At 43.0% G+C, this 69,409-nt stretch overlaps 1 protein-coding gene across 2 annotated transcripts; it reads left to right on the top strand.

Moving 5' to 3' along the window:
- The first annotated feature begins 22,174 nt into the window (after nucleotides 1-22,174).
- On the top strand, nucleotides 22,175-65,132 carry EIF4E3 (eukaryotic translation initiation factor 4E family member 3). Of its 2 annotated transcripts, XR_008198972.1 has the most exons (8): nucleotides 22,175-22,344; nucleotides 37,838-37,910; nucleotides 48,044-48,138; nucleotides 49,714-49,774; nucleotides 53,294-53,360; nucleotides 57,040-57,195; nucleotides 61,627-61,784; nucleotides 64,743-65,132. XR_008198972.1 is itself a non-coding variant. In XM_052636121.1 (7 exons), the coding sequence occupies exons 1-7, from the start codon at nucleotides 22,175-22,177 to the stop codon at nucleotides 61,671-61,673; spliced, it is 669 nt and encodes a 222-aa protein (XP_052492081.1). In that variant the 3' UTR covers nucleotides 61,674-63,443. The 2 variants fall into 2 exon arrangements, 1 of the variants encoding a protein (XP_052492081.1); XM_052636121.1 differs by lacking the exon at nucleotides 64,743-65,132 and having other exon boundaries at nucleotides 61,627-63,443.
- Nucleotides 65,133-69,409: the final 4,277 nt, after the last annotated feature.

Genomic DNA, 69,409 nt, shown 5'->3' with positions numbered 1-69,409 from the left:
GTGTTATCTGTGAATAAGGACACTTATTCTTTTTCCCTTCCAGTCTAGACTCTTTTTATTTTTCTTACCTTACTGTACTGGGTAGAGTCTCAGTACAGTGTTAAAAAAGAAGTGATAAGAATCGACCTCATTAGTCTTTTCCTCTATATTAAAAAAAAGTTTCGTGTTTTTTACTGTTGACTGTGATATTACCTGTAGGTTTTTGTAGATGCCTGTAAATGAGGAAGTTCCCTTCTAGTTCTACTTCACTGAGAAGTTTAGAAAAAATCAGGAATGAATGTTGGATTAGCAAAATGCTTTTCTGCATCTATTGAGATGGCTTACTATTTTAATTTGTTAAATGATGAATTATGTTAATTGACTTGCAAATATTAAACCAACCTACATTCCTGAAAGAAATACTAGTTGGTCATCATGTGTTATCCTTATATTCTACTTACTAAAATTTTATTTGAAATTTTTATATCTATATTCACAATGGTTATTAATCTCTAGTCTTCCTCTAGTACCAGTTTTGTCTGTTTTTTACCTCAGAGTGAATCTGGCCTAATAGAACACATTGGAAAGTATTCTCACCTTCTCAAGTTTTTTGTGTAGTTTTAGAAAAGGAATTTGTAGTTGGTATTATTTTTTCCTTAAATGTTTGGTAGAATTCACCAGCAAAACCATTTGATCCTTGAATTTTCTTTGTGGAAAGGTATTTAACTACATATTCCATTTCTTTTACAGATATATGGCTTTTTAGGTTATTATCTGTTTCTTGATTAAGCTTTGGTAGTTTGTGCTTTTCAAGGAATTTTTCGATCTCATCAGCGTTATTAACTCATTTTCAGAGAGTGATAAATCATTCCTTTGTTTTCTTTAGAAATCCATTGCTGTCTATAGGGTCTGTTTTGATATTGTCTATGTCATCCTGATTTTGATAACTTGTTTCTTCTCAATTTTTTCCTGAATAGTCTGGCTAAAGGTTAAGAAGTATATTTTTGTTTCATTAATTTTTTTCTGTAGTTTTTCTCTTTGCTGCTTCATTGGTTTTGCTCTGATCTTTCTTTTACTTAATTTGAGTCCAATTTTCTCTTCCCAGTTTCTTAAAATGAAGCTGAATTCACTGATTTGAGACCACTATTCAAGCATCCTTATTATAAAATTCCCCTCAGTACTACTTCAGCAGCCTTCCACAAATTTGATGTGTTTTCATGTTTATTCATTTCAAAATACTTTCCAATTTCCCTTTTGATTGCTCTTTTGAAGCATGGTTTATATACAAGTGTGTTATTTAGCTTATATGTTTATTTGGAGATTCCCAGGTATATTACTGTTATTAATTTTGAATGTAATTCCATTGTATCACTGAACATGCTCATATGACTTGAGTTCTATTAAATTTATTGCAAATTGTTTTATGACCCAGAATATGGTCTGTCTTGCTTACATGCTCCATGTATGCTTGAAAAGAATGTGTATTATGTGGTTGTTAAATAGAATGTTCTATAAATGTCAGTCAGGTCAAGTCAGTCGATAATGTTGTTGAAATATTTTATACCCTTACTGATTTTCTGTCTGCTTGTTCTATCAGTTATTGAGAGCAAGGTGTTGAAATCTCAGACTATAATTATGGATTTGTATATTTCTCTTTGCACGTTTAACAGTTTTTTCTTCATGTATTTCGGAGTTCTGTTATTATCCGGAGCAACATGTTTAGAATTACTGTGTCCTCTTGATGCAGTAACTCCTTCGTATTATTATTTGACCTTTGTCATCCCTAGTAATACTCTGTGCTTTGAAATTTAGTGTGGTAATGATATGGCCACTATAGTTTTCTTGTTATTAGAAGTAGTATAATATATCTTTTATCTACTCTTATTTTTTAATTTTAAAAATGATTTTTTGATAGGATATGCTCATAAAATCAAGCTAAGGAACAATGTAATGTCTAATTTTGCTTACAGTTTATGCCTGGAATTTCAAGGTTTCTGCTTGTGCGTGTGTTTGGCTATGTACAGAGGTATGTGGTTTTGAATGAATTCTTAAAATTGTTTTGTTCTCTTAACAGATTTTTTAAATATTCCTGGTTTGTAGGAGATGTTCAGTAAATATTTGTTAAAGTGAAAGATTTTGTGTATTACCTGCAGAAAGGAAAATAGAGTTTCCATCCTTTTACTTTTAACCTGCTTCTGTCTCTATATTTAAAGCACATTTCTTTTTGGCAGCATTTTTGTTGGGTCTTTTTTTTCTAATCTGACAGTCCCTACTTACAATGACGGTATTTACAGTGTCCACATTTAATGTGAATATTAATATAATAAGATTTAAGTCTATCACCTGTCTCTAGAGAAATATGTTTGCAGGTCAGGAAGCAACAGTTAGAACCGGACATGGAACAACAGACTGGTTCCAAATGGGAAAAGGAGTACGTCAAGGCTGTATATTGTCACCCTGCTTATTTAACTTACATGCAGAGTACATCATGAGAAATGCTGGACTGGAAGAAACACAAGCTGGAATCAAGATTGCCGGGAGAAATATCAATAACCTCAGTTATGCAGATGACACCACCCTTATGGCAGAAAGCGAGGGGGAACTAAAAAACCTCTTGATGAAAGTGAAAGTGGAGAGTGAAAAAAATGGCTTAAAGCTCAACATTCAGAAAACGAAGATCATGGCATCCGGTCCCATCACTTCATGGGAAATAGATGGGGAAACAGTGGAAACAGTGTCAGACTTTTATTTTGGGGGGCTCCAAAATCACTGCAGATGGTGACTGCAGCCATGAAATTAAAAGATACTTACTCCTTGGAAGGAAAGTTATGAGCAACCTAGATAGCATATTCAAAAGCAGAGACATTACTTTGCCGACTAAGTTCCGTCTAGTCAAGGCTATGGTTTTTCCTGTGGTCATGTATGGATGTGAGAGTTGGACTGTGAAGAAGGCTGAACACTGAAGAATTGATGCTTTTGAACTGTGGTGTTGGAGAAGACTCTTGAGAGTCCCTTGGACTGCAAGGAGGTCCAACCAGTCCATTCTGAAGGAGATCAGCCCTGGGATTTCTTTGGAAGGAATGATGCTAAAGCTGAAACTCCAGTACTTTGGCCACCTCATGCGAAGAGTTGACTCATTGGAAAAGACTCTGATGCTGGGTGGGATTGGGGGCAGGAGGAGAAGGGGACGACCGAGGATGAGATGGCTGGATGGCATCACGGACTCAATGGATGTGAGTCTGAGTGAACTCCGGGAGATGGTGATGGACAGGGAGGCCTGGCGTGCTGCGATTCATGGGGTCGCAGAGTCGGACACGACTGAGCGACTGACCTGAACTGAACTGAACTGGAGTCTATCATCTTGCTATTTGTTTTGTTTTCTCCTTTCCCTATCTTTAAGCTTATTTTGGATTAATTGAATGTTCCTTATGATTTCTTATCTCTTTAGTTACATTATTTGCTATAAATTTTTGCTTTATTACAGTGGTTTGTTTAAGCGGGGTGTGTGTGTGCACAAACGCGCACTCACGTTTATCCAACTCTTTGCAACCCCATGGCCTGTAGCCCCGCCAGACTCCTCTCCATGAGGTTTCCCAGGCAAGAATATTGGCATGGGTTGCCATTTCCTTCTCCAGGGGATCTTCCCTACCCAGGGATCAAACCCGCATCTCCTGTGTCTCCTGCATTGGCAGTAGGGTTCTTTGCACTAGTGCCACTTGGGAAGCCCATTTAAGGAGGACAGCAAGCATAAGCTCTAACTTACAAGTGACATCATGCCTCATGTACAGTATAAAAACTTGAGGTCGTATGCATTCATTTCTTCCTCTCTATTGTGCTATTCTTGTCACATTTTTATTTTATGTTATTAATCCCACACTACATTGTTTTTATTTAAACATGTCATTTGAATATAATATATTCATATATTTATTCATGTGATTGCCATTTCCAGTTCTCTTCACCCCCTTCTGTGTATCTAAATTTCCTTCTGATATAATTTTCCTTCTTCTTGAAGGACTTCATGAGACATTTCCTGTAGCATGAGTCTGATGGTGGTGAATACTTTCAGCTTTTTCACGTAGAAAGTGTCTCTTTCTCCTGTTTTTTACTTATTTTTCTTTTTTTTTCTATTTTCAATTTTATTGATTTCTGCTTTATCTTCTTTTTTCACTTCCTTCTTATTGCTTTGAGTACTTTACTCTTTCTAGTTTATTAATGTAGAAGTTTATATTATTTATTTGAGACCTTTCTCCTTTTCTAATGTAAGCATTTAGTACTGTAAATTTCCTTCTCAGCAGTGCATTAGCTGCATCTGGTATATTTTAATGAGTTGTGTTTTTTGTTTTCATTCAGTTTTATGTGTATTTAAGTTTTTCTTTGAGACCCCTCTTCAGTTCAGTTCAGTCACTCAGTTGTGTCCTGTTCTTTGCAACCCCATGGACCGCAGCATGCCAGGCTTCCCTGACCATCACCAACTCCTGGAGTTTACTCAAACTCATGTCCGTTGACTCAGTGATGCCATCCAACCATCTCATCCTCTGTCGTCCCCTTCTCCTCCCACCTTCAATCTTTTCTAGCATCAGGGTCTTTTCCAATGAGTCACTTCTTCGCATCTAGTGGCCAAAGTATTGGAGTTTCCGCTTCAGCATCAGTGTTTCCAGTGAATATTCAGGACTGATCTCCTTTAGGATGGAGTGGTTGGATCTCCTTGAAGTCCAAGGGACTCGCAAGAGGCTTCTCCAACACCACGGTTCACCAAAGACACCAAAGCATCAATTCTTCGGTGCTCAGCCTTCTTCACAGTCCAATTCTCACATCCATACATGACTACTGGAAAAACCGTTATTTTTGACTAGACAGACCTTTGTTGGCAAAGTAATGTCTCTGCTTTTGAATATGCTATCTAAGTTGGTCATAACTTTTCTTCGAAGGAGTAAGCGTCTTTTAATTTCATGGCTGCAATCACCATCTGCAGTGATTTTGGAGCCCCAAAAAATGAAGTCTGTCACTGTTTCCATTGTTTCCTCATCTATTTGCCATGAAGTGATGGGACCAGATGCCGTGATCTTAATTTTCTGACTGTTGAGTTTTAAGCCAACCTTTTCTCTTTCTTCTTTCACTTTCATCAAGAGCTTCTTTAATTCTTCTTCACTTTCTGCCATAAGTGTGGTGGCATCTGCATATCTGAGGTTATTGATATTTCTCCCAGCAATCTTGATTCCAGCTTATGCTTCATCCAGTTTAGTATTTCTCATGATGTACTCTGCATAGAAGTTAAATAAGCAGGGTGACAATATACAACACTGACATACTCCTTTTCCTATTTGGAACCAGTCTGTTGTTCCATGTCCAGTTCTAACTGTTGCTTCTTGACCTGCATATAGATTTCTCAGGAGGCAGGTCAGGTGGTCTGATATTCCCATCTCTTTGAGAATTTTCCACCGTTTGTTGTGATCCACACAGTCAAAGGCTTTGGCATAGTCAAGAAAGACGAAGTAGATGTTCTTCTGGAACTCTCTTGGTTTTTTGATGATCCAACAGATGTTGGCAATTTGATCTGTGATTCCTCTGCCTTTTCTAAATCCAGCTTCAACCTCTGGAAGTTCATGGTTCATGTACTGTTGAAGCCTGGCTTGGAGAATTTTGAGCATTACTTTGCTAGCATGTGAGATGAGTACAATTGTGTGGTAGTTTGAGCATTCTTTGGCATTGCCCTTCTTTGGGGCTGGAATGAAAACTGACCTTTTCCAGTCCTGTGGCCACTGTTGAGTTTTCCAAATTTGCTGGCATATTGAGTGCAGCACTTTCACAACGTCATCTTTTAGGATTTGAAAGAGCTCAACTGGAATTCCGTCGCCTCCACTAGCTTTGTTTGTAGTGATGCTTCCTAAGGCCCACTTGACTTCACATTCCAGGATGTCTGGCTCTAGGTGAGTGATCACACCATTGTGATTATCTGGATTGTGAAGATCTTTTTTGTATAGTTCTTCTGTGTATTCTTGGCACCTCTTCTTAATATCTTCTACTTCTGTTCGATCCATATCATTTCTGTCCTTAATTGTGCCCATCTTTGCATGAAGTCTTCCCTTGGTATCTTTAATTTTCTTGAAGATGTCTCTAGTCTACCCGTTCTGTTGTTTTCCTCTATTTCTTTGCATTGATCACTGAAGAAGGCTTTCTTATCTCTCCTTGCTGTTCTTTGAAACCCTGCATTCAAATGGGTATATCTTTCCTTTTCTTTGCCTTTAGCTTCTCTTCTTTTCTCAGCTATTTGTAAGGCCTCCTCAGACAACCATTTTGCCTTTTTGCATTTTTTCTTGGTGATGGTCTTGATCACTATCCTGTACAGTGTGATGAACCTCCATCCATAGTTCTTCAGGCTCTCTGTTTATCAGATCTAATCCCTTGAATCTGTTTGTCACTTCCACTGTATAATCGTAAGGGATTTGATTTAGGTCATACCTGAGTGGTCTAGTGGTTTTCCGTACTTTCTTCAATTTAAGTCTGAATTTTGCAATAAGGAGTTCATGATCTGAGCCACAGTCAGCTCCTGGTCTTGTTTTTGCTGACTGTATAGAGCTTCTCCATCTTTGGCTGCCAAGAATATAATCAGTCTGATTTGTGTGTTGACCATCTGGTGATGTCCATGTGTAGGGTCTTCATGTGTTGTTGGAAGAGGATGTTTGCTGTGACCAGTGCTTTCTCTTGGCAAAACTCTGTTAGCCTTTGCCCTCCTTCATTCTGTACTCCAAGGCCAAAGTTGCCCATTAATCCAGATATTTCTTGACTTCTATATTTGCATTCCAGTCCCCTATTAAAAAAAGGGACATCTTCTAGAAGGTCTTGTATGTCTTCAGAGAACCGTTCAACTTCAGCTTCTTCAGCGTTACTGGTTGGGGCATAGACTTGGATTACTGTGATATTGAATGGTTTGCTTTGGAAATGAACAGAGATCATTCTATCGTTTTTGAGATTGCATCCAAGTACTGCATTTCAGACTCTTTTGTTGACTATGATGGCTACTCTATTTCTTTTAAGGGATTCTTGCCCACAGTAGTTGATATAGTGGTCATCTGAGTTAAATTTACCCATTCCTTTTTAGTTCACTGATTCCCAAAATGTCGACATTCACTCTTGCCATCTCCTCTTTGACCACTTCCAATTTGCTTTGATTCATGAACCTAACATTCCAGGTTCCTATGCAATATTGCTGTTAACAGCATCAGACTTTACTTTCATCACTAGTCACGTCCACACCTAGGTGTTGTTGAGACCCCTCTTAGCCTGTGGATTATTGTATGTGTACTGTTTACTTTTCAAGTGTTTAGGGATTTTCCTGTTGCTTTTTTTTTTTTTTAATTTGTTAAGGTTTATGTTCAGAATATAATCTGTACTGGTGAACATTCTAGAGCATTTGACAAATATGTATATTCTGCTAAAGTGCAGTATATTTTAGTTAGATGTTATTGATTGATTTTGTTTGTTTCTTCTTTACCTTTGCTAATGTTGTCTCACAGTTTTTGTCAGTTGCTGAGAGTGGAGCGTTGATTCACTTCAGGTGGAATTGTGGATCAGCTTCCTCCTTTCTGCTATTTCAGGATTTGCTTTGTATGTTTTGAGACTCTTTTGTTTGGTGCACACCTGTTTGGAGGCATTCTGTCTTCCTGGTGGGTTGATCCGTTCTTCATTATGTACTGTCTTTTGTCTCTAGTAAACTTTGCTCTGAAGTCTGTTTTTCTGATATTAATAGAGCTGCTTTTATGTTTTTAGGTTAATATTTACATGGCATATCTTTTCCCATCCTTTTCCTTTCAATTTAGTCATTGCTGTATTTGAAGTGAGTGTTTTTGTGGATAGGCTGTTTTGTAGGATCATGGGTTTTTTTTGCTTGTGTCATTGTTTACTTGTTTACTCTGCATGGTGAAGGTAGAAGCTTCAGCTCCCCTCTTGGCCTTTCCAGCTGGAGTAGAGGTGGGGTGACAGTCTTTGCCGTGATTTTTGGCTGGAGTAGAGTGTACGTGCTCAGTCGTGTCTGACTCTTCGCGACCCTGTGGACTGTAGCCCGCCAAACTCCTGTGTCCATGGCATTATCCCAGCAGCAATACTGGAGTGGGTTGCTGTTTCTTCTTCCAGGACATCTTCCCAACCCAGGGGTCGAACCTGTGTCTCTTGCATTGGCAGGCAGATTCTTTACCACTGGGCCACCTGGGAACCAGTGTAGAGTAGTAATTGTATAAAAGTTTTTATCTTGCTCTGCTACTTCTTTTCATATCCTTTAGCTAGGGAGAAGGGCTTTTGTTGGGGCTTTTCTTTCCTGTACCCATTGTCATTTCCAGGTTGCCAGCTTTTCCAACACTAAATCTGGGAAACATATATGGCAAAAAAAAAAAAAAAAATCCCAGGGACCTCACCATTGTGTTATTCCTTGGGTCCCTATCTTTACACCTTCTGTTTATTTCATATATAATGTTCAGGATTTTCCAGTGCACTTAGAGAGAGAAATTGAGAAAAGCTTTTCTACTCCATCTTTCTAGAAGCACGTTTCTTCTCCACTGTCTCTGAAAAGATGTGCCAGTTCAGTTCAGTCGCTCAGTCGTGTCCGACTCTTTGCGACCCCATGAATCGCAGCACGGCAGGCCTCCCTGTCCATCACTAGCTCCCGGAGTTCACTCAGACTCACGTCCATCGAGTCCGTGATGCCATCCAGCCATCTCATCCTCGGTCGTCCCCTTCTCCTCCTGCCCCCAATCCCTCCCAGCATCAGAGTCTTTTCCAGTGAGTCAGCTCTTCACATGAGGTGGCCAAAGTACTGGAGTTTCAGCTTCAGCATCATTCCTTCTAAAGAAATCCCAGGGTTGATCTTCAGAATGGACTGGTTGGATCTCCTTGCAGTCCAAGGGACTCGCAAGAGGCTTCTCCAACACCACAGTTCAAAGGCATCAATTCTTCGGTGTTCAGCCTTCTTCACAGTCCAACTCTCACATCCATACATGACCACAGGAAAAACCATAGCCTTGACTAGACGGACCTTAGTCGGCAAAGTAATGTCCCTGCTTTTTAATATGCTATCTAGGTTGGTCATAACTTTCCTTCCAAGGAGTAAGCGTCTTTTAATTTCATGGCTGCAGTCACCATCTGCAGTGATTTTGGAGCCCCCCCAAAAATAAAGTCTGACACTTTATTTCCACTGTTTCCCCATCTATTTCCCATGAAGTGATGGGACCAGATGCCATGATCTTCGTTTTCTGAATGTTGAGCTTTAAGCCAACTTTTTCACTCTCCGCTTTCACTTTCATCAAGAGGCGTTTTAGTTCCTCTTCACTTTCTGCCATAACGGTGGTGTCATCTGCATATCTGAGGTTATTGACATTTCTCCCAGCAATCTTGATTACAGCTTGTGCTTCTTCCAGTCCAACGATGTGTCACTAGATATAGAATTCTAGGCTGACATTTGTTTTTAATTTCAGCACTTTATAGAGATTGCTTCACTATCTTCTTTCTTGTATTATTTCCCATGAAATATCTTCTCTAATCCTTACTTTTGTTTCTCTTTTCTTGTATTGAGCAATTTGCTTGTTCTCTGCTTTCGTGTGATTTTCTTCATGTTTCGGGTGTTTGGAGTTCTCGGATCTATTAGTTTATATCTCTTAAACAGTCCCTCTCTACAGGGAGATGGTTCAGCCAGTCTTATGGCAAATGCTAAATGGCTGTTAATTTGTAGTTGAACCTCTTGCTGTTTTACTAGTTCCATGTTGTTTATTTAATAAGCATATATATTCTTTGTACACTTTTCCCACAGTGTTCTGTTTTTAGCAGTTTGGAGCATAATTCTAATCCTTTCCTAAGTCAAATGCCAAACTCATTTTTCATATGACACAGAGGTGTCTCCAGGGAGGTGAAACATGTCCTTCAGAGGAGAGTTTGCAGATGTTAGCAGCGCAGGCTTGGAACCAGGCTGACCTGGGTGTCAACTCTGTACCTTTTGCTGTATAATTGTGGAAATGTTATTTAACCACTTTGAGTCTCCAGTATATAAAATAGGGATGATAGTCATATCTAGCTCATAGAGCTGATATGTGGAAGAACTGAGATAAGTAAACGTGGAACATAGTTAAGCAGTCATGAAATGGTAGCTATTATTGCTGTTGGTATTTTTTTAAACTAGTCTGTTTTTTTTTTTTTTTTTTTGGCAGCTTTTGGTTCACAATAAAACTGAGCAGGACGCACAGGCTTCCCTTCCTATTACCTCTATGTATGCACTGTCTCCCCCACTATCAAAATCCCCCACCACAGTGGTACATTCGTTACATTCAGTGAACCTACACTGACACATCGTTATCATCCAAAGCCCATGGTTTACATTAGGGTTCAGTCTTGTTGTACATTCTGTGGGCTTTGACAAATATATAATGACATATGCGTCATTACCGTATTATACAGAATAGCTTCACTGCCTGAAAAGTCCTCATTCCTTTATTCATCAGTCACTTCCTGCTGCTGCTCCTGGCAAATACTGATCCTTTTACTGTCTCCATAGTTTTGCCTTTTCCAAATTGTTATATAGTTGGAATTATATGGTATGTTGCCTTTTCAGATTGACTTCTTTCACTTAGTCGTATACACTTGAGCTTCTTCATATCCTTTCATGGCTTGATATTTCATTTCTTTTTGTCCCTGAATAATATTCCAGTTAATATTATATACTACAGTTTATTTTTGGAGAAGGAAATGGCAGTTCACTCCAGTATTCTTGTGTGGAGAATCCCTGGACAGAGGAGCCTGGCAAGCTACAGTCCATGGGGTTGCAAGAGCTGGACACAACTTAGCGACTAAACCAGTCAACCATTTAAGGACATCTTTGGTACTTCCAAGTTTTGGCAGTTGTGAGTAAATTGCTATTAACATTTATGTGCAGATTGCTGTGTGAACATGTTTTCAGCTACTTTGGCTAGATAACAAGTAGTAGATTTGCTGGATCGAACGGCAAGAGTATGTTTAGTTTTGTGAGAAATCGCTACTGTCTTCTCAAATGGCTGTACCACTTGCATTCCATCAGCAATGAACGAGAGTTCCTGTTGCTCCACTTCGTCATCAGCATTTGGTATTGTTAGTGGTTTTGGATTTTGGCTCTTCTAACTAATCAGTGTGCACGGGTATGTTGTTTTAATTTGCAGTTCCTTAATGGCATGAGGTGTTGAGAATCTTTTCATATGCTTATTTGCCAACTCTATGTTTTCCTTGGTGAGATGTCTGTTCAGGTCTTTGTCCACTTTTAAATTGAGTCATCCTTTTCTTATTGTTGAGTTTTAAGAGTTCTTTTTATGTTTTGGAACCATTGGCATTTTAATTTGAATGATCATTGTCTTAAGTGCCTGAACAAAGGCTTTATTGAGAACTCATCCTTCTAGGCTGCTGCTGCTGCTAAGTCGCTTCAGTCATGTCCGACTCTGTGCGACCCCATAGATGGCAGCCCGCCAGGCTCCCCTGTCCCTGGGATTCTCCAGGCAAGAACACTGGAGTGGGTTGCCATTTCCTTCTCCAATGAGTGAAAGTGAAGTCGTGTCTAACTCCTAGCGACCCCATGGACTGCAGCCCAACAGGCTCCTCCGTCCATGGGATTTTCCAGGCAAGAGTACTGGAGTGGGGTGCCTTCTAGGCTGAAAGACGTGAAAAACCTTTTTTCTCACTTCTTGGAAGGAGATAGTGGAAAAATATTATATTCACCTGAAAAAAAATTAAAAGATGTTCTGTAGAATTACCTTGATTCAAAAAGAATTTGTGGCTACCTCTTAGATATACTGTGACTTCAGGGGCCTTCCATGCTGTAAATCTTTCCCTAGAAAATTAGCTTATACCATGTGTTTTCTGATGATTGCCTTATAGGTGGTGGGAAATGCCTGCTTCTCACAGCCTCGCATTTCCTCTGTGTCTTTCTTAGATGTGTGTGAGTTAACAAGGGCCTGTGCTGTCATCAGCAGTCACGACAGTGAACATTTATGGCACAAGACATACATGTAAGGTGATCTCTGGGGTACCATGTTGATTGTGACTCCACTAGGGACCACCACAAACCACCCCATCTTCCAGGCCTGGCCTACATCATTTGGTGAAAAACAGTCACTAATGCTACAGGAGGAAAATATATCCCACTGTAAGTGAGGGTGGTTTTGTATTGTCTGATTTCCATTCTTTACCCCTTCACTGTGCGTCAATCAGTTTATATCATAGGATTCATATTCATTTTATGCCTTTTATTTACGCACCAGTTCTTTTGCAAGTAATTTTAATTCTCCCTTTTATGAGAGTGAGGCTCTGTGTCTGTGTACTTCTGTATAAAATAAAGGAAATGATTGTTTTTAATGCAGAATTGAAAGAAATATAATGGATTTCAGCTACAACAATTTCTCCCCATTTAGAGGAGATGAACACCTAGTTAGATGAAGAACGTCATTCCTAGTATAATTTGAATACATCCTGTTTCCATGACAACTTGTACTTACCAGCTTGCCTGGCAAAAGAAGTGTTTGGATCCTTTCTTTGATAAAAGCTTTGACCAAACACTGGAGTTCCTTTTTTTCTTAATTCCAATAATTTCATTCCAGTTTGGGGCTGTTTTTCTTTTGAACATGGGCTGCTTTTGAGTGAAAGAAACCTAAAAGGCATTTTGGAATAACATCACCTTCAAAATAAAAGGAGGGGATTCACAGGCCAAATGCTAATAAGCATTGGAAATGAAGATATTTTTGCAAATCATAATTATTTTCTCATCTTTCAGCTAAATTAAATCAACAGAGATGATGTAACAACTTATTAAGATGCTATTTGATTTGATAGAGAATGATTCAGTTATTCATTTCCATCTGGACATTATAATCATTAGGCTTGTTTCCTCACTGCTAATGTATGTCTTGCCTTTATGGGTGATTTGTGCCCTCTTACTACTAAATTTTGATTCTTGCAAGGAGTATGGTCTTATTAATGGTTTTCCTTCAGAAGAAAGATAGGAAATTATTTGCATCATTAACTCTGCTTTTGCAAAATATGAAAAAAATGCTACTGTATTTTGTTGACAAGATTATGTTTCATGCAGTATAAAAGATGACTCTTGGACATTTTAGGAATGATAGAGAATCAACTCAAAGTTAAAATAATCCAGAGTTTAGTTCTGAGGGTTCTGGAAGTTTTTGAAAGGAGGAACATTATTCTTAATTATCTCCAAGATCATTGTCAATGATGGTGAACATTTATGACACAAGACATACATGTAAGGTGATCTCTGGCATACCATGTTGATTGTGACTCCATTAGGGACCAAATTTTGTAACAGACTTTGTGTAAATAATATGTGCATATCCTTCACTTCCCAGGAAAAGACACCATCTTATCATAAAAACTAAAGAAATTTTAAAGAAGTACCACAATATACAAATTAGTATTAGGTACATAATATGTACCAAATGAAAATCAATAAGAAAGAAGTAAAAAAAATTGACAATATATTTCTGTTTTGGGAGCGAGGAATTCCTGCTCATGGTAAGAGATTAAGTACCTGCAAGATGTCATTAGCCTAAAATATTGTTCAAAAGCATCTTCATGATTCCTAATGTAGCACTTTGCACAGTAGTTATTGTTCTAAAAAATTGATGCAGTTACACATTTTTTAAAGGAAAACAAATAATGTAATTTCATTTCAGAAATTGCTTTATTTTTCCTTTCTAATCACCTATTAGTTGATAATAGCTTTTCAAATTTTAGACTTCTCAGCTCTTAAGTAGTAAATTACATAAAATATTTCATGAAAGTTTTAATCATACAGGGATTCATCATCCCACTATTTATTAAGGACCTGCAACTTTAGCCACCTTTTGTGAAGACCACAGAGGTGGACTTTCCACCCTCAAGGAACTTAGGTTAATATAGAAAGTGAGGGTATCAGTGATCATTTGTTGGGGGAGGTTGTTGTTTTTAAATATATATATATTTATTTATTTTATGTATTTGGCTGCACTAGGTCTTAGTTGGGCCACATGGGATCTTTTTAGTTCCAGCATGCCAGATCTTTGGTTGTGGCCTGTGGGATCTACTTTCCTGACCAGGGCTTGAACCTGGGCCCCCTGCAATGAGAGTGTGGAGTCTTAGCCACTGGACTACCAAGGAAGTTACCAGGTGGTCATTTTATAACATGGCTCATCATCTTCTAATAGTTTGCTGAGGAAGTTGATGTTTTCTATATCAGAATTTCTTAAGCCATGAAACAATGCAGTTATTTAAGTTTAAACATAAAGCTTTGGAAAGCACTGTGCCCTTCCTCAGAATACTGGCTTGCAAAATGTTCCACTAGTGATACCTGAGCCATAACTGAAAGCTCCAAACCAAATCTTACCCATAAAGCAGTTAGCTTCTTAGCTGTGAAGAAGTGACCAGCAGTGAACTCCCAGTCTGCCCACAATTGTCAGCTGCCCATGGGGCGTGAAAGCCTCCAGAACGGACGTGGAAAGCCATGTGCCACAGTACGTGCTCCATGGACGTGCTCTTGGCACAGCCAGCCTCACAGATTTGCCCAGGACTGAGGAGGGCTTTCTCAGGACTTCCAGTGTTACAGTCCTGAGAGTCTCAGGCAGACCAGGACAGTCACTTGCCCTCTACACTCTTCTTTAAATCTCTGAAGTGCCAAGGAGAATACCCATGTTCACAAAGCACAGAGGACGGGGGGCTGTCCCCACCAGGAATAAGGAAATAGCAGCCAGCACTCATGGAGCATTTTATGGCTCATGCAGGGCCTCACCTCCAGACAGCACTGTGAAGCAGGTCCTGGCGGGGAGTCATTTTTTACATGAACAAAAAGAAGAAGCAAAGAGCTTGCTTTGACCCAAATCACACAGCAGTGAAGGGTGGGCTCAGACACACACTTCTGTATCTCCCTCAGCTCACATCGCCTCTCTACTGTTCACCTTTTCCTCTCCTTTAAAAACTTCCAAAAATCAGCAGAAGCCAGCTGTAAAGGAATTCTCCTCCAATTAAAAATAAATTAAAAATACTTTTCAAAGACCAAGTGGAGGCCTACTGAACTTCCTCTTCAGGTCCAGTTTCTGATCTGAACCATCCTCACCTCTCTGGTTGATTGACTGGCCTGGCGGAGCATTAATAACTACTCTTTGATAAGGAGCCAGTGATTTGCAAAGTATATTTATTGTAGGGAGGGGAGGGCGCATAAAGAAGACAAACCTTGGTTACAATTTAAATGCCCAACAGTAGGAGTTGCTTGTTTGAATCACGGTTCTTCCAATCAGTGAATTACTGTGGGGTCCCAACAAAAGTCCTTCAGTCTGAATTCTCAGAGTGGTCCCAGAACTGGTGTTTCTAAAGTGGGTGGGGCTTTCTTCCTAACCAAGGAAAAAAACATGGTTACTTCCCAGTTTCCCTGCTGTCAGGCCAAGAGGGTTCCTGAGGAAAGGATTGGGCACCTGCTCAAATGTGCCCCTGCAACTCTGGATCTCCTGCCCCTCTCTGGAGTGTGTGCGGTGGCTGATCCCCTGCAGTGAAACTTGCTCTGGCCCTTGAAAGAGGGTTAGACAGTTTGGAAGGACAGGGAAGAGGAAAGATCTCAGGCAAAAATGCCAGGATGTGAGTGTACACAGTGTGTTCACTGGGTGGGGAGTAGACAGATCACTGATGTAGCGGCTTGAATCTTCCACGTGCCGTACTACGAGGGGTCATAGGCCTGCCCACCGGAGCGCATGTCATGGCAGAAGGGAGAACACTTCAAAGGGAAGAGCGTGTGTCCAACTATGTATATTTCCAAACACTTCATATATATTCCTCTGTTTCCACATATATGTAAATATAGGCACATATACTACATAACCATATATATTTGGAAATATAGTTGCAGATGCATTTGGAAAGGTGGGTTGGGTGGAAAGGATTTCAAATGCTTCACTGGAGAGCTCTGACCTCAGCTTGTTAGAGACAGCCATTTAGCCATTTGCTCGGGCTTCTGAGGAAAGAAGTAAAAGGAAAAAGGTGCTATTTTGGAAGACTAACGTGCCATCCGCACAAAGGATGCACTGACGACAGAGAATGTCTAGAAACTGGGAGATGAATTCATAGACTGTTTTCTGCAGTCAGTAGCTGCTGTGTACCCAGTTCATGTACTTAACAGATGTTGATGACGTATTGTCCACATGGCCGACACTGGGCTGGGCAGTAGGGCAGAGCAATGAAGACAAGGGGCCTGGCCATCTGGGACCGGATATTATGGTGTGGGAAGCAGTAGATCAGTGTGGCTGTGACACGTGCTGGCAGGAAGTGATCCGGGAGGAGGACTTGCTCTAGCGTGGGAGGCTGGGGAAGAGCTTTGTCCGGAGACCTGAGGGGCAGAGGGGCTGAAGTGGAGGTGCAGGAGAGAAACCAGCAGGTGCCGATGCCTCCAGGCTGCAGAGAAGCTCTGGGGAGTGGGAAAGCACAAGCGTGGACAGGCAGGAAGGATCCTGAAGCTGCCGAGCCCTGGTGGCCACCAGACTCTGAGCTTTCCCTTGAGAGCCAGCAATGGAGCATTTAGGCATGGTCAGATGGATGTTTCAGGACAGTTGCTCAGGGTCTTCCCGCCGCGGGTTGGAGGACCCTGGAAGCAGGGAGGCTAGTGTGCTCGGCTTGCCCAGGGCAGGTGCTACCCCTGGGAATAAAGAGAGAAGACCAATACAAGGGTGAGAAGAACAAAACAAGGACTCTGGGGCTGATGGGTGGATAGGGAGGTGGATGGTGAGACAAGCCAGCCTCAGTGCCACAATTCCCAGGCTTAGTGACTGGGAGGACCTCTGTCTCCTCACTGCAGAGGCTTTAATAAGTGCTCTTCCCCTTGGCCCTCTCTCTTCCACTTGCAACCCTGAACCAGACCTTCAGGCATCTTTTCAATTCTAGATGAGTAACAATGCTTTTTCCATGTGCAGCTTGCAAGGTGCCTTAGATGTGTTTTCTCATGTATGCCTCAAAGCAGCAACCAGAGGGATCTCTGTTGTTACCTCTTTCTGGAATGTGGAGCTCAGCAAGGTGAATAAAACCTCCCTGGGTCACACAGCTTCCGGAGGGCAGGATCCTGGTTAACACAGGATTCATTCTCATTAAAGCAGTCTCTCTTCCACCACACGACAGCCTCCCCCAAGAACTCCAGTGTCGCACCCAGAGGCATTTCTGGTGTCTCCCACTCCTCCAGCCTTGCCCTGGGATGGACCGACTGCAGCCCTTGCCTTCACTGGAAGCATCCTTCAGGGTCTGAGCCTCTACAGGTCATTTATCTGCAGAGATTGAGGTCTGCCATCTAGTGGCCACTGCCCTCCTTTTTTTCCTCTGTGCTTCTTTAAGAAGGGAAGACGGGAGTTTCCACATATAAGACAGGCCTGCATATTTATAGCATCACACCCTGTAAACAGGAAACTTCTCAGTCTTAAGAGAAGGAGCTTAGTAACATAAACATAGCACATTGCCAATAAGTTTCTGCATCCATTCAGCAAACACTTAAATAGATACATGTGTATATATAGATATAATAATATATCCATTCCATTGGAAAGTGTGCTTCCTGAGACAGGGATTTCTTTTGTCTGTATTGCTCACTAACAAATCTCAACATCCTAGAACAGTGGTGTTTGTATGGCAGACATGCAACAGATACTTACTGATAAACTGGAATAAATGAATATTTAACATGTGCTGCATCTTTACTCAATACCGGGGACTTGACCTGTACATTTTCTCGTTTAATCCTAATGACAGCTCGAGAGGTAGGGACCATCAATATGCCCACTCCTCAGATGTAGAGACCGAGGTGGCAAGGGATAAGAAGCTTTCCAGGTTTGAGGAAAGCTGGCATTTGATTCAGGTGTTCTTACTTTAGAAGCCCATGCAGAGTGCCCCTTGTGTGCCAGGCCTTGTGTGCAGCATTGCCACCATCCAGACACGTGGTAGAAGTACCACCCAGGGACCACTTGCTATCCCCCTGCCGTGTTTTGTCTTTATTGAGTGAAGCTCCCCTTTCCATGGTGCTGTGACAAGAATAAATGGCATTCAGGAAAGGCTGGCTGACCAACAGTGAGTCCCTGTCCCTACCTAGTTCGGTGGCTGAGTTATCTTGCCCCAAACCTCAGTTCTTATGTTGGTAAAAGGAGGAGACTGAGTTTGGAACCCTGCCTTCCCTTCTAGCTCCAACATTCTACTGTTCCTGTGACTCCCAGGGAGCTGGATTGAGTGCAAGAGAGAGGACCACTTGTTACTAGGCAACCAGTACCCACCTCACCCATGTTGCCATGGTGATGATGAAAGTTGGGCTGATGGGATTACCAGCTCTTGTTAATTGCATATGAGAGCTCAAGGTCTCTGTCTCTTTCCTGCTTGCTCTCTCCATCTTACTTTCTTATTCTTCTGGGAACTGTGGAGAGATCTCCTTTCCTTCATCTGCAGTGTCCCTGAGGCAGCCGTTGTACAATGGAAAGCAACTGGAAATAGAGCCTGGCTGTGCCTCTGAGAAGCTGTGTGACCTTGGGCAGGTTCCTCAGCGTCTCTGGGCCGCCACTGCCCCATTTGGGAAATGAAGGTGTTGGAATAGTGGTCCCGGTCTAAGGCTCTTCCTGGCTCTCAAATCCTTTGAAGCCTAGGGAACATGTCAAGGGAGCAGACCACGCTGTTACTAGGCAACCAGCAGGCACCCTGCCCAAGTTGCCTTGGTGACTGGATGCTGGAAGGGAGGGGAATAGCTGCTGCAGCTAATTGCTTAATTATTTATGAGTGCCTCAAGTCTTTTTGTTGTTTTCGTTGCTAGGGGCTGTGGGGTCACCTTCTCTTCCTTCTTCCTGCCACCCCAAGCCATCTGAGTGGTGTGCTACGCAGTGGGAGAGCACGTTGGCCTGGACCTCAAGCTACCCACGTTCTAGTCCTGCCTCTCATTTCCTAGAGCTGTGGCCTCGGGTAAGTTCCCTCACCTCTCTGGGCCTCAGTTTCCTCATTTGTAAAGTGATGGGTGTACGTAGATAGTCTCCAAGTTCCCTTTCTACCCTGAAACTGGAATTCCTGTGGTCCAGGTGCAAAGTGGGAAGGATCAGGGGAATTTTCCTCACTGATTATCTTCTGAGGATAATTCTGAAGAGAAATGGTTAAGAAATGGTTAACCATTCTCTGAAGAGAAGTGGTTAGCAGTGGTTAAGTATCTTACACGGTTCCAGCAGGAAGGGAGTGAAAGCAATGCCCATTGTCCTGTCCTTGCTTCTCCCCTTGGTCACATCACCAGACTTCTTTAGTAATCTTAAGGTGACCTGGGTTCAATCCCTGGGTCAGGAAGATCCCCTGGAGAAGGAAATGGCAACCCACTCCAATATTCTTGCCTGGAGAATCCCATGGACAGAGGAGCTTGGTGGGCTACAGTCCACAGGGTCGCAAACAGTCGGACACGACTGAGCGACTTCACTTACACTTTCAAGGTGATTTAAATTGTATATTTTTTGTAGATCACCTACTTCCAAAATAGATATGAGGGGTTCACAATATAAGATGCACATGTGCAACTGGGTCATTAAAAATAGGAATACATTAATATAAAAATAATGATGCTTTTTCATTGATTACTATTGAAGTTTTGATTGAACATCAGATGTAATTTTGAGCATCCTGGAAGCCAAAGCAAAAAGAGGAAGGTGCATAATTGATAATAAAGACAAATTGCCAGACTGTTCCTAGTTCTAAATTGTGAAAGTAATTTATCATGCGGTGTATATTCTCTCTTAGAAACTGCAAATGAAACTTTTAAAATTTCCCTTTCTTGCTGAGAGTATTGTTACAGGACAAAAGGAAGAATCTAAACTTGACAGTTTGACTAGTTCTAATCATCAGTAAGCAAAAACTCTCTTTCAACCAATACCTTAGAATTTTATATAAAATTTGAAGATGTCACTAAGGAAATACAAAAGTTTGGAATCTTCCAGTATTTACAAATCATTTATATATAAATGTATGTAACCATTTTGCACATTAATTTAGTAATGTTTATCAAAATTTTAGATGCGGGCAAAAATTCTACTTCTCCGAACTTATTCTGAAATAAACTGGTGGAGATAAGGAATGACATTAAGTATAAAAATGCTTATGGTAGCATTATATATCAAAGAAAATGACTGCAAACCAAATAAATCTTGAGTGTTAGTGAATTATATTACTTCTTTAGAATGGATTATTTTGCAGGGCTTAAAATGAAGTAGATTTACATGTTTTGATATGAAAGTCTTCAAATATGTTAAGTAAGATCAGGAGATGCCACAGTGGTATAAAATACATCTATTTCTCTATAAAAGATGTAGGTAGGTGTACAATATATATATCTAGATATATGCTTTTACGTGCATACTTGCATTTTTCCGGAAGGAAACTATAAACAGTGGCTTCCTCTGGGTAACAGTATTGATAGCCTTGGGAGGGAGGGAGGCTTATTATTCACTCTTATTTTTATTATATGGACCTGTTAGTTTTCTAGTTAGAGAGGCAGTAGATACTGGCAGTCAGGAGCTAGATTCTGGAGTCGGAATACCTGTGTTCAAATCCTGGCTCTCTCACTTTTTAGCTGGGTGACCTTGGGGTTAATTTAATTTCTCAATTTCTCATCTGTTGAATGTGCTAATAATAGTACCTTGCTCATTGGATTTTGTGAGGATTAAATGAGTTAGTAACTATAAAGTGCACAGAATAGCTTAAACAATCTCATATGTGCGTTTTCTTGAAAAAAATAAATAGAAGGTAAGCAACAGCAACAAAAAAGTGCGTCTAACTTAAGAGGCCCTTGTATGTTAGAGTTGGAAGGACTTTTAAATATGTCGCTGCTTCTAGCATCATACTTTGTATAAAATTTGTGTTCAAAGTGAGGCTAGCAAAGCAACATTCTTTCATTGTTGTCATTTTACCTGAACTGAAATACCTTTTAGGAAAGGCACCTACCCTAGGTTTCATACCAGGTGTTTGCAATGTCTGTGAAGCCCCTGAACCCATCTGGTTTTGCAGCTCCTGTTCTGGTGCATCCAGAGACACTCAAGCTAAGAGCAGGATGTAGGCTAGGCCAGGTAGAGTATCTTTGAGGAGATGGAGCTCGACATCCGCAGCTGGTCAAGGCCAGAGAGGGCCTGTCCAGAAATTCAAGCTCCAGGAGGGCGTCCATGGCCCTGCCAGTTAGGACGCGTGTTCACATGGCCGCGTGCCTTGCCTTTTCTTTTGAGAGAGACTGATAGACACCTGGTAAGGGGCTGTGCGTGCAGGACCCCTCTTTGGGTTCAGGAATCTTCCTCTGTATTCAGCGGTGCAGAAAGCCGAGGGCTGTGTTCAAAACGGCCCCGTTTCTTCCTCCATTTCTCGTGGGTGCTTTGGGGCAAGTGTGGAGAACCTGGACGGACTCTGGGCACCCTCGTTTACCGTTGGTCACACTTGGGCACACGGTGACCCCTTCAAATCCGCTGAGTTAGGAAATGGGCGACACTGGCCTGTGACCACTTTACAGCCGGATTAGAGGTCCAGGTTCTGACTGTCTTCCTTTCTCAGCTCCTGCGCACTCCAGCCTCTGTTCATTCGGCCAGCGGTTCCCCAGGCATCTGTCTGTCACACCCAGCTGTGCTTCCATCTGCCCTTCCATCCCGTCACCCCTCCTCCAAGCATCTGCGAGCGTTCCCACCATCCTTCAGACTGCTGGTTTGCCTGCCCTCAGCTACTCCGCTCTCGCCATATGGGTCTGACTCCGTCCACTGGACCATCCATCCATCCATCCATTCCTTCATCTTTCTGTAGCCCGCACAGTCGTCTCGCCCGTCACGCGTCAGGCTGCAGAATCCGCCGGCTGACCCGCTGTTCCCCCCGCCCCGTCGCCTGGAATCGGGGCCCGCCGCCGCTCCCGCGCTCCCTCCGGCCCGCGCGTCCGTCGGTCCCCGCACGCGGAGTCGGCGCCTGCACGAATCCGCCTGCCCCTCGCGTGGGCCGCGCTTTTGTTCGGCGGCCCCGCGCGGTCCTGCGGTGCGGCCCCCGGGCCGGGCGGGCGCAGGGCCGGGCGCCGGGGCGGGGCGCGCGCGGGGCGGGGCGGGGCGGCCGCGGCGGGGCGGGCGGGGGCCGGGGTGACTCAGCCGCCGCTCGGCCCGCGGCCCGCGCGTCCGCCGGCCTCCCCGGCGGGGCGCAGAAGATGGCGCTGCCCCCGGCCGCCGCGCCCCCCGCCGGCGCCCGGGAGCCGCCGGGGCCCCGCGCCGCCGCCCCTGCCGCCGCGCCGCCGGCCGGCCTGCAGCAGCGGTCGGCGCTGCGGCCCGAGCCGGGCGGGGTCCCGCTGCACTCGCCCTGGACCTTCTGGCTCGACAGGTGAGGGGGCGCGGGGCCCGCCGCCGGCGCCGCCGCTTTGTCTCGGCGCTCGCCCGGGCCGGGTGCGCCGGGGCCGCCGACCCCGCGCCTGCCCGCGCGCCCTCCCCGGCGCCCGGCCCCCGGCCCCGCCGCGCGAGCTTGCTTAGACCCAGCTCTGAAGCCCGGGTTTGGGCCGGCGCGAGCGGCCGTCGGGCGTCCTAGGCCAGGAGAAAAAACACGCAGTCCCAAAAGTTTCGGTAGCACTTTCCCCCTTTATTTCCTTCCGAAGGAGCAGTGCCGGCGGGCGGGCATCCCAGCTGGGCGGTGGGAGATGCCGGGCCTGGCGGGGGTGATCTGTGAAGTGGGGAGAGGGGTGCTCTCTTGGCTACGCCCACGGGGCTCTTGGGGAACTCCGGACAAGACCCTCACTGTGACAGCGCTCGGGAGAGTTGACCAGCCCCGTGGGAAGAGTGCGGCGGTGGTGTTACTATGGCACAGCGGGCGCCTGCACCCCTGCCTACCGAGGCTGCCTTGCACACTTCTTTGAATTCTTTCTCATTCTCTGGGCAGCTATTTCTTGAGCACTTACTGGGGACCGATCCACACACCTCCTAGGTGCGGGGGATTCAGTGGTGAGCCGTGCCTCACCTTGTTAGTAGAGTGCAGACGATTGCAGCTTCCTCAGGGCAACAGCTCAAGTATCTTCTCAGAAATGCCTACCTGACTGTCACATCGAAATTAACACTCCTCATTTCTATCACTCCTGCCCTCGGTCTTCTTCGTAATGTTTATAATGCTACCGAGTTGTGTTGTGTAGGAGACTGTTTATTTTCAAACCGTCTCAACCTCTCAACACTTCCTCCTCTGTTCGGGGCCAGTGAGCAGGAACTCTGTACTTGGCACCTAGTAGGAGCACAAGAAATTTTTGACAAGTGAATAAATGGAAGAATTGCAAAGACCCTTGTTAGTATCTGTCACGCATCCGGTGCCCAAGGCTGACACTTAAAGATTATCCCATGAGCTTACGGAAGTTTTGATGACACTGTCTACTCTGGTTAAGTATTAGGAAGGCCCGGATGTGACAGTTTTCTGTGCGAGTTACTCAGTAGACACAAATCTGGTTTTTAAAAGCCTTGCGTAAAATTCGCGCAAGACTTTTTAAAAATGCTGTTCATCTTTTCTTAGGAAGACAGGCTCATCATTCCTTTCTTCCTGTTGGAATTAGCACCCCCTCTATAAGAGTTAACAGTTTGAAGTCATTGTCTCTTTCTGGAACACAAAAAAGTTAGGAGATGGGGAAGATACAGTGAGTCTTGTTTTGTTTTGTTTCTTAAATGTTTTTACTTTCATTATGAGATGCTGAAAGAGCGTCTTACTGTCATAACAAGAATGGTTTTGGCAAACCGCAGCAGGATGAAATCATATGCGTCTTTGTTTCCAGAAGTGTGTTATGTTGCTGTACCTGGTATCTGTTTCCAAGGTGTTAAACCTGGATTCTGGTCTACCATGGAGACTGTGGGCTGCTGGAAACAGTATCAAGAGAGTTTGTTTATAAACATGCACAACATTTTTAAGACCATTAATACTACATAGCAGCACAACTTTTAAAGAATATCTGTTACCCTTTTTTTTATGAAGTCTAGTCAATGTACAATACTACAGTGTACAATATAGTGATCATAATTTTTAAAAGTTACACTCTATAGTTATTATAAGACTGGTTTTATAGCCTATGTTGTACAATATAGCTTTATAGCTTAATACAACTTTTAAAGAATATCTGGTATCTTTGAAGATGAGAATATGGTGATTTCCGTGAAGACAGACTATAGCTTTTCTGCTGTGTATTTGCACATTTTTGTTCTCTGAAAGCCAGTAATCAAGTGGAATATGTTGTTGCCCCCATATCCAAATCTGTAACAGAAGTGGCTGTATTCATCTAGACATTATATTTAGTCTATATATCCCATGGGTTTTATTGAACTTTCTCTAGTTCTGTGGAGAAGTAGAGTGCCTCTCTTTTCCTTGAGGTTGTGAACACATTACGTTCTGGAGGTTCCCATGAATCTTTTTCCCCCAGAGAAACAAGGTTGTAGAGAGGGTGGTAAGGCTCTCCGGAGAGCCCTCCACTGCACCCTTCTCTCCAGACAGCTGGTGTATGCGCTGATGAGATCAGTCTCGAGCCACACCACCCGAAGGTCTCCTGCTACTTGCCAGGCTACTTATTTGGCACCTGCCTCCTGGCCTGGCCTGCCTTTCAGCCTGCTGTGTAATGATGAACGAATGACCTAGACTCCCTAGCGCCTCACCTGCCTTGTTTGTGAAATGAGGATAAATAATCATAGGATACATTAGATAGGGCTGCTTGGTGGGTCACATGAGTGCTGTGAGTGTAAAACACCAGCATTATTATCCAGTGCTCCCTAATAACCCCCATCAGTGATCCTCAGGGCAGCTTGTCTGATTTCAGGGTTAGAAAGCCAGCATCCTAATGTATTCCCCTCATGGATGGATTTGAGAGTTCCCCACTCCCACCCCTACCCCCATGGAGTTATTTGCAGTTCCAATAGTAAACTCCAGTAGGTTCTTATTTAATTAGACTGTATGGCTAAAGATTCAGACATGTGGGGGATAATTTTGGCTAGGGATGTAAGATGAAGAATTTTCCTCTCTTTTTCTGGGAATCTGAAACTCTGTCTTGTCTTGACTCTTAGTGGCCACTCCTGGTTGTGTGCCTCTGACTGCTTTGTGTTTGTCTCGTATTGACCCCTCCCCCACCTCCTCTGAGTTTTATCTGCAGTACTCAGTACTCAGGCCTCTTCTTGTTCCCGTGTACACCAGTGATCTCATCCAGTCACAAGGCTTTGGGCTCCATCTGGACCGCTGGTGATTCCCAATACCCTACACTGATCCATTCAACTCCTCCTCTCCGTCCCCATGTGGATGCCTGATACACATCCCAGCTTGACACGTGCCAAACTGCTTCAGCTGCCCTCCCTATCTTGCCTCCTTCAACTGAGCCATCTCAAACCAGACCAGTTAACAGCAACCCATCCTTCAAGTTGTTCACCCCCCCACCTTACAATCTTAGAGTCACCCATGACTCTCTTTTCTCTTCTTCCTTATCTCCCCACTTTCTCTGGCCCCTTCCACATCCTCCTCCTTCCCACTGCAGCTGTTATCAACAAGGGCTATTGATTCTGCCCTCAAAATATATCCAGAATCCAGTGTATTCTCACCACCTGCCTCCCAGACCCTGCACCACACCACGTCTGTCTCTTGGATGAAGGAAAGAGGATCCTCACTGTTCTTCCTGCTTCTGCTCTTGCCCCACACAGTGTGTTCCCAGCTTAGCAGCCAAAGCAGTTCCTTTAAATACCGTAGTGAAAGCCAGTCACCTCTCTGCTCCCCAGTTGTCTCAAGCAAAAGCCAGAGTGGTCCTCACAGCCCTCGAGACTGCATCATTTCCTGCCCCACTTAGGGCACCTTTCTCCTATCTCTCTCTCACTCTCTCCCTGCATGTGCCCTTCTAGTCCGCTGGCTCCCTGGCTCTTTCTCCATCATCGCAAGCCTGGGACTTTGCCACTGAGGGGCCTTCCTGATGGGCTGCTCTACCCTCAGTCACATCTGCTAGGTCTGCACTTTGCTTCCCTCTAGTCTCTGCTTCAGTGTCATCTCAGCAAGGCCTGCCTTGACCACTGATAGAAGCTGATGCACACCTCCTGACGCCCTCCCAGGCCCCTGCCTCCCCTTATAGTCTCTGTAGGATTAGCATTGCTTGTCTCTCTTCTCTCACCAAGTGTATGCTTCCCAGGACTCCTCTCCCCACTGCTCTATCCTTGACCCCTAGTTCAGAGCCTAGGACAGCCTAGGTTAGCCCACACTAAACATTTAGGTGTGGCACTCAATATGCCTGCAGATTTGTAAAACTCAGCAGTGGCCATGGGACTGGAAAAGGTCAGTTTTCATTCCAATCCCAAAGAAAGGCAATGCCAAAGAATGTTCATACTACCACACAGTTCCACTCATCTCACACGCTAACAAAGTAATATTCAAAATTCTCCTAGCCAGGCTTCAACAGTATGTGAACCTTGAACTTCCAGATGTTCAAGCTGGGTTTAGAAAAGGCAGAGGAACCACAGATCAAATTGCCAGCATTCTTTGGAAAGAAGGATGCTAAAGCTGAAACTCCAGTACTTTGGCCACCTCATGCGAAGAGTTGACTCATTGAAAAAGACTCTGATGCTGGGAGGGATTGGGGGCAGGAGGAGAAGGGGATGACAGAGGATGAGGTGGCTGGATGGCATCACTGACTCGATGGACGTGAGTCTGAGTGAACTCCGGGAGTTGGTGATGGACAGGGAGGCCTGGCTTGCTGTGATTCATGGGGTCACAAAGAGTCGGATACGACTGAGTGACTGAACTGAGCTGAACTGGATCATGGAAAAAGCAAGAGAATTCCAGAAAAACACCTGCTTCATTGACTATGCTAAAGCCTTTGACTGTGTGGATCAGAACAAACTGTGGAAAATTCTTCAAGAGATGAGAATACCAGACCACCTCATCTGCCTCCTTAGATATCTGTATGCAGGTCAAGAACAACAGTTAGAACCAAACATGGGACAATGGACTGGTTCCAAATTGAGCAGGGAGTACGTCAGCGTTGTATATTGTCACCCTGCTTATTTAACTTATATGCAGAGTACATCATGAGAAATGCTGGACTGGATGAAGCACAAGAGGGAATCAGGATTGCCAGAAGAAATATTAACAACCTCAGATACGCAGATGACACCACTGTTATGGCAGAAAGCGAAGAGAAACTAAAGAACCTCTTGATGAAATTGAAAGAGGAGAGTGAAAAAGCTGGCTTAGAAGTCAGCATTCAGAAAACGAAGATCATGACATCTGGTCCCATCACTTCATGGCAAATAGATGGGGAAACAATAGAAACAGTGACAGACTTTCATTTTCTTGGGCTCCAAAATCACTGCAGATGGTGACTGCAGCCATGAAATTAAAAGATGCTTGCTCCTTGAAAGAAAAGCTATAACAAACCTAGACAGCGTATTAAAAAATAGAGACATTACTTTGCCAAGAAAGGTCCATCTAGTCAAAGCTGTGATTTTTCCAGAATTCATGTGTGGATGTGAGAGTTGGACTATAAAGAAGGCTGAGTGCTGAAGAATTGATGCTTTTGAACTGTGGTGGTGGAGAAGACTCTTGAGAGTCCCTTGGACTGCAAGGAGATCCAACCAGTCCATCCTAAAAGAAATCAGTCCGAATATTCATTGGAAGGACTGATACTGAAGCTGAAGCTCTAATATTTTGGCCACGTGATGTGAAGAACTGACTCATTTGAAAAGACCCTGATTCTGGGAAAGATTGAAGGCAGGAGAAGAAGGGGATGACAGAGGATGAAATGGTTGGATGGCATCACCAACTCTGCGGACATGAGTTTGAGCAAGCTCCAGGAGTTGGTGATAGACAGGGAACCCTGACGTGCTGCAGTCCATGGGGTTGCAAAGAGCCGGGCATGCCTGAGTGACTGAACTGAACTGGACTGACTGAAACATTTAGGAGGCTATTGAAATCTACCCTCAGTGACTCTCCCTTCAGGAGAAGGGGATGATTTTACTCTAATTATCATTTGCAAATTTGCATCCTAACCCTGACCCGGCTCCTGAGTTCTTATACCCAGAACCAACCCTGTGATGGTCAGCACCACCACGTCCTACCTGGCATCGCCTTCTTCCTCAGATGCCCTTCCCCCTCCAGTTCTTACTTCACATTGTCCATTTACTCTGGGAAGACTTGCTCCAAGCCTAAGCCGTCCCCTCCTCTCCACGTTCCTCCCTCTGCACTCCGTGCTCCTCTCCAGCCTCAGTCACACTGTAGCTTCTTGCTCCCAAGCCTGTCCTTTCTCCAGGCATCTCCCACACCTTCAGAGTTAGCCTTCTAAGGGACACCTGACCTCATCCTTTCTGCCCCTCTGTTCTGCCACAGTAGTCAATTTTGACTTTGTCTCTCATCACCTAAGGGTGCCTCCGTCATGGAACTGTGTGCTCCAGACAGGTAGATTTGTGGATCTCCACCCCTGCTTCTACCAGGGCAGGTCTGATTGGTTTTGGTGGTGGTTGATTTTAGATGTGAGCCACATTCATTTGAAAAAAGCATTCCTCAGCTTTGAAAAAAATTAAAACCATAAGTTTGCAGATTATGGTACAAACTTCTTTATGGTACAAACTTCATTTAATGTGAAACTCGCCTCATCACCTATGTCTCCCCAATTCCATTATGTCACTCAGTCTGTCTGTTCTTTCTGGTAACAGCAGATGCCTGCCCCTTCTCCTGGATAAACCATGGACTTGCCAGCCTCTGAGATATATCTCATGATATTACTTCTGCTTGGGGTGCCCTTCTCCCCTTCTTCTACCTGAAAACCTGCCACGCATGCTTTGAGGCCTTTCTGAGATGCCTGCTCTGTAACTGTCCTTAATGACACAACAGCCCTTGGCCCCGGCGGGGTTAAGTGCACCGCCTTTGTGTCCCTGCAGCATTTTTATAGCCTGTATTTGTGTTGAGGATTGTTGATGCCTCTTCTGTCCCTCCCTTCTGATCATGAGGCACGTAACTGCCTCATGTCTTGACTCCCAGAAGGAAGTGCACCTTACGGTGTGCATTGTAGGTACTTAGTGAGTATTTGTGTTCTTGTGTTTTTGACCACAACTGTGGGGCCTTTCTACATCGCCCACTAGCTCCACCCTGTCAGTTGAAATACAGGCCCTCACCCTGCCCTAGACCTACTCCATCAGACCTCTGGCATGGCATGAGCATTTGGAACACATGGACCCTCATGTGCATATGTAACGGATGCATTAGGTGCCTCACGTGACAGTTACTGTTGTACTTACTGATCAAATTACTTAAGCATATCAGTTGCCAGAGACTGTTGTAGCTGCTGAGAATGCAAAGATGACAGCATGGGCCTGGGCCTCCTAGGAGCTCCAGGGGGAACTCTGTCTGCCTCGGTAGCATCGATGAAGAGTTCGTGAGGGACCCGCCTTCCAGGGTGAAATGTGTCCAAGGGCATTCTGGTGGTGGCTCCATAATAACGGGCATGATGGGGGCAGGGTGGGACCAGGCTTGACACAAGAGGACCCCCAGAATGTCCTTCCTCATCCCAGAGTGGCCTGCTGGGTCTAAGTGCGGGCGGGTGACAGGGAGAGAGGAACTGGCTTCTCAACTTCTCCTCTTCTTTTTCTCCATTCTTGCCTTTCTGAACCCACAAACTCTCTTACTTGCCAGGATTTTATTTTCTGTAAGAGGCAAGTGTTTCTGGGTACTTCAGGCAGGGAAAGGCCCAGACCTTGGGGGCTCACAGCCTGTCACCTGTGGGTCAGTAGCTGCTTCCTGCAAACAGGCCTGAGGACCTTAGACATCCTCACTCAAAAAACTTACCAGTCCTTACCTGGTATATGGTAGCTTCTTGAAAATATATTTTCCTGCTTTCAGAGTAACAGATGCCATTTCCTTATTTCCAAACCTAAGGCAGCTGTTGAGACCTCAGTGACCTGTCACGATGACAGTTCAGAGTCTGGCCTGTTCACTTCCGCTGTCAGCTCTAACACTGTTACAACTTCTTTTTCCCCCATCCTCTGTGGACTAAAGGATTCATCACATATCTAGATCCAAGAGGCATAGTTGTGACCATGAGGGAGCTCATAGGCCAAGAGTGACAGTAGATAGAAGCAGGGAAAAATCAAACTCAAATAAACATGCAAAGATGAAACATTTAGATTATGTGGCTAGTTTCAATAGGTGCACTCTTAAATCTTATTAATAGGCTCTTGCCCATTTTTGCAGGTGACTCTTTCTCAAACAGGAAGCTGATGTAGCCACAAGCCACAGATCTATCTAAAAGTGATTAAAATGCAATCATCTCTAATGGGGTGAATGACAGGCAAGGGACATCCTTCCTTGTGTATCTGGGCTTGTGCAGGTTTTCTCTGTGACAGCCGAGCCTGACGTTAGTAAACTCAGCAAGAAGACTGGCTTTTAGGAGTCATACCCCTGGCTTTAAAATTTTCCCCATTTAAGTTATTTTCCTGGCTGAAATGAAATGATCTCTCGTAAAAATAAGGTGAAGTCATCATTCATTTTTGCACCAAATGTTTATTGTGTACATGTGTGCACTGTACATGTGTTTCTATAACTTGGCTGTCCTGTACCATATGTAAAGCTTTAAACACCTTGTTTTTCATTTTAACCAATGAATATTCACTGCCGTTTATTCAGTGCAATGGGCAAATGACTGGAGCTATATGTGGTTATTCACGGAATCCTCACAATACTGGAGTGGGCCATATAGCAATATTTTGCATAGGAGATGCTTTAGGCCCAGAGAAGTAACTTACCTGAGGTCACAAAGCTAACGTAGAACAGAAACAGGATTTGGAGTAAGGACTGTGTGACCCCAAGCACCAGCATCTCTCACTGCACTGAACACTGCTTCCCTGTGAGTACGATCAATGAATGGCAAACAGTTCCCCCTTGGTCCATAGCTTTAGATATGGGAGCTGGGCTGGACTTCTCAAATAAGCAAACTGGGGGCCAGTGTTACAGGAAACACATAAGCCAAGGACTCCCTGTTTCAAAATCGGCAGAGAAAAAGAAGAGAGTCCCACCTAAAACTCATATTTAAGTGCTTTTATAGAATTGTCCTTTACATTTTAATGGTAAACATGTCTTAATCATCTCTTTGGATGATTGAAAAAATATCATTATTTTCATAGATGCTTTTGTTTCCCAGTGATTTTTTTTTTCATTTTTCTGATGAGGCTGTCTATAGCTGATTTAGTTTAAAAGAATTTTTTTGGATATAGTTGCTTTACAATGTTACTGTACAGCAAAGTGAATGAACCACGCATATACAGAGTTCATTAGATTTTATTTCCCATTTCTTGAAGTGATTTGCTTTAGGTGATGTAAGTCAGGAAACCTCAAACTTGAATGTACAGACAAATCCCCTGGGATTCAGTAGGTGTCAAGTGGGGCCTGGAGACTCTGAAGCTCTAACAAGCTCCTGGGTGATGCTGCTCGTTGAGAGACTACAGTTTAAGTAGCACGGATGTGGGCAGGGTTTGGGGAAACCTTTCTAGCTTCTTTCCTTTATTGGAAGCATCTCCAGGAATCCAGGTCCCTGGGAAGGGGTGCCTGTGCTCCACTGAGAGTTAGCTAGGCAATGGTTCACATCATTTCCTTAAGTACTTACGAAGGGAGTAAGTTCCTCTGTCTGCATGAGTTTTGTTTCTGAGCTGAGCCTCCAGCAGCCAGGTGGGGTTTAGGAGAAAGCACATTTGGATTGTTGGCAGGTCGGGGTGCAGGGTTGCAACATGCAGGAAAATTGAGAATGTATTTGGTCCAGAGTTGTGTTCACAGCACCAAGCAGAGTAGGGGTAGTGCCAGAAGTGATCACTTTAGGTTAGTGACGGAGAGCCAGATTGCCAGGGCCCCTAGGTTCTGGTATCAACTCTGCCACTAGTCAGCCATGAGTCTCTGGGCAAGTCACTGTTCTCAGATTTAGTTTGCTTATCTGCAAAGTGGGATTGTAACCATTATTTAATTAAGAATTTAATTAGTTAATTAAATACTGCTTAATTAATGATGCATACACATGGCATGTGATGTGTGGTCTTTTTACCTACTGGGAGTGCAATAAGTATCTCTGGAATAAGAGAGGATAAAAATGCTTTGAAGTGTCTCAGACTTCAGTTGAGCTAAATGAGTTCTGTCTTGTGGAGATTCTCAGGGACCTGCTTCAATGAGTACATAAACATGACTTGTAAATAGCACATTACATTTTTGCATATAAATGATAGTTATGTGCCGGGAAACCACTTAAGTAGAATAGTTGGTCCAACTTACCAAACTTCCTTCCTTCTCCTAACTCCCCAAATGGGAACAGATTTTAACTGATTTCGCATAGAGAAACTTAAGATGCATATGTTGTTATTCTGTCATTAAGTTGAAGAGACGCAGAAGTAATATAAAGCTGGATTTGGGCATTTTGTAAGTTTAAGGGTTCCCCTGACATCTTTTATTAATCATCTCTTTGGCAGACCTGGAAGCATTCTTTCCCACTTCTGCCTTGACCATCAGCTTCGGATTCACCAAGTCCAAGTGGAAGCAGCTCATGGAAGCTGTGGCCTTAAGCCCAGAGAGACTGGCACCCTATGGGCTTTCTTTTCTAAGGATGAATCCAGGAGGTTCTAGGCTCTGTGTAACTCTCGCAGAGTTCTTGGGATTTTTGCTCTCTGTCCCACAGATGAGAAAATGCACTTGCTGTCTCTTAGCTCTGATTGCTTCCTCCTCTGTTCCTCTTCTGCTGGTGGTGGTGATGACAGCAACCATTGCTTCTTAGATACTAGGCGCTGTGGAAATACTTCATGTGCATTCACTCGTGTAGTCTAAGTAGAAAAACAATGAGGGATAGAGCCCATGTTCCTCGGAAAGGGGAAGCGAGGATCAGAAGAGTCAGGCTCGTCACACAGCTGGTGGGTGGCAGAGCTGGGAACTCAGATCTGTCGACTTCAAACCCCTCTGCTCTCCTCCCTTCCTGCTGCAGGCCAGTGTGACTCTTGTTTGGTAAATTATCTTAAAATTATGACCTGCAGTTGTGTTCCTCATGAATTAGGTTCCTTGTATCCCATTTGGGGATATCATTGTTGCCTGGTGACATCGATCCCTGTCATGTGTCTCTGATTCTTCCCCCTCCCAGTAGTGTGGCTTGATGGGTGGTGATGGAGGAGAGAATCACGGGCTATAGCAGTGGGTGGGCCCAAGGAGGGAGCAGGTCATCTAAGAAGGGCTGAGAGGGGATTGCCCTAAGATGTGTTATCTGTGACTACCAGTGTTGACAGTGACTGCTTGTTTTTTACTGAGAAGCAGACTCATCCAAGAGGAAGATTCTGGGCATCAGAGCCAGAGAGACCAGGAGAGGAACCCAGATCTTCTACTTAACAAAACATGTACAGAGTTCAAAACATGCTTAGTTTTGAACTCTGTACGTGGAGACAGTGGTACAAGTACCCTGGCAGGATTGCTATAAGGAATAGAGATCTATATATGCAAAGCCCTGTCATATAGTACAGGCTCAATAATAGGAAGCCTTATAACATTACTGTCATTAAATCACAAGGGAAACTTCTGGTGAGACAGTTCAGACTCCTTGACCTGATCCATCCAGGAGACATTTATTGTTCCATTGCTGCATTCTCAGCTCTGGCTGTGTACTGTGGGGAGCAGATGTAGTGTTTAAAGAATGTGAAAATAGGTCCTGACTCCTTGGTTCTGTGATTTTCCACAGCTTTGGCTGTATGGCCTTCTAGAAATGGACATAGTCAATGTGTATATTTCTTTCTCAACTTTTTATCCCACTTCTTGCTTCGCAGGCACCCCCCCCACCAACCAAAAAAAGTATCTAAATGTTATTTCTTAGCCTTCAGATATTTGGGGAATTCAGAGGGGCAGAAGTGCCTAATTCTAGAACACACACTCGGTGAGGACAAGGACTTTGTCTAGATTGATCACTGTTGTACCCCCATCAGCTAAAAGAGGTGTGCAACGAGTCTTAGTTGATTGAACAAATTATGTCTTCTCAGGCCTTCTTATATGTCTGCAGCTGGGTTTCTCAGCGTGGACTCTCGATAGTTTGGACCTGATCGTGCTTCGTTGTGGGGGCGGTCCTGTCCACCATGGGAGGGTCCAGAGCACCCCTGTCTCTTACCCACTCAGTGCCAGTAGCCCCCTCCCCGTTGTAATAGCCAGAAATGTCTCTGGATGTTGCCAAAAAACCTTCTCTCCAGAGGCCACATCACCCTTAGGTGGGCACCCTTGGTCTACAGAGAGGGGTTTGGGTTAGGGTTCTGTTGAGAGGTTTGGGTTTTTTTTAACATGAAGAAAGTAAAAAGATTTAAGATATGAGAATGTACTATATGGGTGATAGCAGTAAAAAAAAAGAAAAAAAGTTTCATTGAAATCCACTACAAACACTTCCCTTCCAGTTGCTGCAACTGTCTGTCAGAGGAAGTGGAAAGAGAAGGTGCGGGCTGGGCTGAGGCTGTGCCAGGAACCGCCGGCAACTGCTGCTTAAAGAAACAGTAACTCTCGATGGTACAGCTTCCAGTTCAGTTTGGAATCAGCAAGTCCAGTACAGATTAACCTGTTTACAAGGCAGTTCACTTACACATCTTGGCCAGTTGGCCTTTTTAAGATCGATTCTGTGATATTTGGCCCAGTATTGCTTGTTAAAGATAGCTGAGGTTCAGGCATGAGGTGTAGGCTTTCTCGTGACTGTCCGAATCAAATTTGGCTTAAAGAAGAATGAGTTTTTTAATACTGGCTAAGCCAATTCACTACTATCAGAAGCATTGTTTTCTTACTTTGACACCTGGGTATTCATAAAACTGTCCAGCAGCTGGAAAGAACATTGAACATCAGAGAATCTGACCTCCTTCATTAAGAAATTAGAAAACTCATCTTCCATAGAAGCTGACTCTTTTCCTTTCAAGCACCAATGCATCAAGAACTTGAGATACTGATCAGAATAGAGCTTTTGTTGTGCATGATCCTATTACTTTCAGCGAGGACCTTCTCTACCTTGCTCTATTGCAGAGACTATTCTAAGAAAGTAATATGGACACAGTCTTGTATTAAAAGTATAACATTCAGCAAAAACAGCCTTGATGGGAACACACCAAGAGTCATTTGTGAAACTCCATTAAAAATGTAAGTGTGTAGATGGTATAACTGGACAGTTTAGCAGTGAGGTTGTAAACAGCAGGAAATCTCAGGTTACCTGTATTCAGGTGAGGTTTCTGTGGCTTGGGGCACATTACCAAACCTCTGCAGGCACTGGGCAGCTCACCTGTAAGATGGTGACAAGTAAGAATGACATCTAAGTACGGTCACTGGTGGGAACTCGGCACTGTAGTGAAGGTGACTTGCTTATTAGCATATAAGCAGGAGTTCAGTCCACACACCCCAGCCCCTGACATCGTCGTCATGCCCTGAGAAGCGTTGCCTCGTCGTCTCATGCTGTATCCCTTCTCAGACTCTAGAAATCAGATTTCTTCGAAAAACTTGAGCAGTGGAACTTTGTGTAATTGTCTCTTGTACTGGAATGTGAGTAAAAGACCAGAACGTGGAGACAGAGACAGATAAAGCAAAGGCTTATCAGTGATTTATTTCCTAAGTTAAATAGTGATATCCTCATGTTGTATTTGCTTAAATTGACATCATGCTGTATGAGGTGAACACTCAAATTATAACTTGTTCTAAACCATCATAAATTGAATGATAACTTTAGAAGTTAGCAAAAATTCAAAGTGCACAGTTTTAAAAATGAAGAAAAAGCTAGGTACATTTTCCTACCTTTGGACCTTCATTTTTCCTCTATACCCCGTTAAGGACAGAACCTGTACATGATTTGCTCTGTGCCTTGGGCAGTCAGGGATATATTTGCTGGGAATAGTTGGTGGAGACGTCAGCTAAACTCTTCAAAGGAAGAAAAGTCTTTGTTAGAATAAATGCCAGTAAATTTTCCTATAAAAGCAGTAGATTGTTCATGGGAAAATCTGTTCAAAAAAGGTTAAAGTTTGGGTTTTGTTTTTAAGTGTTTCACCCAGTTCCTTTGTAATTTAAGCCTCAAACAGCATGTGTGTGTGCTAAATCACTTCAGTGGTGTCTGACTTTTTATGACCCCATGGACTGTAACCCGCCAGGCTCTTCTGTCCATGGGATTTTCCGAGCAAGAATACTGGAGTGGGTTGCCATTTCCTTCTCCAGGGGATTTTCCTGACACAGGAAATTGAACCTGCATCTCCTGCATTGCTAAGCACATTGAGGAAGCCTAAAACTTGTATTAAATAGCAATTCAGTGTTTATCTGAGTCAGTCCTTCAGTTCCTTGAGCAGCGCAGATACACAGAGGCACTGTGGGCCAGGGACCGTTGTTGCAGGTGCTCTTCGCTGCACTCTGTAGTAGCGTAGTGTAGTAACAACACGGTTATTTTAGGCTTCCAGTCTGGCAGCAAAATGCGAACATGGTGGTTATTGTAGCTTTGCTTTTGTCAAACACAGTGTCCAACGCACTCGTGATAACTAGAAAAGAGTCGCACACCTGGTGCTTTGGGGAAGATTTATTTAATGGGCTGTACCTGATCACCAGGGTCCCTGTTCACCCCCACACTAGTCCGTAACTGTACTTCCTTCTGACCTCCAGGCTAGGGAGCTGTGTCCAGAAGTGCGTTTTTTATATCAGGTTTGACACCCAGGTCCGTATGATTGGCCCATAGTTCCTAGACTGTCGTCTGCAGAGCTTGGCCCCCTGGTGCCTGCTGCTCACCCCATAGCTGGGCGGGACCCTCTGATCTGCCATCCCCTGCACCTCTGAACTGGGTCAGTTTGGGGCACATTTCTAGCTGGGAAGTTCAGCATCTTGAAGTTCCCTCTCGGAGGGTCAGCACTGGTAAAAAGCATTCTTTTTATAGGTTCCAGACTCTTATGGGTCAGCTGGGAACCAGTGTGTGCTCCTCACCACAAACCTTAGTTCTTACCAACAATCAGACATGGGGCTGTGGTGCATTACTTGAATTTTTAAATCTTAGGCATGATGTAGCTGGATCCGAACTTTGCTGAGCAAGACCTGCTAATTCAGTGTAGGGAGAAAGGAAAGATGGCCGGGTTGCAGAGGCTTCACTTCTGCAAATAGATGAGCACGTGTGCCATTACCCCTGACCCAGGACACAGTGTGGGTAAAATGGCAGTGAGTGGATGGCTCTTCTGGTGAGTAAGCCTGTAGTGTGTTGCCATCTAGTGGAACCTATGGCAAACTAAAGATTAATGTATTCTGACTGCAGAGTTCACCAGAGCTAATTACATCAGCCAGAGAAAATAACTGAAAAGTGTTTTGGAAACATGCAAATTCAGGTGAAACAAAAAAGTCGGAGTGACTTTTAGTAATCATGTTTTGTTAACGTTGGCAAAAGATCAGCCTGTTTCTCAAGAGTTCATGAATATTTACCACCAGGGACCTAACAAGTTTTTCAAACACACAACCAGATCAGGACCACGCACTGTCATTGTCGTCTATACAACAGGCCCAGTTTCCCATTCAAAGTCCTCGACAAACAAGACTTGGTTACCACCTGGTTATTTTAGTATTTTTTAGACGGTGATTTTAAGGTTTCAAATACCTTTCTCGCTTACATTTCCACTTTTCCTATTAAATTTCCACAGGGTAAATATGTTTGTTTTTAGAAGAAGCAAGCACCTGACTTGACAAAGTAGGAGTTCGACACTTTAAATTCTAACTAGCATCCCAGACGTGTCTGCTTCTGCGGTTTCAGACCCAGTTGGTGTGCAGACCTGCAGACTTGACACCGTGGAATGTTTCATGAACACTGACTCCTTGTTCTCCTTGTTTCTTTGCTCTTTGGCTTCTGTTTGCCTAGATCCCTCCCTGGTGCCACAGCAGCTGAGTGCGCATCAAATCTGAAGAAAATCTACACAGTACAAACCGTACAGGTAAGACCAAGAAACCTGTTTGGGGAAGCTTACCCGTCCAACCTGAGACCTGCCACTGAGCTAGCAGCGTCCACCCCGACTCTGCCCTGGCCTCAGCCCTCGGGTTCATTCCGGCAGAGCTTCCCTCAGCCATGTCTGCCCCAGAGGCAGCTGATCACACTACGCTTCTCTTGGTGACCTATAGGATGTTATCTCGACTTCAATGTTTCCCCGACCCTCACGAACAGCAGTCTGTGGCGTTGCTTTGACGATATCAGGCTGTGTCCCATTCAAACACCAGCTCAGCCATTCCCTTCCTGGGCTCTGTTGGCCATCAGTGAGAGGCCCTGGCACCCACTTGCAGGATTATCATAAGAAGGGTCACGGGTCACGTTGGGAGGACAGGACAGTGTTGAGCAAGAAGGTGGGAAGTGTCAGACCTGTTTCCTACTTCCGCATTCGAGTGCCATCGTCCTGAGTATCAGCCCTTTAATTGCTGTGAAACTGGAGTTGTGGTAGCACCTGCCTCCATGGGTGCTTGTGAGAACTGAGCAAGATGATGTCTTTACCAGGTTTCACGGGAAGCCTGGTGCACTGTGGGCTCTCAGCAAATGTGGGCTCTTAGACCTCTTAGTTCCTTCTCTATCCAACTCTTAGGATGAACATTAGAAAAAAAACAAAACTGGTTTATTTAGTCGATCACATTACTGTTTTGTTCCAGGGAAAATTCTATCAAGTTTCTCTCCCTTTTCTCGTTTAATACATTGTTGAACACAAAATAAGGCTTTTAGGCCCGCTTCATACTTCCATTGACTATATGTCCTGAATTTTCTAGAAGGCCCAGTCTAAATCATTTGTGTGTTCGCCCCCTAAATCTTTTAATATCTTAGAAATTTCAATACATTGGTGTTTAGACTGTGTCTCTCTGGCAACCTCTCACAGTAGCACAGAGATCCTATATTCAGATGCTTCTCCGCCTGTCTGGTTCAGAAAATTTAGGGCTCAGGAATCTGATTGTAAGTGCCTCGCCAGCCACAGAAGACCCTAAGCGGGGTGTAAAAACACAGTTGCAACCATAGGCCATTTCTGATCTGGTTGAGAAAATGACATAAGCATGTGGAAAGCAGAATAACAGAGCTGCTGTGAATAACCAGTGCCAAGTACAGGCACTGTCACAAGACAGCACACGGGCCACTGTCCAGAGGGGCAGATCCTCTCAGAGTCTGGGAAAGGCTTCCCCTCCCTTCTCCCTGTGGTGACATTATGGGCCTTGTTACTTCTCCGTAGTGCCGCTGTGTAAACCTCCGAGCACTTGATTCTAAACCTGTCCTCATGTAGAAGTTCTTAGATCACGCTGGTTTTATCTATCTATTTTTTTTTTTTTTTGAGGTCCTCTTTAGACTTTTTCCACACTATTATGACATTGGATCATCAGAACTCTGCCTGGGATTCCAGGAAGACATTGGTACAGTCACACTGAGGGATCAGTTTGTTTCCCTGACCCTGCGTGAAGACAACAGAGTGTTGGTTGAACCTTGATATCTGGCAGCAAGTGACTTAGGACCTTCAGGGACCAATTTAAATTTCCCAGGCCAGCACATACTAGGAAATACTTTCAAATAAACTTTATTGGGATATAATTTAGCAGGTTTCTGAAGTGTATAGTTTGATAAATTTTGGCAAAGATACACAAGCATGAACTATCACTAGGATCAAGGTAAAAAATTTTCATCCTGCCTTAAAATTCCTTCATGCCCTTGCCTTCTAATCCTTCTTTTCCAGAAGCAATCACTACTCACATTTCTGTCACCATGCCTTAGTTTTGTCTTTTATTGAACCTCATATAAATGGAATCAAACAGTATTGTGTGTTGTGTCTGATTCCTTTCGCTTCATAAATACTGAAGGATCAAATGAGTGAATGAGGAATTAATAAATGAAGCACTTACCTGAGTTACAGCAGACTGCTCGCATAAGGATCCATTAAGCTGTTTGCCACACATTCTCAATGAGGGCAAAAACTGATTCTTGGTAGGGAAAAAATGACTGTACTGTTTTCATATATAAGCACAGATACACATACAGTACGTATACAGATACATAGTCTCTTGGTGGTATTAAAGTTTTGCAGTAAAGTGATTAGGAAAAGAGCGCCTTCAGCATCAGTTCAGTTCAGTTCACTTCAGTCGCTCAGTTGTGTCCGACTCTTTGTGACCCCATGAATCGCAGCACACCAGGCCTCCCTGTATGTCACCAACTCCCGGAGTTCACTCAGACTCATGTCCATCGAGTCGGTGATGCCATCCAGCCATCTCATCCTCTGTCGTCCCCTTCTCCTCCTGCCCCCAATCCCTCCTAGCATCAGAGTCTTTTCCAAAGAGTCAACTCTTCCCATGAGGTGGCCAAAGTACTGGAGTTTCAGCTTTAGCATCATTCCTTCCAAAGAAATCCCAGGGCTGATCTCCTTCAGAATGGACGGGTTGGACCTCCTTGCAGTCCAAGGGACTCTCAAGAGTCTTCTCCAACACCACAGTTCAAAAGCATCAATTCTTCGGCGCTCAGCCTTCTTCACAGTCCAACTCTCACATCCATACATGACCACAGGAAAAACCATAGCCTTGACTAGATGGACCTTAGTTGACAAAGTAATGTCTCTGCTTTTGAATATGCTATCTAGGTTGGTCATAACTTTCCTTCCAAGGAGTAAGTATCTTTTAATTTCATGGCTGCAGTCACCATCTGCAGTGATTTTGGAGCCCAAAAAAACAAAGTCTGACAGTTTCCACTCTTTCCCCATCTATTTGCCATGAAGTGATGGGGCCGGATGCCATGATCTTCGTTTTCTGAATGTTGAGCTTTAAGCCAACTCTTTCACTCTCCACTTTCACTTTCATCAAGAGGCTTTTTAGTTCCTCTTCACTTTCTGCCATAAGGGTGGTGTCATCTGCATATCTGAGGTTATTGATACTTTTTCCAGCAGTCTTGATTCCAGCTTGTGTTTCTTCCAGTCCAGCGTTTCTCATGATGTACTCTGCATGTAAGTTAAATAAGCAGGGTGACAATATACAGCCTTGATGTACTCCTTTTCCTATTTGGAACCAGTCTGTTGTTCCATGTCCATGCTGCTGCTGCTGCTAAGTTGCTTCAGTCGTGTCCGACTCTGTGCGACCCCATAGACGGCAGCCCACCAGGCTCCCCCATCCCTGGGATTCTCCAGGCAACAACACTGGAGTGGGTTGCCATTTCCTTCTCCAATGCATGAAAGTGAAAAGTGAAAGTGAAGTTGCTCAGTCGTGTCCGAATCTTCACGATCCCATGGACTGCAGCCCACCAGGCTCCTCCATCCATGGGATTTTCCAGGCAAGAGTACTGGAGTGAGGTGCCATTGCCTTCTCTGTCCATGTCCGTAGTGGGGTGATAATGAAACACTGCCCTAAGGGATCAGGAAATTCTGTCCTTTGCCTGATGTGTCTGTCCCCCCTCCATTTCCTCATCTGTAAAACTGACATAGATAATAGCAGTTCTGCTCCCTGAGGTAGAATAAGGGATTAAGTGAGATTGCATAGCTCTTAGTAGTGCTTGCCACTTCATAAGCCCTCACCTGTCAACAGCTTTTACAAAAGCCAACACTTTTGTAACGAAAGTAGACCCTGACAGTTCTACCCTTTAACTTCATCAGCTAACCAGGGAGGATGTGGGCTGGGGTGTAGTAGGGTGGTCACATTGCCTGGGTTAGTGTCTCACATCTTCCACTTAGTAGCTGGGGCAAGTTGTTTTGCTTCTCTGTATCTGTTTACTTATCTCTACGATGGGAATAATCTGATACAAGTTGTATGAGTTTGTGAGAATGAAATGGCATAGGACTTAAAAACACATAGTAAGTGCGTGAGATAATAATAAACTCATCTGCCATTATTTCTCAACTTCTCTTGGAACATCTTCTTGTACTTCCCACAATCATTTTTTTTAATTGTATTGCTGTATAGTTGCTTTACAATGTTGTGTTGGTTTCTGCTGTACAGCACAATGAATGAGCTATATGTATACATATATCCTCTTTTTGGGGTTTCCTTCCCAGTTAGGTCACCACAGAGCGTTTAGTAGAGTTCCCCTGTGCTGTACAGTACGTTATCATTAGTTATCCATTTTATACATAGTAGTGTATAGGTGTCAGCCCCAGCCTCCCAGTTCACCCCACCCTGCCCCTTTCTCCGCTTGGTGTCCATACATTTGTTCTTTACATCTGTGTCTCTATTTCTGCTTTGCAGATAGGTTCATCTGTATCATTTTTTCTAGATTCCACCTAAATACGTTAATATACAACATTTGTTCTCTTTCTGACTTACTTCACTCTCTGACAGTCCCATTCATGTCTCTGCAGATGGCACAATCTTATTTTTTTCTTTTGATTTTTTATGGCTGAGTAATATTCCATGGTATATGTGTACAGCATCTCCGTCGTCCATTCCGCCATTGATGGACGTTTAGCTTGTTTCCATGTCCTGGCTATGGTGCATATAGTGCCACAGTGAACATTGGGGTGCCTGTGTCTTTCTGACTCTCAATCATGTTTTAAATTCTGTGCACCACGGCTTCTAGATGATTTCAGGCAATTATTCCCCAGATTATACCACTGCGAATACCTCTACTTAATGAAGACATGTTTAACTTATCCACAGGTTTGGGGATTTCAGCCTGTATCCTTAATATCGGTGAATAGTTTTTAGTGTTTGAGAACTAGCCTGGGTGCTGATTTTAAAATCATTTGAGAATATGCTTTTTCTCTACTCTCTTTTTGTTCTGTGATGGTAGGTTTATTCTTGACTGTTCACTCTGCCAGTACTAAAAGATTTACATCCCCTAATTATGTCTCTTTTTCCTTCATGCATGTTTAGATGCAATGTAAGGATCATGTGTTATTATTGATTGCTTTCTGTAAGGACGTAGCATGTCTTGTACTTTGAGGCCCTCAGCAAATCAAGGATGCAGATGGAGGTAGAAGAGGAATTATTGTCCCTATTGATCAGCTGGAGGGACTGAGTCTGGGAGGTTAGTGGCCCAAAACATGTGGTGGAAACAGCCCATCATGCTGTGTCTCTGGACCGGAAGTCCCTCCTCCTCTAGGTCCATCCTTTTGCTTTTGCTCCTCCCTGACGGAGGAGTAGATGGATGAGGCCTGCGCCTCCAGCCGGCCCGGTGACCCTTGCTAAGGACACACGCATCACAGCCAACAATAATGCCCTCTGCTTAGAGTTAAATTTATTTCCTACTTTATGGCCTTTCTTGGAAAATTCCATGTTTCATTTAGATGTGTTTTCCAGACAGCCTATTGATTCCTTTTACTCTTGTGTAAACATTTCCAAATTTTCCACATTTCTCCTGTGTTTTTATGTCCTGAACGGATGCAGCACAGAATAGAAGACAGCTTCTGAACAAGCTTGATGGGAGAGAGCTACCAGCCAGAAGCAGTTTGCAGGGGAGGGCTCTGTTGCTACCAAAATTTCAGCCCTGAAAACTCATTCCTGTACAGCATTCTAACCCACTTTGTTGCTGTTAGCTGCTCAGTCATGTCTGACTCTTTACAACCCCATGGACTGCAGCATGCCAGGCTTCCTTGTCCTTCCCCATCTCCCAGATTTTGCTTAAATTCGTGTCCATTGAGCCAGTGATGCTATCTAACCATCTGATCCTCTGCTGCCCCCTTCTCCTTTTGTCTTCAGTCTTTCCCAGCATCAGGGTCTTTTCCAGCGAGTCAGCTCTTTTCATCAGGTGGCCAAAGTGTTGGGACTTCAGCGTCAGCATCAGTCCTTCCGATGAATATTCATGATTGGTTTTCTTTAGGATTGACTGGTTTGATCCCCTTGCAGTCCAAGGGCGTGGCAACACCTTAAAGGTGATACCTGAGGTGTCTCATTGTTCGATGTCCTACCCAGTGGTCCTGTAAATTGATGGACATTTTGCTTAAATTTAAAGAAAAGACAAACTTCACATCTCTTCTGTAAATGAGTGTCCAACACTGTTTATTGTAAACTGAAGGTCTTCATAGGAATACATGTGCGTGCTAAGTCGCTTCAGTCATGTCTGGCTTAGCTCGACTTTTCTCTGTTTCTCTCAATGTGTGAACCTCATTAGCTCCCTAATTCAGACGCTGTTTTTCATTCACTGACTTCCTGCATGGTGGGAAATTGCCCTGATCCTAGCCTTCATCTTCCTTACTCCCCAACAGTCCTCCAAACTTTGGTTCTTACTTTAAGTCAAGCCCTTTGGAATTCAAAGCAAAACCCATTTCTCTCTCAAGTACCTAGGTTTCCCAAGTCAGAAGCACTTTGCTTTCAGCCTGTTGTGTCCGCTATGATCGAAAAACATCCATTAAGCTCTCTGTAGTTGCCTTCTTTCTTCTGGGCTCTGTCTGCCCTTTCCATAAACACCATTGATTCAGTTGGTGGGATGCAAGCCCCAGCCAATTAGAATTACCTAAGGAATGAAAATGTTTGTTTAAAGATACTTTCAAAGATTTATATGCTGTGACCCTCAGAAGACATTGTGGATTTCGATGTCTTTTTTCCTTTGGAGGTGTATTTGCTCGATTTTAATTTTTTTTTTTTTTTTTTTTGGTATACTACGTTGTCTGTCTCCATGTGGCGTTTTTTCATTTCATGTATTTTCAAATTTATTCTCTCTCTTTTTTTTTTTTTCTTCAGAACATTCAGTAAAAAACTGAGGAGGAAATTTGCCAGTTTTCCTGGCAATGATTAATGATCTATTTGGCAAAAAACTGTCAGGAGGAGCATAATTGCTTCATCAGAACTAGTAGGTTGGGGATTTATCAAGTGGACACCATTGTCTAGTGACTGTAACTGCTCCTGAGACTCATCACAGCACCCTGCCCCTCACTGAGGTCCACACATGTTGACTGAATAAATGATGTTGGACTTTTCCCTACCTCTCCTCCAGTTATCATTAAGTCTTCTGAAAAGAAAAACACTTCATCATTTTAAATAAATATTGTGCTTAGTTCTATTGTAATATACTGTTTGCAGGCCAGTTAGAATTAATTCTAAGTTTACAGGCTTTTGAAATCTATTTGCAAGGTTCTATCAATGATAAAACATAGATGTTTCAACAAAAATAAAAGTGTGTTATGGAGAGCATGACCAGGAATTCTCCAGCTTCCAGGGAAACGGCGCTTTTACTTGCGCAGGAAAGGAGGCGGCGCAAGGGACTGTGTGATGCTGGCTTCCTCCCTCCAGCTCTTTCTCCATCACACGTGCCTGACGAGTAGGCTACACACTGGGTGAGGTTTGCAGTAAGGAAACAGACTGACTTTGTGCTGTGGAGTTTAATGGGGCTGTTTTTAATGAAGTTACCACACATTTCACTCTCATGTTCTGTTCCTGCACAAGCATGCAAATATGGGCTTGAATAAGTACATTAGGTCAGAGTAAAGTCTTTTACTGTATCTTCTTGGACTGTAATCTCCTCCTCTCAGATTTGCCAGGACTAACAAAATCAGTTGTCCATTTGTGTTTTCAAGGAAACTTCTAAAGTCACACACCGTAGCACAGTCCTTAGTGTGTTGTTCTTAAGTTTGGAATGGGAGAAGTGTTTTGTTGTGTTTTCTGTGGTGCCTCAAACACTGGGTGAAAAGTTAAGATTTGAGAACTTTGGCAGGTGTTCTAGCCTGGGATCCCTTTTAGGAAACTTGAAGTTTCCCAGGTCTGAAGTCGTCTTGGTGAAAGCAGGCATTTATATTCTAGCATAAATGTGTTCATAAATTCTGCACAGGTCCTTGCCATATCATTGTGGAAGTCCCAGGCTAGAGCTGAGGCAGCAACATAGCCAGGAATTAAGGGAACCTGCTGGTGGGAAATGGTCTTCAATGGTGCCCCTCACTCTGTGACCTCATGACCTGTTCCATGGCTTCTAGGATTGGAGAAAGATGTGCCTAAAATGGGTCGTAGTGTCTGCAGAGGAGGAAATTGCTGAGTGGTTAAGATCACAGGTTTTAGAGTCCGTGTGCCTGGCCTCAAATTCCAGCTCTGCCTATTCACACCCATACCACAGACCAGAAATGAAATATTGGGATAATCTTACTATTTGCACCGATTGCAACCATTTATATGGTAGGTGTTTCCACAAAGATAGACATCTGTTTGATGACTTACAGAGTTATTTTCAGCTACTCCCTACTTTAGCACCGTTTAGTATAAGGAACACTGATGCTGCTGCTGCTGCTAAGTCGCGTCAGTCGTGTCCGACTCTGTGCAACCCCATAGACAGCAGCCCACCAGGCTCCCCCGTCCCTGGGATTCTCCAGGCAACAACACTGGAGTGGGTTGCCATTTCCTTCTCCAATGCATGAAAGTGAAAAGTGAAAGTGAAGTCGCTCAGTCGTGTCTGACCCTCAGTGACCCCATGGACTGCAGCCCACCAGGCTCCTCCATCCATGGGATTTTCCAGGCAAGAGTACTGGAATGGGGTGCCATTGCCTTCTCCGAAGGAACACTAGGTATTCTTATTAAATCTGTTGTCAAGTAGGGTGTGTTTCTTTTGCCTTCACTTTTATTTTACCATTCATTATAGCTGGCCTTGCAATGAATCCAGCTTTAATTTTCACACAACATGGGCTGAAACAACCCGATAAGATTGTTTTATCTGTGTTTGATGAGAGGATTATCGTTCAGCATAGATAAAATGTCATTCCACCTATGCTACCCTTGGATTCATTTTTCTAATTGTTCTGTTGCTTATTCTGTTCTCCTCAGATCCACTAGGAGTCCCAGTTTTCCTTGACTTAACCTCAGCACACAGAATATTGTTTCTCATTTGTATAGTGATTCTGTGCATAAATATGTTCATAGTGCAGTGATTCTCAGGCCTGTTCTGAACAAACTGGGACGAACTCTCTCCTGTGTATACCTAGTCTTTGTCCTAAGCCTGGCAATCATTCCAAACAGTCATGCTGGGGGATTAGTCTGTGTGCCTCAGTTTCTTTATCCATAGAACAAGGCTAATAATTACACCTTCTATTGAGATTGTCATTAGGATAAATTTCATAAACATGTAGACGTTCAGAGACCAAATTCTGGCCCTGTTAATGTTCCTGCTATTATTCTCATTGTTACTATTACTCTACTATTTTTACGTACCCTGTTTCTGACTACCAGCTACCATGTGTATTAGTGCCAGCTGCTCTGACAGAATACTGTTCAGTTCAGTTCAGTCACTCAGTCGTGTCTGACTCTTTGCGACCCCATGAATCGCAGCACGCCAGGCCTGCTTGTCCATCACCAACTCCCGGAGTTCACTCATACTCATGTCCATCGAGTCAGTGATGCCATCCAGCCATCTCATCCTCGGTCGTCCCCTTCTCCTCCTGCCCCCAATCCCTCCCAGCATCAGAGTCTTTTCCAATGAGTCAACTCTTCGCACTGTCTGTGCATGGTAGAGAGAACTCTCTTCCTTTCCTTATCAGGACACCAATACCATCATGGTGCATGGGGTGTTCCATCCTTATGGCCTGATTTTGTCCCAAAGGCCCCACCTCCTAATACCATCCCAGTGGGGTCTTGGGTTTCACTCTGTGAATTTGGGGAGCACACAGACATGGAATTCATAACACCTTGTATCCTGGGGAACTTGTTGCTTTGGCAGCTGAGCTGTTCGTTTTTTCCTGCTGGGAGAGGAAAGGAAGTGGGGAGTTTCCTGTTTGCCTCCTGTATACCCCCTCCCCCAATCCAAAGTGTAACAGACTCTTTCTAGGCTTAGAAGACAGAGTCTGTGTTACAAGGAAATACGGTTCAGTACATATATTCAGCACTACTGACTTTATTATATGCCATCTACGTGTCAGAAAAATCATTAGCAAGATCCTTACCCAGTTTTATGTGGAGACACATTGCATAAGAATGGTTGCTTAATAACCATAGTTTCCTGAAGCATACAACTTGGCCCGACTTCAGAAAAGAACATTCTTTAATGTTATGTTACATTTCCTAGCAGAAAATTATAAAGAATACTGAGAAAAATCTAGTTTGAATGGATAGGACTTAATGAGAACCTGATTTTTTTTTTTCTTTAATACATTAGTTTTACAATCTAGCAGTATAGTAAGTCAATACTCGCTATATTAAACAAAGTGTTTTTCTTTTAAAGATATTCTGGAGTGTGTACAATAATATTCCTCCTGTGACTAGCCTGCCTTTGAGATGCAGTTATCATTTAATGAGAGGAGAGAGGCGACCACTCTGGTAAGTGTCTTCTGTATAATTCGCAGTTATGGTGGGTGGGAAATGATTGTAAACTTAATAAAATGTTTAACTTCATGCCAAATTGGAATGCCACAGTAATTTTCTCCTAGTGATGCTGCCGTGATTTAATTTTGAAATAGGCCCTGCCCGCCATCCCTTTCTCCTTGTGCCCCAGGATGGTGAGTAGGTATCTCAGCATCTGCCCATGGCGGACCCTGCTGCGGCCTCTCCATAAGTAGGTCCTCAGTAGCTCACTGAAGGGCCCATGCAGGTCTTTGTTTGGGGGTGCAGCATCATTTGGGTTTCTTCTTTCACTTGTTCAGCAATGACCCGGACAGTGCAATGAGAAAGCTTATAGGCTTAGGGAAGGTGAGGAAACAGATGTGGTGCCCAGGAACCGTGCATGAACAAAGATCACATCCCCTCAGACATACCTCACATGGACCACCTAGAAAGTGTATGATACTGATCACGGCCCACAGTCAAGGGGAAGCTGTCTTTCTTCTTTAATGGCTGGGGTGGTGCTGAGGGTGGGGAAGAGTAAGCCACTTTGCCTCAGCTGGAATCCCAGTTAATAGTGAATCTTTGTATCATGTTCCTTGAGTCTTCCAAGTCATTTACTCATTAATAGAAGGGAAATGTACCTTAACTTTTTGAGAGTAAATGACAGAAACCTAAACTGAGCCAAAAATGGAATCTTTGGGCCTCTGTAGCTAGATAGTCTTCTGATGGGGCTAATTTCGGGCAGATCTGGGTGCTTGGCTGTTACTGGGACTCTGACCCTCGGTGGCAGATTCGCCTTGCTTTCCTCTGCCTTGGTTTCATTTTCAGGCAGGTTCTCCCATTTAGGTGACAAAATAGCTTTCCTAGGCTCATCTTTCACCCTGCAAGTTCGTCAGCGTCAGCATTCACCAGCCCCAGTAAAATGCCAGGGCAGGCTCTCTCTGGCCCCATGTGGGTCATCTTTCCATCCCTGGCCAACCCCAAAGACTAGGAGGAGACAACATTCTCACGGGCAGACCTGGGTCATGAGCCTATCTTTAAAGCTAGGGTGTGAAATCAGCCATATCAGAAAGTGTCTGACACAAGAGTAGAGGACAGGAAGCTATTTAAAGGGAGATTGGGGTGCTCTTGCCAGAAGGGGGAGCAGTTACTACAGTGGGAAGCAGCAGATACCTTATACAGGAGTTGAGCCTCCCATTAGACTTGTGACACAGGGCTGAAAGGCCAGTCAGGAGGCGATGTCAAGAACGTGACGTGGAGATGTAAAAGCCCCCACCCCTGTTAGGCACTTGCAGTCCCTCCCAGATACTCTGGGGAGCCTCTCTGCACCCTTCCTTGAGGATGATCATCTTCCCTGCCCTTCTGGCCACTGAATCCCACTCCCCTCTCCGTCTCCATTGCCTTCCTTTTTCTTTCATCCGCTTCTGTTTCCAGTACAACAGACAGGGATGGGGAAGTTCATTGCAGGATGCTGCCTTGTCTTTTGTTTTTAATGTCATGCGTTGTTAAACTAGATGTGTGCAGGACCACGTCATCCAGGAGTATAACTTTGAACGTTGGTTTTTGATCCAGGGAAGAGGAGAGTAATGCTAAGGGTGGCGTGTGGAAGATGAAAGTCCCCAAGGACAGCACGGTAGGTTTGTTCTGATCCTTTTCCATGAGCTGAAGTTGCTGATTGCATGTGATGAACCTATTGTGTGTTTCAGACAGTCCACCTAGTAGACTCAGAACAGGACTGGGAGTGAGAAATTCAATTCTGAACTTGGTGGTTTTCTTTTTTTTTTTTTTAGACTTTATTTTCCATTGGGGTATAGCTGATTAACAGGCTTCCCAGGGGTGCTAAATGATAAAGAACCCGCCTGCCAGTGCAGGAGACATAAGAGACTTGGGTTCAATCCCTGGGTCAGGAAGATCCCTGGAGGAGGGCATGGCAACCCACTCCAGTACTCTTGCCTGGAGAATGCCATGGACAGAGGAGCCTGGCAGGCTACAGTCCACAGGGTTGCAAAGAGTCAGGCACGACTTGAAGTGGTTTAGCAGCAGCAGCAGCATAGCTGATTAACAATGTGTGATAGTTTCAGGTGAACAGTGAAGGGACTCAGCCATACGTATACACGTATCCATTCTTCCCCAGACTCCCCTCCCTTCCACGCTGCCGTGTAACATTGAGCAGAGTTCCACAGTAGGTCCTTGTTGGTTATCCATGAAATATAGCAGTGTGTACATGTCCATCCCAAACTCCAGTCTTGGTGGTTTTCTATCTTAAACACTGTCACCTTGAAAATACACTGTGAGTCTGTGTAGAAATGGAGTAATAGTATGACTGTATCATAGAGTCTGAACAACGCCATACCTGTAAACTTTACCAAAAAGCTAATTATGGTTGTGTTGTCCTCCCCAGCCATAGCCAACATGTGGAAGTAGGTTTACATAGTGAAAAGCATGACCCTTCCCAGCAAAGGCTCATCCCCTCCCCACTGTAACGACCAACACTCCTGAGAGTGATCCCAGCTTGGAGGGTCTGGACGCATGGGAGCGGCTGCATCTCAGTGTACTTTGGGGTTTGATGCAGGGCTGTGCTGAGTCTCTTTCTGGGGCTGATGCAAACCTGGGTGGTGGCATGTCCTGCTGGGGCACTGATCGGCGGTGGTCATGCCTCAGAAGCCTGGGTTTCCTAAGAGTGGGCTCTACTTCATTATACTCACTGACAAGAACATTCAAATCTGCTCTGAAGCCTTGGGAAACAATGGATGTGAGGACTGACAGTCTCACCTTTTCATGGTTTCTTTCGTATGGATAAGTGCAAAGAATTGAAACATCTCTAGGGACCTATAGGCTTGACCAGGCATTGCTGAGGCTGCAACTTCAGTACTTTGGCCACCGGATGGGAAGAACTGACTCATTGGAAAAGACCCTGATGCTGGGAAAGATTGAAGGCGGGAGGACTGAAGGGGACTACAGAGGATGAGATGGTTGGACGGCATCACCGACTATGAGTTTGAGCCAGCTCCAGGAGTTGGTGATGGACAGGGAACCCTGGCGTGCTGCAGTCCACCCCTCTTTGTGGGGTCACAAAGAGTTGGACACAACTAAGTGACTGAACTGATCGGAAAGATATGACCCAGTTTGTTTCTTAAAAATGCAAACTATCATTAAGGTGCCTAGCTACAAGATTTGCCTATTATTTGATATATAGGATTTAAAAAATGTCAGGGGAGGGACTTCCCTGGTGGTCCAGTGGCTAAGACTCTTTGCTCCCAATGCAGGGGGGCTTGGGTTCGATTCTTGATCAGGGAACTAAATCCTGCCTGCTGTCATTTTGAATTTCCGTGAAAACAGGTTTTCCTTGTCACGTTCTTTTTTTACTCACGGTAGATGTTGAACTCCAGTGGAAACGATCATGATGGGTGAAAAGTAGCTGAAAGATGTTTGTCCTCCCTCCTGGTCAGCTCACTCAAGCACATTCAGTCAGAAGTAATAACGCCTTCACGACTGTAGAAATGTCCTCATCCCAAGCCACTCAGCCCTCTCTTCTTTGCTGACCAGCGGGAGTCTGGTGGGCTGGCCTTGTCTGCAGTCACTGTGGGACAGGGAACGTCTCCTTCCCATAACTTCCTCTCGACACACTCACCTTCAAGGCCCCTGATAGCGTAAGAGACTGCAGACGGGACAGAGAGGAAACGGAAAGGGAGGGCTTCTAGGTGGGTGGGAGGTAGACCAGGGTCTAGGAAAGAGAAAAGAAAACCCTCTTTGAGAGGGAAAGTCATTACTGTTCACTGCTGTGGTCCTGGTTAAAAATTCAGCGAGGCTGCTTTCAGCTCATTAGAACATGATGATAACACACACTTATTATAGTTAATCTATACTGGGCAGCTGGTCCAGAGCACACGCGCAGCTATTTATGGAACAGATCTTAAATCTCCAGCCCTGTTGTTGCAGTCACATTACTGAGCCCGTCAAATGCATATGTTGACTAATTTCATGGTCACAGCAACCCTGGGAGGTCGGTCCTTTTATTACTCCCTGTTCACCAAAGGGAAACTGATGCTCAGAGAGGCTGATAGCCGGCCTGGGGCATAGGTACTCAGCCGGCTGTCATGTTTCAAACCCAGTTCTGACAGGGTTCAGAGTGCATGCACCATGACAAGGAAGAGATCCGGGATGAAGAGCTTTTCGAGGAGAAACCAGAAGAACTTGGAGGCCTCCAGTTACCTGTGTGTAGACACTGGCTGTTGATGGATGGTGTTAGTAGGAGTAGGAGAGGCTCAGGTTTTCTCATTGGGAAGGAGTGGACCAGAAAGTGAAACTGAAAAGTGAAAGTGTTAGTTGCTCAGTTGTGTCCGACTCTTTGCAGCCCTGCAGACTGTAGCCCGTCAAGGCTCCTCTCTCTCTCCATGGAATTCTCCAGGCAACAATACTGGAGTGAGTTGCCATTCCCTTCTCCAGGGGATCTTCCTGGCCCAGAAATCAAACCTGGGTCTTCCACATTGCAGGCAGACTCTTTACCACCTGCACTGATTCTTTGAGGGGAATGCACGTCTGCACACACACACATACACAGTACACACAGTTAAGTTATTTAGCAGAAACAGAATGCCTTCAAGTAAACAGAAATCTCCAAGTCTCCAGCCCTCAATAAACCAGAAATTTCCTCAAGTGTTCTTCACTTGTGTAACCTTGGAAATGCCTTATAAACTTCAAGAAAAACAGCAAAGGGTTTTTGAGGAGGATTTTACTAATAGCATTCACTTACAACCAGCTGATACATTTTGAATCAGAGAGAAAGAGATTAGAAAATCCTAGGTCATTTGAATGCATTTCTCGCACATTCTTCTCAAATTCATCCCAGGTGGCACTCAAGATTAGCTTTGCCACGTTAAACATACAGTTTCGTGGACACAGAGTTTGTGACTTGGGATCCCTTGTATCTTTCTGTGCAAAGTGATGTGTAAAACAGTATGATCTGTGCCACCACGTGAGTGTTCACACCCATGGTTCAGCCACATCTGTGGGCCTGTAGTACAGGTGTGGATAGGGCGTGAGAGCTGAAAGAAAAAGTGACCTGTGTAGCTCCTGAAGATAATTGTTTAAAAACGTGTATGTGTTTCTCTTCTTCGGTTCTGGCGTGTTTTTTATTCTCTTCCCACACAAGTCCACAGTTTGGAAAGAGTTGCTGTTAGCGACTATCGGGGAACAGTTCACAGACTGTGCCGCCGCAGGTAACGATGCTCTCAGCTCTGGTCATCCCCACTTGCGTGCGCTTGGCTTGTGCTTTCCCCCTGCTGACGTTTGTTTCCATATGTTTGGCTTTTGCATATCTCAGGGTCGTTTATTTTGTCACTGTGATGTTTACTTAGCTTTTTTCCATGTGATCATGGCGTTTCAATGTTATATGTGTAGGTACATATGTATATTTACATATTTGTATATTATGTGCATATACATATGTGTGTGTGTTTATATATGTATGTATTTTTTGCACATATAGCTCGTCTTCATAGTATCCATGACCATCTGTCTAAGATAAATAGGTAGGAAAAAAGGAAAAAAAATTATTTCTTAAGTTGAAGTATAATTGGCATACAGCACTGTATTTGTCCCAGGAGAAAATGAAATTTGACATTGATTCCTAACACAGTTGGTGGTAGGTTTCCTTTGTCCATTCCAACCCTTCCAGAAGAGGCAGGTATGTTTGTTGTCTGCTGAAGTTTGTAGTTAAGTTGGCACGATCCTTTCTGTCTCTCTCAATCCCTCGCCCTTGCTGTCTGTCTTTCTCTTCATCCCTCTACTCAGAATGAGCCACAAAGGGGAGGTGGGGCTGAATCACCATTAGTGCCTATGATCCCACAGCTAAGGCTAAAATGTAAAGTCTTCAGGACTTTACAGACCATTTTCAAATACTGAATGAGCTCTGAGAGCCCTGTGAATACATTTCTATTTTGCATTTTTCAATCGAAGTATAGTTGATGTACAAAATGTGTAAGTTAACATGTGCCCAACCTAGTCATAGTCACAGTTTCCCAAGGTCATATACTCCCTCTGTAGTCATTACAAAATACTGACTCTCTTCCTCAAGCTGCACAACAGCCCTGCAGCCTATTTTTTTACCTAATAGTTTGTACCTCTCAATTCCTTTCCCCGTTTTTATTTTGCTTTGTTTTTTGTCATGAAACCACTCAAAGAGGAAAATTGAATTGCTAGTTTACAAATTTGTTTTCTTCTTGGGTAGTTCTTTTTGAATGCTTCTGAGAGGTAACATTTAGAATAACATTTTACCTGTTCAGCTTTCAGTTACAATTTCTTTTTAAGCTAATTGATATTGATTGATTTGCCCTCAGACTTCTTAAATGGTGCTGCCTTTGGGAACCCTCCTAGGCTTAGCCAGTTCCACGCAGGTTCCAGGTTTACCTCACTGACTGTTTCTTCATTTTACTTTCGTTGTCCTTAATTGTTATACTTCTTTTTATTCACTGAAGACAGAACCTCGGTTAAGAGGAAACTGTCTTAAAAGTACAGGTCCCTTCTGTTTTAATAGGGGGTAGTTGGCAACTTTACAATATGTAGCCAAAAAACTGTGTCTTCATTGTTATTATAAACACATACATCCCTGGGAGTTTTCTGTATGAATTATTCCCATTTCTAGAACCAGGGAAAATAGTCTAAGTAATAATAAATAGCCAGGATTGAGCAAAGGAGGTGTATTGTTCTGTGGTTGACATCGGAATGAGAGCACTGTTAGCTATTAACCGCTGGCTCCTCATTAACCCAACTCCACCACTGCAGCAGGGCAGCTCTTGTCTCTGGGCCTCACTTCCCTCATCTGCATACAGTGACTCCTCCTAGCTCTGATGTCTTGCGCTGCCAGTATCCTAGAATCGTCAGGGCCTTGCTGCTTGATGCTACTTGTGAATATTCCATACTGGCCGATGGATCTTCTTTTGCATACAGGCTGCAGCCTTCTTGTCATGCCCTTCTGAAAGTGCTGTGCCAGGAGGCTACACCAAGGTACCAAAAACCAGGCCACACTGAAACACTGACAGTTCAGCCTTTCCAGCACCAATCCGTTCCAGCACCCTTTGGTGTACCAATGGTGTAGAAATGGGCAAAATCAAAAGACAAGAAAATGCTAATCTTCTCCTGGCTGAGCTTCATGACGATTCTTGACAGTGATCAATATGGAAGCTTTCCTCTTTGCTTGCTGATTTTAAGTTCACTTAAGATTTAACATTGAGCGCTAGCAAATATACTTTGAAGATAAAAGGAAAAATAAGAAACCTGTACATAAGACACATTTCTTGATGGGCTAATAAGTTTCCATGAATGGCCATGATCAGGTACTGTTTGCTTTGGGGGAGGAATTTTTGTTGAATTGTGACATGTATACAGAGACGGACACAGACTATACTGTGTGTAGTTTGATAAACATTCCCAAAGTAAACAAATTCCCATAACTGGCATCCACGTCAAGGAACAGAATGTCCATGGCCCTTCAGAATCTCTCCACACCCTGCCTCCCCGAAAGGTGGCCACCAGCCTGACTTCTGACACCTCCCACTGATTTTGCCTGCTTTCACACATTTCTATACAGGGAATTATTTAGTATCATATCACACATATTTAGCCCAGAGTGCAATTTATTTTAAAAGGAAAGGGAAAGAGGGAATGAAGGCAAGAAGTGAAGGACGAAGAAAAGAAGACAATTATTTTGCTGAAAATGAACCCCTCTAGTAATTGGACAGGCCCTCATTTGCAGTGTATCTAAGTGCTGAAACCTTTTAATCCTCAGAAGACACACAGGAAAACTGACAATGTAAATATTGAGATGTACAGATTTACCATAAAGACAATTAGGCAAAACGTATTAACTGCAGCACAGTTTCCTAACTTTGATAATGCTCATCATTCACATCTAACTCGTTGATGCTGAGTGTGCAGGGTCAAAGGGTGACCCTATTTCAGTAATGTGCAGCCAGCATGTAAATCTGGAGTCAACAGGCTTTACTCCTGTCATTTTGCTGCTAATTACTATATAGAGAGTACCTCCTTAGGACAGTACATAACCTTACTTTTCCAGCCACCAATTCTCAAATACCTACAAAACAGCCCCAAATCTGGAATTCAGTCTTAAAAAAAAAAGACCTACATTAATCAAAGTAGAGAAATACTTTCCTGCCCACTCACTGAAGTGCTGTAATAACGGAGCCACACTTAGGCGATATTTGCTCTTACTTTATACACAGTGCTAACAGATGGTCATTGATTCTCTAGCCCACAGTTAAAATGCCCAGACCAGAAGGGGTATGGCTAGGGAGAAGCAGGAGAGAGCTAGGAGGATTAACAGGACAGGAGCAGACAAGCAAACCACAGAAAGCAGAGTGAGCAACTCAGAACACGCAGTCTGGGTCCAGTTAGTGTTGGGGCCCGGAGTGCTAGCCACCCCAAGATCTCTGAATGGTTGGCAGGAAGTCAGGAGAAATACTTGCTGTTCTTAACGACAGCCAAGCATCGAGGAACAGTTCATGTGAGTTCACTTGGCTTTCAGAGAGCCGAACATTATGCAACTTGTTTTAGAAAAAGTCTCATCAAAACAGAGTTCCAAATAGTCCAAGGCTTCGGTAACATGTTAAAAAGGGCACATTACTTATCTGGAAAATTTGTTTGGCTGGGACACTCTGTTTATCTAAGTCCCTGGATGAATGTGATGGGACCGCTACAGCTTTAGCTCACTAACTTGCTTTTGTCCAGTGATTTTCCCTTAGTATTTATCACGAGTCCTCTCATGCCACTTTCTTATGATCATCTTCATAACCTACCAATAAAATGATAAGGGTTAAAAAGCCAACTCTGGAAGACTTGAAATGATCACTCATTTCTATTTTTCCCCTGCCTTCCCTTCAGATGATGAAGTAATAGGCGTTAGTGTCAGCGTCCGGGACCGAGAAGATGTCGTCCAAGTCTGGAATGTAAATGCCGCGTTAGTCGGTGAAGCCACCGTTTTAGAAAAGATCTATGAACTCCTGCCCCACATATCTTTTAAAGCAGTATTTTATAAACGTAAGTGCTTCATTTCCAGTTACTGCTTTCTAGCTTATTCTTTCATACTTTTAAGGACAGAAACTGTGTTGCCAAAGAGGTGCACGGAGAGTCACTTGAAATTCTATGATCCACTAAATAATTCAATAAAATACATTTATGGGTCTAAAAAAACAGTTTAGCTTTAGAAATTAAAATGAGATTTTGTCATCTAAACACATGTATCATCAAAAAAGAGATACATTATTGTTTTTGTTATTTCAAAATTTTAAACCTAATCTCAGACTTGTCATTCTTAGAAGAAATTGCCTTCTATTTGAAGCAACAATAACAAAAAAGTTATTATATGAGCTGGCAGGTAGATTTTCAATCATCCCTTCATAAACAGGGATTTATAATGTGTAACATCTGTATTTGTGGAGGAACTCATTCTGAGCACAGGCATGATTGAACGTTCTACTGAAATGCTAATACGTCCTCATTACAGATGACTGTGACCCAGGAGAGAATGCACGCACAGTGGTGAAATGTTAACAGTATGAATAGGTGTGTGGACCCATTGTTTCCATCATGATTCATGTTCATTGCTTTTGTGTGCTCTTTTGAAAAAGTCATCTTTTTCATAATGAAAACAGCTTAGTGCTATTAAACCAATGTTTAGTAGATCAAACTGCAGGTTACAGTTTTAACAGTGAGTTAGAGGAGAGGATTGACAGCCCTGCACACATATGATGAATTTCCTGTTTTCCCAAACTATTTCAAGAGTCAGTAACCCAATTTTTTTCAACCATGGTGTTTCATTGAATCTAAGATGCCTTTGATGATAAGTACTCTTTTAGTATTACTAAGAAAGAAAAATAAAAGTCTCCTGATTTAACTGTGACATGGTCTTAATTCCAGGGGTCTTCAAATGTGCAATGGGGAGGTGGGGGGGACGTGCATCTTAGAATGAATGAAATACACTCCATGGCCGTTTTACTTTTCCCAACCGCTTATCAAAAAGAAGAAAAAAATCAGACTTTGTTTTGTCAGTGTCTTACTATGGGGTGAATGTAAGGCCTCCCTCTTAGAAATCATATAATGGCAAGCCCAGTGATTTAGGTTGTAAGCTATGGGACAGATCTGCTGCTGCAGATATCCAGAAGGTGTTTAGCTTCTGAGTTTTAAATGGAAGTTTATATAGAAGAGATAGAAGATGGCACTACACAAGTTGCTTAACTGATTGTGCAGCATGGAAATCACATGTTTGTAGATGCAATTTGGATTTCTTCAGTTCAGTTTAGTCGCTCAGTCATGTCTGACTCTTTGCGACCCCATGGACTACAGCACACCAGGATTCCTTGGGGGATGTTGGATTCCTCAGGGGACATTGATTGTATTTTCAACCCAGACATTAATTGAAAGGTCACCAAGGGTCTTTTTTTTTTTTTTTTCTCTACTCACTGAGACTAACTCCAGCAGAAACTCTCCAAAAGGAAGTGTTTCACTGCCGTTTATGAATGGAGCAAATGCGAGCCTTAGACCCAGCTCCCCTTATCCCTTCAAAGAGGAGGAAAGTGATTTGGAATTGTGAAGTCAGGCACTCTGGATTTTCATCCCATTTCAACACCGTGACCTCAAGCAAGTCACATTCTCTCATCCTTTCACTTTCCCTTCTTAATATTGAGGAGGTTGGTCTTAAATGATCTCCAAGGTCCCTTCTGCTTCAAAATTCTATGATTAAATTTCTAGCTAACCTGCTGGCAGGTAGCAGCAGACTCAATGTGATAGAAGTGTTTAGGCCACAGAGGTAATTAGGCCATCAGAGGTTAGGCAAGTTATTAGGGCAGTGGCAATAGCCAGGTAAGACGGTGCCAGGGTAGTCATCACTTCGATGTTGCAATGACTGGGGAGCAGGGGGAGAAAAAGGCCAAACAGAGAGGGGACATGCAGCTCCCCAAACTGACTCTCTAAGTGTAGACACCATTGTGAAAATTGCGACTTAGGCTGTGGGTCCTAGTAGAAATGCATATTGTAATAGTATAAATTATCATTCAAAAATTCAAAAATTATTCAAATTGGGATTGGAAAAAACAAGCAGTTCTCTTTATTTATATGAAGCAGGCAGTCCTTTACTCAGTAGAGTTATACACCATCCACTGCAGAATTGATTTGGAAAAAGGAAGTTTGGGCAGAAACGTTCTTCATAGCTGGGTGAAGAACAATGATCCGGTGAGCCAGATTACAAACAGCCAACTCCATGCCTTTCCTCTGTCTTGTTAAAGCAGGATCCTAGTGTTAGTATTCAGGAGCCACTTGAAGTGTAGATTTTCTATGAACAAAGAAACCTAATGAATTTGGGCCAGGCCTCCAGCCGGGTGGCTGAGAGTCAGGCTGTTGATAAAAGTTCTCTGTGCATTGGCTACAGATCGGTCATTTGACCAAGAAACTGAAATGAAGAGAGACCTCCTCCCCTGCCACCCCCCAAATTATGTTAGGTTCTTCAGAGCAGCTGAATGACAAATGTCTTCTGATGTGAGAATTGTTCAGAGCCAAGGTTGGCAAACTGCACTGTCAAACCAAATCTGCCACCTTCCCACCTGTTTTTGTATGGGCTGCAGCTGAGAATGGCTTTCACATTTTTCACTGGTTGGAAAAAAAATCGAAAGAACTACATTTTGTAACATATGAACATTCTATGAAATCCACATTTCATATACATATGTATATATAAAGCGTATTGGCGCCTAGCAATGCCCATTTGCGTACATATCATCTGCGGCTGTTTTCATGTTACAAGGGCAGAGTTAATAGTTGAGACAGAGACCCTGAGACCCACAGAGCCTAAGATGTGTATTCTCTGCCCTCTTCCAGAAGGAAGTTTGCTGATTACTGGCTTTGAGCTTTTCTATATTCCCTTTCAGCCAGAGCTCACCTAAAGCCTGCCGAATTTTCTGTTTCTCAGAATGGCCCCCCCCCCCACCCGATTCTGAATGTTCTGTTCTGTCTCCATAACCCATCGGAATTGAACTGTCTCAACGGTGACTGCCCCAAGCTGTCCCTCACACTTAGGAGTAATAAAAATCTGCAGACAGTCCCTTTCTCCTGACTGAATCATTTGGTGCCCAGTGTCACTAAGAGACCTGTGGCTTCCCACCTTGATCCAGCAATAACGATATATTTTATTGCAGAGCAGGCCATGTTTTCTTTAATGTCTATCATTAAAGTCTTTCTTAAAAAGAATTTTTTAAAAAACATAAAAATTGAAATATTTCTAAATTTCTGCATAAGAGAAATGTTCAGTTACATCAGTTTAGATTCCTGGATGCTCATAGGAATTGGGCCGACCTGAGGTAGCCCTCAGAGCTATAAAGGGTGCCTCTCCCAGTGTTTCATCCAAGTGAAGACCAGGTTTAAGTGAACAACCAGGATAATCCTGAAGGGAAAATGATCCTATTCCCTGCCAAACCCTGACCCCACACTAGTCTGAAGAATCTAGTTTTATCTGAAAAATACAGACTTAGGAGACATAAAATGGGCCAGCCCATGTCTGCCTTCCCAGGACTCCCTTCCTAGCAGGGAAGAGTTGTGGGGGCAAAGCATGGGGAATCCTGAGTGGCCCTTGGCTGTGTTCGACCTGTCATAGTAACTTTTCCTCTTGAGAGAAGAGGATCCACCCTCGCTTCATGATAATGGTTGAACCAGCTCTGGAAAATAGAATTTCAAACTTGGCCTTTTGCCTTGGAGGACATATTCTATATTTCATAGGCCTCCTAGTTCCCACTTCCATTTTATAAAAATGTAAGCCTTTGGAAAATATTTTTGGTTACATCATTTTTTATTCTAGAGTTCCTATTTGTAATTAGTCATTTTGCAAGCCAGACCCGTAGGGCTGGAAAAAAAAAAAAAAAGGAAAAAACAAAAAAACAAAAACCATGACTGGGAAAAATAAAAGACCCATCCGTTTAATCAAACTTCATTCCCCCACAGAGAGTGTTTAGAGGTAGGGGAGGACCTACGAGAATTGCTACCCCCTTGTGTTGTTCTCTGTTTTGTTTTACTTTTTGTTTGGTTTGGTTTTTCAAGATAGGTTTGTGAATGGCCCTGTCTGGGTTCTGTGAGGCAGCCCACACCCCCAGCCCAGCATCCTGCAGGGGCCCCGTTTTCCCCGCAGCATTTGCTCACAGCCCGGCATATCCTCCTCATCAGCTTGTCAGGATTACTCATCCTCCCCAGCCCAGCAAGAAGAAACAGGCAGCATGCCCATTGCTTGTTTATTCCCTGTTTTAATTCTCATTATTACGTTTCTCAGGAAATGCACGCCTTAGCTAACAGTTACTGGCACACAAAGGTGTTTGAGTTCTTGCCAACATTTGGGGAAACTGAATGAGATGCCTTAGAGGAGGGTTGCCCCATCCTTTGCTTAAAGTTTTCTTTCCTTTTTTTCTTTTTTGTTTTTTTTCTGTCCTTTAGCCCATGAAGAGCATCATGCTTTTGAAGGTGGACGTGGAAAACACTAATTGCACTCTGTAAAGAATTCTTTGTCCTTTGCTGATTGGTTTTGGAAACGGTCTTAACAGGAGGGAGAGTGAAGAGGAGACCTGCCGGAGCCCGATGCTGGTTCATTTAGAGTGGGTTTCTGCCCCTGCAGATTGAGCAATTAGGACTCAAAGTGGCAGGTGGGGAGGGGGGGAGATTGTGTGGGTTTTTACTGTCACATTACTTGCTTTTCTTTCTTTTTATTTTTGGCTTTATGAATTCTCTGTTCTTTTCTCTCCAGTTTTTTTTTTTCTCTCTTTTAAATTCCTCATTCAGTCTAATTATTGTTTTCTATACTCCCCTTTCATTGAGGCACAAGAAATCGGTTTCCCTTTAAGTAGCTGTGCTGTACCTAGTTAATGAGAATATGCATAATCGTGACAATACTGCTTTTGAAAACCACACTGTCCTCCGAGGAACACTAGCTTGGTGAAACCTGTCTTTTGATTATTTGTTGTGACACATTCCTACATACTCTGCACTGGGCATTGTTTTTTTTTGCTATCCCAGGGAAAAGAAAAACCTTACTTAATCTGATTTTGCACTGACAGCACCCACATCTTTTATTTTTCCTTTTTAATAATTTTTTTGTTAGAAATGAAAGGAAAATAATAGTTGGGTTGCCAAACATGAAAACTATAATCACAGTTGAGTATCAGGATATATATCAAACTGTAAATCTTTGGACCTTCTGTGGAAGTATTTTCCAACCAGAATTTCAATTTGGCCTTTTGAAAAGAAGGCCTAGAGTGGTAGCAAAGGATTCGTCTCAGTAGGAAACCTTGTAATTTTTGATTTAAAGAGAAGGTGATATTTTAATTGTTTGAACTAACCTTCTTCTGAATTTTGGGTGTGTGTACCCATTTAGGGCTCTCCAAATCAATTCAGACACATTTTGTTAAATGATCCCATTTCCCTGTTCATGTTGTGTGTCGTTTCCAATAATCAATCATCCTCTAGCCTGGGCAACTTTCCCCTGCCTTTTTCATTTAGGAGCAGAAGTTAAATCTCATTTCCAAGATGAATGTGAACATTCACAAAGTTGAACTCTGAATGCATTTTGTTCACATTAATTTTTGGAATTGTTGAGATACATCGTATTATGTTACCAAATAAATACATTTTAATAGAAGGAAATGACCACCCTCTGGAACACTCAGAATGTTCCCATTTCCCTCCCTGCACTCTGCCAGGCCTCCTACTACATCTACCTGAAAAAGGCAGGGCCATTTAGAAAGGCTGCCTCCTGCCAGCTTTTTTTCTGGAGTCAGGGGAGCTAGGGCATGCTTATACATCTCACAGAAGGGCAGTGAACTCCAGATTTCCTTTCACCCAGGATTTTTAATTCCTCTTGCATTATTGACCAGCAGAGAGAGGTGGGGCTTCTTCCAACCCCCAACCTGAGTTTGTAAATAAAATTCTCCATTTAAACACTTTAAAGGACTTCAAACAACATCTCTTTACAATCATTGTACCCTTCACTTGCATTACTAACCACATCAACCATAATAAAAAAAATGATCATGGCTTTTTTTTAATGCTTTGTTTCTAAACTTGAGTTTCTCCAGTGATTTCAAAATGAGGTATAAGGATATCAGACCCATTTTCAAAAGCCTGGAACTTGTTCTTTTTAAACATTGTACCAACATCCAACTTGTTTTTAAATTATTGATCAAGAATTGAAAAAAATTTTCTGGGCATGAGTTTAAATTCTCTTTTATACTATAAGTATTTTTTCTGGTAGATTAGAAGAAAGGATATAATTGACTTATCTTCTTTATAATTGTCATATATTTCCTTAAGTAAATGGATGATGAAGTATTTTTATTTTTGAACTTTATTTAAGGCATTGTGATGACATGTTCAAGTTTTGCATGTATGTAGCTTTTGAAGAAAAAAAATAAAGTAAAAGGAACAGGAATGTTAGGCTCCCATTAATGTTTTCTAGTTTCTATTGTTTATGATCGCGGAACATGGCTTAACACACAAAGTAGATTTTTCTGTCCCAGAGAACTTGTGCAACTCTTTCTGACTCTGGGAAATACCAACCGTGAGAAGGATTTAATTTGCCTAAGTTAAGAACCTATCATCTAAATTACTCTGAGAGAGGATTTTGTCAGATTTTGCTTTGGAAATTGTTTTAATTGAATATTTAGTTCATAAGGGACAGTGTATGAACTAAGCTGATTTAATCAGTTTAAAAACCTCTCATTACCTTTTTGGATTAAAGAAGCTAATACTCTTTTGAGGGACAAGGGACTGTCTTGTGGGGCATGTGACTTTTGTGTTAGGGTAGTGTCCCCTCCTTGGCCACGGCCAGGGAAAATGGGCAGTCCCAGCAGAAGCCTGGTGTCTTTCAGCCAAGTCTTTGCAGGTGTAGCCTGGACTCCGTGTAGAGTCATCCGCAGTCCCTCCTGTTCAACTGGGGATGGATCATACCTGTTGAAAGTAACTTGTCTGTATTTTGGTTTTCTTTTTTAAGTGCTTTCTGAGTGCTGACTTACTCCATTTTGATATTTCTCCTCCCTCCTCCACCTTTTCCGCATTTCTAAAGTGAGGGTATAGTTTACAGAGAACATGTCCATTTAATATCGTGTACCTATTAAATTCAGGATATAGTTGATGGAGAAAAATATGGAAAGGAAAACACAGTTCCGGTAAACTTTGAGTTTGACTTGACTCTGATCTTCTCCACTCTCTTGAATTTAGCTGATATCCACATCCTACATACGGTCACAAGACTTCATAGTTGAAAGAAACTTTTGAGTATTGTTGGGTCCACTTGACATAATGTATAATCTACCAACAGAGATTGCCTTTTATGAAGGGACAGGGGATTAGCCAGTGTGATGCAGCTGAGCACTGAAGTCTGAGGGCTAAATCCCAGTCCAAGTTTCCTTAAACAGGGAACACCCTCTAACCCCAAAGCAAGTCGCCCCAATCGTGCACTAAATATCTGATCCAATCTGGCCATTGATAGACACGTACATAATCAGATGCCCTGAAGCAGTGTCATGGTGTGGCGTTCTAAAATAACTTTATTATTCCAGGAGGTGGGGCTTTGCTATAAGATGCCCGACTCCAAGAGGATCCCAACTTTTGTACTTAACATGAAACTGACAACGTTTAGATCGATCACACGGTGGCGCTGCCTTCCAGCCGACGGTCCTGGCTCAGCAGCATAATGTATCCAGCTCTGCTTGTGTAATTACATTAAGATTCTACTGCCTATTGCTCTTGTGGTTTTATAAAACTTTGATGAGATGCTACCAGTAGAGGTTTAGTTCCCCTACACCTAATAAAACTGTATCAACGATAGAACACTCCGGATGTGGTTTAAAAAATCTCAAATTTTAGGCTCTTATTGAGCCTTTGAGCAGTTAGGAAGAGAAGGAATGAAATAAACCAACATATAAGAAATGCCAGAAATATTTCATCATATTAGACAAATATTGTGTCCAAGGGGAGAAGTGAAATTAGAGTTGGATTCTTTTGTTTGTGTTCGCTTTCTAAATTTGAACCTCCTCTTTAAAAGCGTAAGTCTGGTGTTCACCTTTCCTGTGTTGACGTTTCTATCACATTCCACTCACTACAAATGAAAGTAGAGGACTGCCTGTAGATGGTTTATTTCCTAATGGAGGATATTCAGACCGATCACAAGAGAGTTCGGTGACTCAGGATTGTAAATGCCTGGAGAACTGCCTCAACCTCAGAGAGGAGTCTGAAGGTGAGGAGGAAAAGGTTAGGTATGGGAGTGCAGTGAAAAAACCCCTTGGAACTCATCTTCTGTGTAGCAGTTAGGGTGGGCCATTCCTCTGCATTTCCAATGAGGAGAAAAGCCCAAATCGATGACACACATTTCACACATCTGATGATGATCTTTTTGTTTTCTGCTTTTACGTATGCATCAAAATCTAACAGTACTTCTTATTTAGGTTAGCCCTTTGAGGCTCAAAGTCACTATCTTGTAGATCTTGCTGATGCAACTTGACTCTTCAAAGAAAACTCGCAGACTCTTAGAATTTTAGGGTGGAAGGGACCTTTGAGATCACCTACCAGGGCGTCTTGTCCCTTAGCTTGTAGAAGAATTACTGGGGTGCTTCCTTTCTTGACCCCAAGCCTAAGAGCTTCTGACTCAGATACCTGCCTTTTTAGCAAGTGCCCCAGTAGTTCTAGTATGGGTCGTCCTTAGACCCCCACTTCGTGCATCCCTGATTATATCCAATCCCTAGATATGACAAACGAAGAGAGCATCCCACCCCTACCCCCCAAGCTCTCTCAGGTGACCTGATTCAATTGTATAATACCAACAACTTTCTGAAGCCTGGAGAAAGCCATTATTACTTAGACTTGAAAAGATGATGCTCGTAAATAAGAACTTTATGGCTAGCACCACAAGTAGTAATAAGTAGCCCATCTCCGGAAGTCCATAATATAAAACCTTTAGTACAGAGTGGCAGGCTTTTCTCTTTTCTAAATACCATTTCAGCCTGTTAAGAGAAAAGAAATTAATGTTCAGAAAAAGTAGTTACCCCATATGTGCAGTAACTACTTTTCTATAATGTCTTATGGCATCTGGGGTTCAGCATCATTGAACAAGATTAAATGAACGTTATAGAGCTATAAAATTGCATGTAAAATAACGCAAAACTGTTCGAATGACTATCAAAGAAGCCCGTGAATGAATTTCCACTAAAATTAATTGTCATTCCTAGACATGGCTTAGCAAAGCTGTTACTAAACTGGAAGGATTCTTAGATACATAAGAGTATCAAATAAAAAATCAAGTAAGTGTTCCTTAAACCATGTTAATGATAAGTGAAAGTCATCAAGAAGTCAGTATTATTTTGTCCATCATTGCTACTACAATTGAGAGTCCCATTGTATATGTGTGTGTGTTTTGAATGTGCCTTACTAGAATATCCAATAAAATAGCCTTTTGGATATTCTATGGTGTCCTTCAGAAATCATGAGGTTGAAGAAATCTGTCTTAAATGTTTTTGTTTTGGTTGGTTCCTGAAAAAGGTGATCGACTCATTTAACAAGCCGCATGATTTCTTCATGACAGTTTCAACTTCTCATGTTGAAGTCAGAGAATTTTTCTGAAACTTTTATTTTGGAAGTGTTTGAGATTTACTAACCTGGAAACTTTACATGAGAGAAACAAGAATGAGGTAAATATGATCATTTCTGAGTGTTGTGTAGAGCTTTTTTTTTACATACAAAAAATTGACTTTAGCAGGTGAAAATTTTATTTTTAGCAACTTATATTAGTGAAAAGTGGGGAATATTAAAGGACATTGAGCATTTTAATTAAGTTATAGGTTTTTTTAAATTTTCAAGTAAAGCTATAGTAGTTTTGGTGCATATACATTAAAATTCCCCCCACCTCTGAATTTCTTAGTGCTTAGTCAGATAATATGGCAGGCAGCCATTGTATGGTTTTACCAAAAGATTTTAACTGTCTTCTCAGTAATTAGTTATTAACACGTCACCGTTCCTTTGCATGTCTTCCTCATTTGAGATTTCAGCTTCATTGAAATTGTTACATAAAAGGACTTCAGAGCTTAGACTTGGGCACACTTTAGCTTGAGACCTCCAGCACCATTTGTCCCAAATCTAAAATCTTATCAGTCTGCATTCAAAATTATTCATTCTTTTTGAACTGTGTTACCTGTATAAGTTGAACCAGGTTTATTTGCTTGATTTCTTGGATCTGCTTGTGCCCCCTCCTCCCCATGGTATACCATCTGTGCCCTGTGCTTTTGGGGCCCCTTCACATATGGCTACAAGCTGGTGTAATGCCCTTCCTTTTGATCTGGCTTCATCTAGTGATTTGCTCAGTATTTTTAAGGTCAGACTGAAGAGTTTTCTGTTGTAGTTATTTTTGATTTCATATTGTGTGTTGTGTTTGATGTTTCGGATACATGTGAAAGTTGCATCTCTAAGTCAGTAATTTTTATTCCAGCCTTTGGCAGCCATCAGGTAAGACTAGACTGTAACTTTCTTATTTGAGAACATGTAGTGATTTATGTGTTTAGTGCACATGTTTGGCCTTTTCATGAGAAAGTTCTTACTGTTTTCTAATTTGGGACTATACTGCTGTGAATTAGCACTCCTGTCTTTTAGGTTAGAACTTCATGAGGTTTGTTTAAGTGTCCGTTAATTTGTAGAACTTCACGTTGAGATTTTTGTTAATCTGTTGCTGTGAATTCTTATGCCGTAATTGGGTTCTGTAGTATAGAAATGTAGTCCCTCGGGTTTAGAATTTCATGCGGTGTTATTTAACCACATTGCTTCATCTTAAGAAGGTCCCAGGTATTTATGTGTTGACTGTCAAACCCTGTTTATTCCAGCACCTACTGCAGCTTTCTGTCCACCTGTTTGAATGCGCGTGAGCATGGTATCTGACCCTAGTGCGTTGCTGTGCTCCTCTGACAGGAAGCAGTATCTCTGTTTCTTCTACCCCCTTCTTAAATATATTTGGTGGTAGGGCTCATCTTGGTGTCTTAGAAAACACATTTCATTTATTTGCATTCTTTTTTTTTTTAACCCTCTGCCAAGAATGGTTTCATTTTAGAATAAGCCAATCATGCTTGTTTCTTTTTTGTCCCCCAATTTGCCCATAAGATTCAGCTGTTCCTTATTTAGCCAAGTAGATTTACTCCTGCTTTAGAGCTACCCTGTCCCTTTATAAACAAACAGAAGAAAGCAGCAAACTCTTTCTTTTTAACTTTTTATTTCATGTTGGCGTTCAGTTGGTTAACAATGTCGTGTTAGTTTTGGGTATGCAACAAAGTAATACACATGTATCCATTCTTTTCCATATTCCTTTCTCAATTAGGCTGTTAGAGAATATGGAGGAGTCAGGATTATGTATATGATGCCCAGTTGATTTTAACCCAGTGAATTTCATGCAAGTTTTGAGGGGCAGGGCACAATACTCTGAAGGCTTTGAGATTTCCTAATATCTCCTCTTCCATCGGAGTCTGAAAGCTGCAGTCATGTATTCAGTGTGCATTTTATCACCTAGCAGTTATTGATGCACTTGTGGAATGTGTTCTTGGTAGTTTTATAAGCACAGGCTCTGCCTTCCCACCTAAAATACAGTGTTTTTAAGACCAACACCAGTAGACTCTTTTAGTGTAGTAACTGCTATTAAGGAATTTTTAACTGCTTTCACTAATGAATGTAGTTTTTAAAAATCTCTGGAATCCTACAGGAAGGTAGGTCTTTTGTTATGAAAAGAAAACAGTAGCATGTACAAGGCTCAGCAAGTTAAAATGTGTATCATTGAAATATGTATCTATTTCCCATCATCTGGCTTGGTGGTGGTGCTGACTAGCATATTTTTTGCCAGAGAAAATAAGTTTAAATCATAAGCATATTTAACTAGCAAGCATAAATCATAAACCCTTCCAGTCGTGAGCATACTGAACTCTGGTACCATTTGTACAGATGGTATGGTTAAATGTGTGTGCTCCTCCCAGCCTCAAAGATGTGGACAAGCTTTTACTCCCCGATTTCCTCTCATTCAGGAAACTTAAATCATTTTTTTTTTTTTTTTTTTTTGCACACATAGAATTCTAAAAAACACAGACCTAGAGAAAGATTTCAGGCCCTAGAAAAGTTTGGTGTTTTGTGACTTACTGGAGAATAATGGAAGTGAAGGTTCAGCCCTAAAGCAGTGTGCCCCCTTTTAAGGCAAACATGGTTG

This window comes from Budorcas taxicolor, chromosome 1 (assembly GCF_023091745.1).
Source record: "Budorcas taxicolor isolate Tak-1 chromosome 1, Takin1.1, whole genome shotgun sequence".
Classification (NCBI taxonomy): Eukaryota; Metazoa; Chordata; class Mammalia; order Artiodactyla; family Bovidae; genus Budorcas; species Budorcas taxicolor.
The sequence above is the reverse complement of the archived record's forward strand: the minus strand, read 5'-3'. Positions and strand labels throughout refer to the sequence as shown.

Bases quoted from the DNA above. Each gene is read 5' to 3' on its own strand.
- EIF4E3 (XM_052636121.1), top strand. From the start codon at position 22,175: ATGGCGCTGCCCCCGGCCGCCGCGCCCCCCGCCGGCGCCCGGGAGCCG. The intron at 49,775-53,293 runs GTAGGTTTGTTC...TTCCCACACAAG, and splicing joins AAGTCCCCAAGGACAGCACG to TCCACAGTTTGGAAAGAGTT. The intron at 53,361-57,039 runs GTAACGATGCTC...CCTTCCCTTCAG, and splicing joins CACAGACTGTGCCGCCGCAG to ATGATGAAGTAATAGGCGTT.